The sequence below is a fragment of the Myotis myotis genome, unplaced genomic scaffold (genome assembly GCF_014108235.1).
Source record: "Myotis myotis isolate mMyoMyo1 unplaced genomic scaffold, mMyoMyo1.p scaffold_m19_p_10, whole genome shotgun sequence".
Taxonomy (NCBI): Eukaryota; Metazoa; Chordata; class Mammalia; order Chiroptera; family Vespertilionidae; genus Myotis; species Myotis myotis.
This window is the reverse complement of record NW_023416314.1, coordinates 1,492,066-1,553,013: the sequence shown is the minus strand read 5'-3', so window position 1 is coordinate 1,553,013 and position 60,948 is coordinate 1,492,066. Positions and strand designations below refer to the sequence as shown.

General features: G+C 57.2%; 1 protein-coding gene across 4 annotated transcripts; it reads right to left on the bottom strand.

The window, feature by feature from the left end:
• Positions 1 to 4,874: 4,874 nt before the first annotated feature.
• Positions 4,875 to 30,336, bottom strand: TMPRSS13 (transmembrane serine protease 13). 4 transcript variants are annotated; one of them, XM_036324176.1, is made up of 14 exons: positions 30,159 to 30,336; positions 20,556 to 20,817; positions 20,133 to 20,237; positions 17,670 to 17,708; positions 17,455 to 17,577; positions 16,458 to 16,587; positions 14,840 to 14,932; positions 13,825 to 13,868; positions 12,361 to 12,523; positions 11,446 to 11,618; positions 8,515 to 8,613; positions 7,277 to 7,414; positions 6,988 to 7,140; positions 4,875 to 6,351 (listed from the first exon to the last, which is right to left on the bottom strand). In XM_036324176.1, the coding sequence occupies exons 1-14, from the start codon at positions 30,177 to 30,179 to the stop codon at positions 5,744 to 5,746; spliced, it is 2,151 nt and encodes a 716-aa protein (XP_036180069.1). In that variant the 5' UTR covers positions 30,180 to 30,336; the 3' UTR covers positions 4,875 to 5,743. The 4 variants fall into 4 exon arrangements, with proteins under 4 accessions (XP_036180069.1, XP_036180070.1, XP_036180072.1 ...); XM_036324179.1 differs by having other exon boundaries at positions 6,180 to 6,351; positions 7,277 to 7,419; positions 30,159 to 30,335; XM_036324177.1 differs by lacking the exon at positions 17,670 to 17,708 and having other exon boundaries at positions 30,159 to 30,335.
• Between the last annotated feature and the right edge of the window lie 30,612 nt (positions 30,337 to 60,948).

Below are 60,948 nucleotides of genomic sequence, written 5' to 3'. Positions count from 1 at the left end.
GGTCCATTGGATGAGGAGAGAGCAGGGTGACTTCACTCAGTGAAGCTAGAGGAACCACCACTAGGGGGCGTCCATCTACCCATGTCACCTCCAGGAAGATCAGCCCATCCTATCTAATAATAGACAAACATGGTAATTAACCATACCTCCACTACATTTCCCATTGGCTAATCAGCAGGATATGCAAATTAACTGCCAACCAAGATGGCAGCCGGCAGCCATGCAGCTGAAGCGAACATGAGGCTTGCTTGCTCCAGTGATGGAGGAAGCCTAGGTTTCCCGCCTGCCAAGGGCCCAGCTCTGAGCTCCGGAAGCAACAATGTTGCAATTATAGAAGCTAAACAAATCCCAGATACCTGCTTTCAGCCAGCCACAGCCTCAGAGCTTAGAGCGCCAGTGATGGCAACAGAGTTTCAATTATAGAAGCTAAACAAGCCCCAGATACCTGCTTTCAGCCAGCTGCAGCCTCAGAGCTGGAGCCAGGCCTCAGAGCTGGAGCCGGCTCTCAGCTCCAGTGACAGCCATAGAAGGTAAATAAATCCCAGAAAAAAAAAGAGGCTGGGAGCTTCAGTCACCCGCCAGCCTGAAAACGGCCCTCAGCCCCTCACCCAGGCTGGCCAGACACCCAAGTGGGACCCCTACCCTGATCCGGGACACCCTTCAGGGCAAACCAGCCGGCCCCCATGCACCAGGCCTCTATCCTATATAATAAAGAGCTAATATGCAAATGGCCATCACGCCCTCACGCCATCATGCCATAATGGCTCAGACACTCAACACTGGGGAGAGAGGAATGGGGGCCAGCCAGGCACAAATGAGCTAACGAGAGAGGAATGGGGACCACCCATGCACAAATGAGCTCACGAGAGAGGAATGGGGACCAGCCAGGCTGTGGCCTGGGAGAGGGACAAGCAGCCCACCCCACGGTCCCAGGCACCTGCAGCTGTGGCCCAGGCGAAGCTGCATGCCCACAGTCCCCTGCGGCTGCAGCTGTCCTGGGCTAAGCCAGCCCGGGCTCTGGGTGCCTGCGACCAGCCGGAGGAGGGAATCCTGGGTCCCAGGTGCAGGGCAAGGCAGAAGCAGTTAGGGGCAATCAGGCCAGCAGGGGAACAATTAAGGGTAATCAGGCCAGTAGGTGAGCAGTTAGGGGTGATCAGGCAGGCAGGCAGAGGTGGTTAGGAGCAATCAGGCAGGCAGGCAGGCAGGCCGGCAAGTGATTAGGAGCCAACAGTCCTGGATTGCAAGAGGCAGTCGGACATCCCCCAAGGGGTCCCAGATTGGAGAGGGTGCAGGCTGGGCTGGGGACCCCTCCCCCACCCCTGTGCATGAATTTCATGCACTGGGCCTCTAGTTCCTATAATAAGACCAAGAGGGCAGTTCATGCAGAGAAATAGTAAATGTCCCGAGACCTGAAGGTTTATCCAATTTTCCCTCTCCTATCTTATTTGTCCGGTAAAGGGACCTGGAGGGGAAGGGCCTGGCCCTCTTGCTGCAAGTTCAACATTTATTGAGAGGTCACGCTACACCAATAACTGCCCTGAGTGTTTACCTGTATCTCCCACTTAATCCTGCAACACGTGAGACAGACACACCCATTTCACAGACGGAGAAATAGAGGTCGGCCTGTCCCAGATCACAAGGCTATGTAAGTGGCAGAGCTGGGATTTGTACCTCCAGATACTTCCATTCTGATTCCAGTGCTCTCTCCACTACAACGTGTATAATTAGAAGGGCTTATTCAAAGGAGATTCCCAGCCCAGCCAGCATGGCTCAGTGGTTGAGCGTCGACCTATGAACCAGGAGGTCATGGTTCGATTCCGGGTCAGAGCACATGCCTGAGGTGCAGGCTCAGTCCCCAGTGTGTGGCAAGCAGGAGGCAGCTGGTCAACGATTCTCTTTCATTGATGCTTCTATCTCTCCCTCCCCTTCCTCTCTGAAATCAATAAAAATACATTTAAAAAACAAAACAGACAAATGAAGAAGATTCCCAGGGCTCTCCTTGCGTGAGAAGTGGAGGACCCTGGGACTCAGGGCTGGGCCAGAAGACACCTCCTGTTCTCTCCTTCTGCCCTGCTGGCAGGAGCTGAGCTGTGGAGACCAACGACCAGGCCGTGCCCTCCCCTCTTGGAGGACTCATCTGATAAAGCCTCCTGCCCGGGAAGTCCAGAGGCCTCTCTGCAGAGCACGGTCCCCATGGTCTCGGGGAGGCCCTTGGTAAGACCAGGATGGAGCCTGCTGCCTGGGCGGGGGTAGATTACCAGGAACAGGAAGCCTGGGCCGTGCGGAGGAGGTAGGGAACGAGTGGTATGTGCTTCTCAGAGCCACCCACCCACGTCAAAGTGACATGGAGGTGTCTGGCCTGACAGCTTGTCATGGCCTGGGCGGGCCTTCCAGAAATCACCCACTTGGGGTGAGGGTGGGAGGTGCAGGGGGCCTCCTCCCATGTGTGATGACTGGTCCCAGGTTCTGGAAACTGCCTGGTCCAAGCCTTGGCCATGTGACACTCTGAGGGTGTGCCAGCCCTCCCTGGGGAGTTGCCCCCCAGCCCCTCCCACCGCAGAGGCCAGCGGAGGATAGAGCGATCCACACAGCCAGGAGGCAGACCCATGAGGCCACAGAGAGCTGGATTCCACCTGGTTTTGAAAAGCAGCTTTTCCAATGGGACAGCCTGGATTCAAAGTTCAACGCCTCTACTTAGTCATCTGGGGACATTTATTCCAGTTCCCCTGGTGTCTTCCTGCATAGAATGCAATAATAGCCATGCCTGCTCCGTGCTACGGGAGGTAACACACACCGGGTGTTCAGCTCAGTGTCTGGCACACAGCGGCCGCTCAGCGCGTGCTGGCTGTGACCACTGCCCCCTTCGCTGTCACCCCCGCAGCTCCCCACCTGCATCTGTGTCCTCCCACCTGCACCAGGGCATCGTCTGCACAATGAGGGAAACAGCAGCCTCAGGATCTAACCGGACCCAGAGGCCGCTGATGGGCAGCTGGGCTGTGACTGGCTGTCCTTCTGAAGAGCCATCGTCTGCCCCCCAACCCACTCACGCGCCCCCCACCCCCACCCCGGGAAACGCAGCAGTCAACAGAGTTGACAGAGCCAGAGGCTTTGACTGGTACTGGAGGTGCCTGGGACCAGGGACCACAGGGCACCATCACCAGCAACACCTCTCCCACCATCACACACACACACACACACACACACACACACACACACACACACACCACACACGTCCCTGGAGACTCGGAACCAATCTGGGAAGTCCCATCACCCTTCCCTGATTTTTGTCTCTATCGATGGGGGCTAAGGAATGTGTTTCTTTCTCTACCCAGACATTCCTCAACACTCCCCACCCTGCAGATCCGTCTAAGGAGTTTTTTCTTTAGGCCTCCTTCTGGGAGGACCAGAGACAGCAGGCTGCCCCCCCACCCCCCCCCCCCCCAGTGAGCGCTCGCTCTGGCGTGGAACTGGCCCACTTCACTTAGGCTGCGCCCTAGGGAGGTCGATCCCCATAAAATGCAGATGAGAAAGCTGTGCCTCCCGCCTGAGCTGAGCGTTAGGAGGTGGTGAGCTTCCTTTCCTCTCTCCCCCGGCAGAAGCAGCCGATAGTCACGAGGTGGGAAGAGTCTGGGTCCCTGGAAAACCACGTGGAGGAGAGCCTGGCCTGAGCAGACACCCTCCCTGGCTGGGTAGGCGGCTGAGAAGAAAACTGTGGTTGGGTTAAGCCACTGAGTTTGTGGGAAACAGTAGATCCGTTACAGCAGCTGTGTTACACCTCCTGGCGACAAGGCAGGCCTGGCATCTGCCCTCTCCTCAGACCTTCTTGTTTGGATGAAGCAAAAAAGAACTGGACCCTGGCCAGTTTGGCTCAGTGGATAGAGCATTGGCCTGTGGACTGAAGGGTCCTGGGTTTGATTCCAGCCAAGGGCACATGCTCGGGTTGTGGCTTGATCCCCAGTTGGGGGGCGTGCAGGAGGCAGCCAATCAGTGATTCTCTCTCATCATTGATGTTTCTATCTCTCCCTCTTCCTTTCCCTCTGAAATCAATAAAAATATTATTATGAATCTTATGAATTATTTATTTTTAAAAAAAAGAATTGGAGGGAGGACTGCCCCTGGCATCAAAACGAGAGACCAAAGCAAGCAAACAAGGCCAGGCCGGGCGGGGGCCAGCCTGGAGAATTCCCTGCTGGTGGCCGGGTGCTGTGTGTGTATCGTGAAGTCTCCTGGGGGTGCTGGCACCCACCAGGGGGATCGCAATGGTTGAGGTCAGCATAGTAAACGCAGGGAACAGTAAGCGCAGAGCAAGAAGAAATACATCTCTCAGAGGAGGCCCGGGGCCACCCATCCCTTTCTCGTGGGACTAGCTGAGTGAGCTCTGGGGCTTCCTTGTGCACATGCCTCTCCCTGAGCCCGCACAGTCGGAGGCGGAGAAAGAGGCCGGCCCGGGAGAGGAAGGACAGAACAGTGTCCTTGCCCATCTCTGTCCGCTCAGTCTGCTCGCCTGCCCTTGAAGACTCATTTCAAACCTCGCCTCCTCTGTGAGGCCTTCCTCGGCCTCTGTGGGTACAGCTGTGGCTGCTCCATCCGTGTTCGACATGCGGTGCCCAGACTCAGCCACAGCCGCCCCCATGTCGGTCACAGTTGTGCGCACCTGAGGCCGCCGTCGTGTCTTCATGTCCCCGGGCCCGGTAGGGGCACCTGGTCCAGACCAGGCTGACACGGCTGGTGCATGAGTCCATAAAGGAGCGATGGTGAAGGGAGCCGAACCCAGAGCAGAGGAACCAGCACTCAGAACCCACACTGCGGATGTCTGCGCGGCCACGTGGGCCTTCTCCAGTTCCTACCCCGGGTACCAGGACCAATCCAGTGACAACGTGTTCACACAACTTTTATTGCTGACGGCCACTGCTGGGGGCTGGGGGAGGTCACGCTGCCCGCCCTCCACCCCAGCCTTCATAGCACGTGGCCAGCCCGCCAACGCTGCCCAGCCACTCGCCACTCCACTGCTCTGCCAGGGCAACCTCCCCGAGCGGCTGCCTGCCATGGCTGGGTGGGTCGATCTGCTTGGGCCCTGCCTCTGGGAGCCATGCACCACCAGGCAGGCCCAGGCCAGGTGAGGAGAACCGGACGGGAGGAGTGGGAGCGAGGCTGGGAGGTCCAGGCCTGGGGCTGCCATGGGGGCAGGAGCCCTGAGGGCTCGCAGGGCGGGCAGGGGAGCATTCAGAAGGGCTGTGTGTGTGTGTGGGGGGGGGGGGCCTGGGGCAGTGTCCGCGTCCTCTCCATGGCAACGTTCATGTCAGTGTTATGTTTCGGAAACAGCTGAGAGTTGGAAATGGAGAAAGCGGAGAAAAGACTCCGAAGTCCCCAGACGGCTTCCCCGCCTCCGGGGCCCAAAGAGGAGCAGCGCCCATTCCTCCTGCCCTGGGCGGAGCCCTGAGTGAGTGCCAGCGTGGCTCTCTCTGCCCTTGGTCTGCCCCCTTCCCCGAGGTTCACCTCCCTGAGGAGGCACAGGAGCCCCGCAGCCCTGCAGCCCAGGAGGCCGGGAACCCGCCCAGCCCCGGAGAGGCTCGCCCCTCGGGCCCTCGGAGCTCTGAGCGTGAAGGTGCTCGCTCTCCTATCTGCAGGCATTCGGGAGAATCTTTAAAAATACATCCAACTCTGTTTCTTAAATATAAAAATAAAGTCAAGTCCACACGCAACTGCCATGACCAAACATGATCGGTGACCCCTGTCTACCGGGTCAGCCCGGCCGGCGCGGTGGCCACGGTCCACACACAGCGCTGCCAGTCGGCGGGAGCAGATGCTGGCGATGCCAACGGAGCATCCTCCTGCCAGGGACGGTGGGCGCTCCGACGAGACCGTCACCACCCGGATGTGCTGGTGTCACTGGGCTGCCGGAGGCTGCGTGTTCTGGGACAGTCTCTGAGTCCAGGTCAGAGGGGCGACAATTCCCGATGTGACCTTCCAGGCCCTTCCCGGCATCTCTTCCTCGGGACACGCCTGTGGGTGTCTCCAGGTGCCACACTGTGGTTCCCAGGTGTCCAGCCTGGGGTTTGGGAAGAGCTGACCGCCCTCCTGGTTTCTGAAGATCTTGGGAGAGCAAGCACACGCACGCGCAACCCACACGTGCACACATGCATGCACACAACCCCAAGCACACACACATGCATGCACACACACACGCACGCACGCACACGCACACGCACATTGCATGTCCGCTGAGCAGCAGGCAGGGAGCGGCGGAGAAGGGCCCGGTGGCTGAGCCAGGTGCCGCGTGGCCGGCCTCGCAGCCTCCAGCAGCGGGTGAGGTAGGCAGGCCGCTCAGGGCTTCCGGAGGCGCACCTCGCTCTGTGGGGGAGGGACGGGTGGAGGCTGAGCCGGGGCCCATGAGCCAGACACGGCGGCTCAGAGCCTCCACTCAGCCCGCCCGTTGGCTGGTGGCCCTCAAGAGGAGGGAAGGCACAGCCATGGCGGCGGGTTCTGCGCCCTGGCGACTCCCCTGTCCCCTCTGAGCGCCACTGTCCTGCCCTCAGCAGGCAGAGCACCGGCCTTCCAGCTCAGACACTGGCCCGGGAAGGGAGGGCTGGCTCAGCTGGAGGGGTGAACCTCAACTTCCTGACACCCCCCATTCTGCCAGGGACCCACTTCCAGTAGGAGAGCCCTCCCTCCTCCCTGGACCCCTCCCCCGTCCCCCAACTGTCCGTGGCCCATGGCCTGTGTGATGCACAGTGCGCCCCCTCCATCCCGGGGAGAGGAACAGCACTGGCCACACCCCCGCAGGCCCACCCCCTGAACTCTCGGACCCCGCTCCGCTCAAGGACGAGGAGCGCAGGGCACCTATCGCGGGGCTGGCCCAGGGTGTGACCCCTGTCCTGTCCCGTCTTCTGCGCTTTGTGACGTGAGGGGCCCGCTGAGAGCGGGGAAGGGGCCCTCTCCCGGTGCCCCTGTGGGCGCTGCCCCGCCGGCAGTGCCCCACCGCCTCACCTCCATCTTGCTGTATATCCAGGGCAGGAGCTCCGTCACTTTGGTGTACACGCCAGGCTTGTTCCTCTGGCCGCAGCCTGTCCCCCAGCTGGTGACCCCTGCCAGGTACCAGCGGCTGTTCTGCTCGCAGACCAGGGGCCCCCCACTGTCCCCCTGCAGGGAGCACACGCATCAGCAGAGCGGGGAGGGGCCTTGTGCAGGAAGCTGGTCACCCGATTCCCCTCTGATCAGCACCTCCGCCTCCCCCATGGCCTGGGCCCCCGAGCCTGAGCCCCCCGGAGCAGCTCACCTGGCAGGAGTCTCGGCCGCCCCGCAGGTCCCCCGCGCACAGCATCCTGGGGGTGAGGTAGCTGTCGTAGACCAGGTAGTCGTTGCACTTCCTGAAGTCGATGAGGCCGACCTGCACCTCCCTCAGGAAGGGGGAAGTCTTCTCTTCAGGGAGTGCGGGGGGGGGGGGGGAGTCAGATGTCAGCTTCCGGCCTTCCAACTGCCCAGGACCCCAACTCAGCCCCTCGGTGTGGAAGGCACCATCCCCGGGGTTGGCCGCCCAGACATGTGCACACACACACACCCTCACGCCAGACACAGCTCACGACACATGACAGAGACAGACGGACACAGACACGCAGCCTCTCAGTCTGCCTTGCATGCTGCACGGTGCTTTTCCGTGCTCAAAGCGCCATCGCCCAGGGCCCTCCCTTGGTTTCCAGTAACTACGAGCTGGAAGAGGTGTAGCTGGCCCATCTGCAGAAGGGACCGGCCAGTCACCCAGCTGGTCAGCCCGGGAGCCGAGGTCAGAATGAGCAGCTCCCCGGCCAGGCACACTGAGCAGGGGAGCCCGGCCGGCATCTCATGGGGGGCGGACAGGCCAGGGCAGTCCCCTGCGCCTAGAAACAAACCTACAGAGCCAGCATCAGACCAGGCCGCTCCGGGGCCGCGATGGGCGCTTCCTAACCTGGGCAGGCACAGGCGCAAGCAGGCAGGTCGCCATGCAAACGCCGCACCAGCACCCTCCCACCAGGAGGGACGGCCGCCGCTTCCTCGCCAATGGCAGCTGCAGACCCCGTGTGGCCACAGCCCCAGACGAGATGACTCAGGGACCTGATCACAGACCTGCTCCCCGACAGCATCCGCTCTAGAGACAGCTCCCCTGAAACCCAAGCCCCAGGCCCTGTGCCGAGTCCTTCCCGATGCCCCTGCTGGGAGGCGCCCTGGCTCTGTGGCAAGTGTCCCACTCGGGCAGGAGCAGAGCCCCCCCTGTGCGGTTCTAGAAGTTTCACGGTGGTCTTAGCCAGAGGGCACGGTCACATGACTGCTTTGACGTACACACAGGTCACACAGTCCCACCCAGGCCCGTGAGGTCAGAGACCCAAACCCTCATTAGCTGGGCTCTTACCTACCTACCCGGCCCGTCACCCCACACACTGCACACACACACACACACACACACACACACACACACACACACACGGCACCCGCACAGGCACGCATGTGCACACGCACACAGCCTAGCACCCCGCCTCTCACCATCTGTCTCCCTGGTCTTTCCAAAGCCCGTGATCCAGCAGGTCTCATTGAGGCTGAAGGTCTGTCCGTGCATGGGGAGGCAGGCCGGGTGGATGTGAGCTGCAAGGGGACCGCACATCACTGGAGGCACTGAGCTCTCGGAGGGGGTTGGGGGGTGTGTGGGGGGGTGTGGAGGGACGAGGGACTAATGTCCCAGGAGCCTTTCCCGGTCCCCAGAGCAGTTCTGAGTCTTCCAGGGCTGGCACTGACCCATCACTTTATTTTTTCTTCCTTTCTTTTTTAATCCTCACCCGAGGATATTTTCCCGTTGATTTTAGAGAGAGTGGAAGAGAGAGGGAAAGACAGAGAGAAATATCGATGTGAGAGAAGCACACTGATTGGTTGCCTTCTGCACGCATCCTGACCAGGGCCTGGGTCGGAGACAAGCCTGCGAGCGAGGTACATGCCCTTGACCGGAATCGAACCCGGGACCCTTTGCTCCACAGGCCGACGCTCTATCTGCTGAGCCAAACCGCCTAGAGCCAATCACTTTACTTGACCCCCGAGTCCTCAGGGTGCTACCAGAGTTCCCCAAGCATCCTGGTGCCAGGGGGCGCCATGTGGGCAGCGGTCTATGCCTTGGACCAAAAAGATCCTGGGTGACGGGGTCTCTACCCCCGAGGGTGGCTCTCCTGCCCGTCTCTCCCTGCCTGTCCCCCAGAGCACGGAGCAGTCGCAGGCTACGTCCAGTGTGATGGCCACGCTGCCTCGGGGAGTGCTCAGCCCGGTCTGGGGGCCCTGCCGGTGGCTGGTGTCCGGTGTCCGGTGGCCGGGGCCCGCGGCTCTCCCTCCGGGTCAGTCAGCCTCTCCCGGCAGGAAGGGTGCGCCCTCCGAGGCTCACTCGCTCCCGCCTCAGAGGCAATGAGCAGGCGCGGCGCTGCTGTGGGTCACTCCGTGCCTCCCCTGAGGACGCCCTTCCTCGGGCCGCGGGCACTGACCACCCCTCCCGCTCCCGAGAAGCCAATGTGCACGGATGCATGTCTGCGTGCTCTCAGCTGCTCTCGTTCACTGCAGCTTCCGGCACCGGGAATATAAATGCTCAGCAAACTTGGAAAGGAGAGAGAAGGAGGGAGGGAGAATGAAGTCTCCTATAGCCCGGCAGGCGTGGCTCAGTGGTAGAGCATCAACCTATGAACCAGGAGGTCACAGTTCGATTCCCAGTCAGACACATGCCCGGATTACAGGCTCTATCCCCAGTGTGGGGTGTGCAGGAGGCAGCCAGTCAATGATTCTCATCATTGATGTTTCTCTCTCTCTCTCTCTCTCTCTCTCTCTCTCTCTCTCTCTCTCTCTCTCTCTCCCCTCCTCTCCCTTCCTCTCTGAAATCAATAAAAACATATTTTAAAGAAATTCTCTTATAAATTGGGCTTTGCACATTGGCATCTAACATACCTGTCTGCCTCAGAGTAAACAAACAAGAAATAAGGGATAGTATCAATTATTTACAAAATATGCAAAACACCATCTCTTAAAATATACTATCCCTATTTTTGCAAGACGGAGTCTGGAACATCGGGAACGGATACACATTCCGCTAATCTTATGGGGGAACTAAGTTTCCCAGTGAGTTTCCGTGAGTTTTCTCCGACCGCTCTGTGAGCGCAAGGTGCGTGGCCTGCGTGTGGCCGACGGGACCGCTCTGATTTCTAAGCCAAGGGTCAGGTCCAGGGTCTGACCCCAGGACGGCCCCACCGGGGCTGTGAGTCCTCTGGGCCTCGCAGAAGGTGGAGATGGCTTTATGGCGTCGGAAAGGCCTGCTCCGGCCCTGCAGACTCGCTGCCCCTTTCCCGTGTGTACGGGGCAGGGCAGGGCAGGGGCACCGCAGATAAGGCTGGAGGGGCGGGAGGAGGACAGAGGTCTCGCCCACAGGAGGCTGTGGCTCAGGCGGGGGTAGCTCTGGGTCAGGCCCGGCCAGCTAGGCTCCACAAGGTTCCCTCCTCCTCACCCCGCCCTGCTGAGCTCGCTCACTGCTCTGACTCACCGCCCGCCTCCGGAGGTGACGTGCAGGAGAGGCAGCTGACGGGCCCAGAGCACAGGCACGGCCGGATGGACCAGAGCCGCCCAGGCTCCCGGCAACCCGGCCCGCTGAGCCAGCCTTCCTCGGAGAGCCTCCCTGTCCCGCCTGCCCCCACTGGGCCCATGGCTCCCCCCCCCGAAACCCCCTGGCACCCCACCTTCAGCCCCCTGGCTGTCTGCTCCATTTGCACTGGCAGCCCCGAGCCCACCCGAAGCCAGCACTCCGTAGCCGCAAGCGAACGACTGAGCGAGTGCATTCGTGCGTGGCACCCTCCTCGGTCCCCGAGAACTTCAGTGGCGCTTCCTCGGGGGCCCCATTGGTCCTTAGCCCCACCGCATGGCAACTGGCTGTCGGCATCTGACTCCTAGGTGTCCCCACGGGCCAGCCCCGCCGCCCGCAGCTGAGTGGGAAGGGTGTTGCCGGGGAGGGGGGGGGCGGTCGGACCGCCGGGCGGTCCTGGAGCTGCCGCCACAGCCCCCTCTCCTCCATGGAAACTACGCTGACGACAGACCTGCCCGCAGGACCGGCTGTGCAGAGCCAGCTTGATCACGGCTGCCACACGCCTCCCAGTGCCTGGCCCTCGAGAGGCTCCGTGACTAACGGGGAAAACATGCGACCTGTTTGTTGGGGATCCTATGATAGCGCACCCAAGCCCTGGCCTGGCACCAGCCTGCATGTAAGCTGTGCCATCGGGCAAACTCCTTTCCCACCTCTGGGCCTCAGTTTCCTTAACTGTAACACAACGATGTCCCCTTAAGTGCCCTCTGCGCCCGACTCCACACACTGAAGCTCTGCCCACCCCATGGGTCAGCAGATGCGGCCAGGGCGAGGGCTGCGATGAGCCCGACTGGTGTGCCCGGCGTTGACTCACGCACCGGACAGGGCCAGGGGCTTGGAGAGGCGCATGAGGGCGATGTCGTAGTCGTCCTGCTCGTCAGAGTAGTTGCCGTTGATGATGATCTGGGAGATGGAGGCCGCCTCGGGCAGCTGCTGCAGGTTGTTGGTGCCGGCGTACACCTTCCAGCCCTCCAGGACCTTCTCCCGGGTCCTGCAGGGGCCACAGGGGAGCATGACCAGTCACCTGCCCGCCAGCCCCCCGCAGGGCGGCGTGTGCTACAGGAGCTGCGCTGCGGGCCCCAGCTTGGCGGCCGGAGGACGGGTGACGTGGCCTCCGGAGGCGCCCTGTCTCAGCTCAGGGCTGCAAAGCAATGCCCCTCGCCCCCAAGCCATCCCGAGCCTGCACCTGCACCCTCCAATGGAAAGGGAGGGGCCGAGCAGGATCTCTGGGAGCAGTCACCCCCTGTCTCCTCTGCACGCCCCCAAAGATCAAGTCAGGGGGCAGTACACATCTCAGTATTACTGTCCTCAGTAGAAGCAGAGGTCTAGGCAGGACAGAGTGGCCGCTGAGGACTCACTGCTGGGCAGGGTGCCCGAGGCGGCTCTCCAGCCGTTCCCTGCCCGCTGCTCATGGACACGCCTGGCTGCCACACCGACCCCTCCCCCAGCCCTCAGTTCCCCAGACAGTGTCCGGATTCCCCAGGCTCCTCTCCTGTAAGTTCTGGTTCCAGGAACCAGCCGCCAGGAGCCCAGCACCTGGCCTTCAGGGCAGGCTCCTCCTGTCTCCTCGCTCTCCCTGGGGCCACCAAGCAAAAGCATCGCCTGAGGCTGGGCCAGATGCAGAACAGACGCCCAGGACCAAGGGCCCCTGGAGAGGGGAGGACGGCCTCACACCAGCCCTTCCGGTGACCCCGAACCCCACAGCCTCGCATCACCTGCCCCTCGGCACTTACACAAAGAAGCAGTGGGCAGCCGTGAGCACCCACTGGGCGTCGATCAGCGTGCCCCCACAAATGTGGGTGGTGCCGTAGTGCAGGCTGACTTGCCACGGCCACTTGCTCTCGGGGGCCAGTGCCCCTCCCACGATTCGCCCCGTCATGGCCCTCAGTCCGCAGTCTGGGGGAAGCAGAGAAGACGACCCGTGAGCGCTGCTTCTCTCCGAGCCCTGCCATGCTCCCTGGGCTCAGGGCAGGCTCGGGCAGCCTGGTCCCGAGGGCACCCACCCACCTGTGGGCACCACTCTGCCCACTTAGTCTGATATGGCTCAGTGTTTCCTGCCAAGGCAGAAGCCCCGTGGTGGCTAGCTTCCTGGGACCACCCAGCAGGAAGTTTGATCCCAGGCAGGTCCCTCTTTCCTCTGCCCCCTTCACTCTTCCTCAATTTCAACAAATGTCCAATAAGTGCCTGATATGCTGGGCCTGTGCCGGGCATGGTGGCGGGCATCGGGGTTGCCACAGGACATCTCGGGGCTGCTGTCAGGAGCTCAAGAAGCAGATCAATCTCCCATGACCCTCAGTTAATAGGTGCTGTGCTGGGATCGCCATTCCCTCCCTGAAACTAGCGGAGACATAAACTTCCCACGATGCACAGGTGGCGTGGTGCCCACGTGGTTCCTCCGTGGGTCAGTTCATGCTGTTGGGGGCCCTTCATCCCGGGGAACATTTCCCGGCATCTCCTGGAGTGAGTCATCCCCCCAAAACCGTGGACAAGGAGGGCAGCCTGGGGGTCTGTGCAGATGGGCTCTTTCCTCTTTCGGGGGACAGCGTGGGAACCAGTGTCTGGGTGGCACTCCGTCCCTAGCACCGCGTGCCCGGCCTCCTCAGAGGAGCACCCCACCTGGCCATTGCTGAGAGCACAGTCCTCTCGGGGACCAATGACCAGCTTGGGCTTCGGGGTCAGACCCTAGGTCAGACCCTAGGTCAGAGGTCAGCTCCTCCCCCACCAGAGGTCTGACCTTAAGCAAGTAAACACTTCCGCTTCTTTTCGGTGAGGGGGCAGTAATAGTGCCTGCCTCCTGGGAATCAAACCTGCTCACGCTTGTAAAGAGACAGCAAGCGCCTTGCACATAACACCGCAAGGGGTGCTGGCTCCAGATCCAGGTTTCTGCCTGTGGCTAGAGGGGCTGTCAGTGGGCCGGCCCTGCTCTCCAGCCGCTGCCCCCACCCAGAACCCAGAACCCAGAGTCCAGAAGTGCTTCTCTGGATGACCGAAGCTTCTGGGCTGAAGTCAGGGAAAGAGAAGGCCGGGCTGGAACTGTCCAGGTGCCTTCCAGGAACCCTGGCCTTGAAGTAGGCCTGCTGGCTAAGCCCCTCTTCCTGGCAGACCCCAGGCCAGCCATGGTCCCCAGAGAGGCCCCACCTCTCTGCCCGGATTCCCACCCCCACAGGCCACAGTCAGGAGGAGGAGCATCTTCTTACGGGAACACTGGAGAGAGACGTACCGCTGGGAAGGGCATTCAGATCTGAAGGAGGAAAGACAGAGGTGGGAAAAGGGCACATTAGCCACCTCTTCCAAGAAGCCTTCCCTGGTTGACTCGTGCTCAGCTCCTATCCCATTTCTTTTGCACAAAAACATGGAGATTCTGACCTTCTCCTTCGTGGTGGGAGGCCCCTCCAGTGAGCTCACCAGGATGGAAACAGCTCAGTCAAACCCTCCCCACTCTCTCCACCCCTCCCCCCCCCCCCGCCCCTTTCCAGTGGTGGTTGCACACATTGACCAGATTCCCATCCTCTGAACTGGTGACTCTGTTGTCCCAGCTTCTTCCACATCGGAGCAGGCAGCCTAACCCTCCTCTGGCAGGTTCCATGATGCTCACCAGCAAAGGTGCCTGCAGATCACCTGGCACAGAGCAGGCACTGCCTGACACAAGGCAGGCACCGGGAGCAGCCGGCTCCTTTCCCTCCCTCCCACCCCTTCTCTGGGAGCCTTGCTTCTTCTCTCATCTCCCCTCTCCGGAGGTAGACACCGCCAGCTGGTGGAGTGCCCCAGGCGCCCTCTCGGTGGGGTGGGACCGGGTGGGGCCGCAGTGCAAAGCTGACACCTGATGAGGAGGTTCAGGGGGAGGCCATGCCCCCCGGGTGGGCCCCTGCTCCTGACTGCAGGCCCCTGGCACTTCCCCGCTGCTGCTCCCCCGCCCCCAAACCCTGCAGCAGGGTTTACTCCAAACAGCTGGCTGACTGCTGGCCCCCAAACTTACTCAGTGTCTCTGGCAACCAGGTAAACTCTGGGGACACCCCTGACCCCATGGTGCTCTCTGCACAAGGAGTCAGGGGGCAGGTGGTGAATGAGTTCCAGTGCTGAGATGCTCCTGACACTCACATGGGCTCCCGGAGGCCGGATCTCAGAGAGGCCCCGGGAGAGGGGCTCCCTGACGTCACAGCCCCTGACCCCCTCACCCCCGCTCACAGCCAGGCAGCTGGCCTGCCGCCTCACCTGTAGAGGCTTTCCTGGAGGGTGGAGTTGTATTTGGAGATGGAGAAGCTGCTGGTGACGCCCCTGTAGGCCACCTCGCCTGTCCGGTAAGCACTGCAAGGGGAAAGGGGAGAGGGGAGAGGGGAGAGGGGAGAGGGGAGAGGGGAGAGGGGAGAGGGGAGAGGGGAGAGGGGAGAGGGGAGAGGGGAGAGGGGAGAGGGGAGAGGGGAGAGGGGAGAGGGGAGAGGGGAGAGTGAGCCCTCGGGATACAGGGTCCTCTTCCACCCCCTGATGGTCCTGGCCTGCCCTGTTGATGGGGAGGGTTGGGGGGCAGGGGCTGTCAGGCTCCAGACGGTCTGACCCCACCCACCTAACCCCAGCTGCCCCCCTAGCCCTATAGTTGGCCCAGTTGGGATCACGCCCAGTGTGTTTTCCGCCAAGCCCTGCAGCCTCGCCCCGCCTGGGAACTTGTTGGAAGTGCAGTCTCAGGCCCTGCCCCAGCCCTCCTGGACCAGGGATCTGGTCCTGGGTTGGAACAGGCTCTGTGGGGGACCCTGGCGCTTCACCTGAGACACGTTGACCTGGCCCTTTCCACCCGCACTGTGACCCGTGGACCCGCGGTAGCGGCGCCTCCCTGGACCTGCAGACCCAGACCCGGCACCTAAAGACTCTCATCAGCCCTGGCTGGTTTGGCTCAGTGGATAGAGGGTCCTATGGACTAAAGGGTCTGGCTTCAATTCTGGTCAAGGGCACATGCCCGGTTGCGGGCTTGATCCCCAGTCAGGGGGCGTGCAAGAGGCAGCTGATCCATGATTCTCTCTCATCGTTGATGTTTCTCTCTCTCTCCCTCTCCATTCCTCTCTGAAATCCATAAAAACTTACATTTTTTAAAAATGTCCATGGTCTCCTGACAAGATCATCCAGACTCCCCTTCCCAGGTGGGAATGCTGAGCCGGAGGCAGGGACAGAGCTGGGTCTAAGTCCTTGTCCCCCAGCCTGGCTTTCTAGCAGCTTCTTCCACAGAGAGCCCTCAGTGAGGTCCTAAGCTCTTCTCCCCACAACCTCACACACATGGACAGACCCCAACATTACTTGACTTTAAGACACAGACCAAGAGGGAGCATGGAGGTGACCATGTGGCCTGCAAACTGGGACCCCAGAAGGTCACAGCTCCCCCTCCCCCTCCTCCCCCTCCTGGAGTCAGCCAGAGATTCCCATGCCTTTCCCTGGCCGCACCTGCCCACTTCACTCCCATTTGGTGAGTTCAAGCCCGGCCACCCCTGCCACAGCGCAGAGTCCACTGAAGGGCTGCACAGCCTGAGCTTCCGGGTCCCAGAGGCGAGAAGCCTAGACCTGCCAGATGCCTGTGCCCTCAGGGGCTGCAGTGGCCACTCACTGTGAGGAAGGGCATGAGGGGCAGAGAACCGCACGAGTGGGTCCTACTGCAGTGCTACGGGCTGGCCTCATGGAAACAGCTGGCCCAGACGTGTGCGGCCCAGGGCCCCCGAGCTAGTGCCCTCAGCCCTGGTCCCCAAGAGCGATTTGAACATGCGATCTCTGCAAGGCGCCTGAGCTGTCCTTGCAAAGAGCTGAGCCATCCCTGAAGCTGGAAGGACCCCGGGTGTGGGGGAAGGGTTACCTCTCAAAGCCCAGCTGCTGGCAGGCCTTCACCGAATAGGAGCTGTTCCAGCTGTCGCTGCAGACGGGGACCCACTGGTGGGAGGAGCCCGAGTAGACTCTGAGCAGAGACTTGTCCCAGTCAAACCTCACTGCAGGGCGAGAAGGGCAGAGGGGCCCTCAGCACCCAGGAGGCGCCACGTTTGGGGGCATGAGCTGAGTAAGGCTCTGAGAGGCACCTGTCCTGAGACCCCTTGCTGAGGCCTGAGGAATGCCCGGGAGCTTGGCCCCGGAGGTGAGGGGCACCAGCCAGTGCTTAGAAGCCCCTGATGCGCGGTGAGGGCAGAGGCAGGGCAGGGGCTGGGGCGGGGCAGAGGGCTCTCCATCCAGCAGGACCTGGGCTATCACTGGGACAAGGGCAGGCGCTGCCAGGAGCTGTCACCCCGAGAGGCAGTGACGTGCCCAAAAGAGAGAGTGACAAGGGGGGTGTGATCTATGATCCGACCGTGTCCTCACTAGACAGGCTCAGTCACAGATGGACATGGACATGGGCAGGACACATGTAAACGTGCAGGCAGAGTGGAGGGGCCCTGCCCTCACAGTCGTCCATGTCGGGGCCACACACAGTCAGCCTGCAAAAGCCACTGAGAACCGGAGCTCAGCACCACCTCTGCGCTCATCTAGGCCGGCCACTAGCAACGTGCCTCCATGAAACCACAGGGGGTGTCAGAGGTCACGTGCTGGGCAAAGAGGAGGGGCACATAGGCTAACGCCCAGAGAAGGTAAGCGATTTGCCTGCATCACACAGCACTCAAGGCCAGGTTTCAAACACAAGCCTCCGGGACTAGAACCCAAATCCTCCAATTCACTGTCCATCACCTCCCATTCGAGTTTGCAGTCACCGGAGTGTGCACACACACACACACACACACACGCACATGCATGCACACTCACGCACACACACATGTGCACTCACACATGCACACTCATGTGCACACATGCACGCCCAGCCTGCTCACCGCAGCCCAGCTCATCACTCTTCAGCTTGCAGTCGGCCACGCCGTCGCAGCGCACAGCGTGCCGGGGGCAGCTCTCCGCCGCCTCCTTGTACTTGATCCTCGTGTGGCCCCTCCAGAAGTAGACTGGAAAAGATGAAGCACAGAGCGCGGTCACCGCCAGCCCCACGGCGAGGAGACACGGAGCAGCCCAAGGCCTGGGGTTCTGAGACACCGACCTGCAATCTCTCTCGAACTCTGGGGCTCTCGTCCCCCATCTGTATGGAGAAAAAGGCTACTCAGGAATGTTCCAGAATGCGCCAGAAAGCTCCTGCAAGCAGGGCAGCACCAGGCCGGCTTGAGCAGACACCCAGAAAGAGGGGAGAGAGAGGGAGGGAGGTGTGGACGTGGGGACGGCCCCGCCAGCTCCCTTGCCTGCATGCCGGCCAGAGCGGTGGCCAGGGCACCACTCCTCCGGCCCCAGAGCCCCTCCGAGCCCCTCGGCCTCCGTGCCTCTGCTCTGCAGGGTGAGGCAGAGACATGTCTAAGCACCTGCCTGCGCTCCGCGGAGGGCCTGCGGCCTCAGGAGCTCCTGGATGTCCTGTCTCCTACACTCGGTTCCTGCCCCACGACTCGTCGCTGTGCTTTTAAATATCTTCCCACTCAAAGAGCAACTGGAGAGGCTGGTGCCCAAACGCACACGCTTCACAAACCGTCTCCGCCTCACGCTGACTCCCCGTCTCTAACCTGACTCCACACCAGAGCTGTCAGCCCTCCGCCTGGACACACTGGCCCTGGGAGGCCAGGGAAACCGGCCCTGACTTCTCACCCACCTGTCCTGGCCCTGACCCTACTTCCCCACCCCCACCATTCTCTCCATCCCCCAGGGTGAAGGTCACCTGTTACCACAGGCTGAAGGTCACTTGTGACCCCAGGGTGAAGGTCACTTGTGTGACCCCCAGGATGAAGGTCACTTGTGTGTCCCCTAGGATGAAGGTCACTTGTGTGACCCCAGGATGAAGGTCACTTGTATGTCCCCCAGGATGAAGGTCACTTGTGACCCCAGGGTGAAGGTCACGTGTGTCCCCCAGGATGAAGGTCACTTGTGTGTCCCCCAGGATGAAGGTCACTTGTGTGACCCCAGGATGAAGGTCACTTGTGTGTCCCCCAGGATGAAGGTCACTTGTGACCCCAGGGTGAAGGTCACTTGTGTGTCCCCCAGGATGAAGGTCACTTGTGTGTCCCCCAGGATGAAGGTCACCTGTGTGACCCCCAGGGTAAAGGTCACCTGTGTGACCCCCATGTGAAGGTTATCTGTGTGACCCCAGGTGAAGGTTATATGTGATCCCGGGGGTGAAGGTCACCTGTGTGACTGCTCCTTCCAGGTTCAGATGCCAATCCCTCCTGATCTGCAGGATGTGCCTCTCCTCCAATGCCCCACTGCCCTCCCACAGCCTGTGCCCTGGATGGGCCATGGTCCCCTTGATATGTGGGGAAAGCTCTGGGTGGGAGTCAGGCCTGGGCTCTCGTCGTGACCCCCTCCCTGGTGCTGGCAGGACTACGGGCCAGAGGACTCGGGCATGCGGGAGCACGCGGGAGCTATGCCAGGAGGCTCTTCCTAGGGCTCTCCGTGGATGGGGGGGTCCCCTGGAGGTGCCTGTTGCAGGAACAGGAGGGAGAGTGGGCAGCAAGCCCCGAGCCCTGGACGAGGTTCATGTGGACCCACGTGGTGGGCTTACAGGCACCGTGACAGCCATGCCTCCACCTCGTTGGGCCGGTGGAGAGTGAGACTCAGGAAATTACTACCCTGCTGGGTCACCAGCTGGGCAGGCGCAGAGCCCGTGCTTCGGCAGGTCTGCATGGCACCGAAGCCGTGTTCCAACCAGCACACGGCCCCCCATCATGGCCCTCGCTCCAATGGCCCTGCCCCCATCCTCCCACCGCTGGCCCTGAACAGCACCCCCAGCCCTCCCTGCATTCCAGCTCTCTCACCCTGGCCAGGTGCCCCCACGCGACACATGGGGGCTCTCTAGGCACATGAGGCAGGTGGCAGGGTGCATGGAGAGAGGGAAGGGCTGCTCACAGAGAGAAGGGTGCCCCCCCAGGCCCACTGTGCTAGGTTCGTAGCGGACCCCCTGACAGAGGGCCCGGGACATGTCCTGAGTGTCATTTCCAAAGAGGGGAACTCCTGAACCCAGAACAACTTATCTCAGTGACAGGAAACGCCCGGAGACTTCTCCTAATCGGGGCACTCGTGTTTGTTTTGTAATAACCAGCTTTTCCCCGTGGGATGTTGTGCCAGGCCTTGTGCCATATCTCACTGATTCCTCATCGCCCGTGAAGTCTTTACGAGACTTTCCTGGCCACGTAGTAAGTTGAATGAATGGATGAATGAATGAGTGAACGAATGAATTCCATCTCATTTGAAGATGCAGAAGCTGAGCTCTGAGTGGCGCACCAACCTGCCCAGGGAGCGGCTCAGGGGGAAGGACAGGCCGGACGCCCAGGCTTCGCTGACTCCCCACACTCATAACCGGGCTTCAGGGGGGCCTGGGGCACCGTGTCGGAGGCCGTTTGCAGCGGTGGCCTAGGTGTTCCTGCTGTGCCCAGCACCCCCACCATGGCACATGCCCCCCGTGGTGCACCCCCCACAGCACCGCCCCCCCCCCCCACGGCGCATGCTCCCCGGCCTGTCCACTCACAGAGCAGGATGAGGGAAGCCACCAGCGCGATGAGCAGGAGGACGCACCCGATGAGCGGCAGCCGCTTCTGGCCTTCCTGCCAGAAGAACTTGGGGGAGCGGGCACCTAGGGGCAGGTGGCAGTGGAGGTGAGGGTGGGAGGGGCCTGCCCTGTGGGGCCTGGCTGGACCCCGTGCCCTCGAGATGGGCACCCGACCCCCCTGTGCAGCCTCCACAGTGACTCCCCCTGTGGATCTGCTTTCCAGCCCCTCCCCACTTGCCCCAATGCTCGCTGTCGGGTTTGCATGAATGACTCCCTCTGACCCCTCCCTGCCCAGTCCCCTGCTGCCCCTGACTGTTCCCTTCCTCCCACACACGGCCATCCAGGGCGCAGAGGAGGAGAGGCGAGCCAAGGCCCCTTCTCCTCCTGCAGCTGGCCCCTCACCTGGGGTCTCCCCGGCGGCCCTGGTGGCTGGTGCTGATGTGGCAGGAGAGGCCCGGATGGGTGTGGCCCCCACGGGTGTTGCTCTGACCAGGTGCACTCTCCTCGGAGGGGATGCTGTGGAGGCCGGCCTGGCAGACGGCGACCTGCCGGACGGCGACCTGCTGGATGGCGACCTGCCGGATGGCGACCTGCCAGACGGCGACCTGCCGGAGGAGGGCTTGGAAGGTGATGCCCGGGCTGGAGTCCTTGCCGGGGAAGCATTCTGAAATGGAGCAAAGGCGCCCTCAGGTTGCATCCTTGCCAGCCACCCAGTTGCAAGCCCTCTGAGCTCCAGGGAACCGCTCTGAAGCAAGAGGCTGGAGGAACAGGGCTGGGGCAGGGGAGCAGGGCCACCCCCATGGGGCAGGGGGGGGCAGGGCCAGGGCAGGGGGGGCAGGGCCAGGGCAGGGGGAATATGTGGGAAGACAGGAGGGTCCAGGGATGGAATGAGCCCAGAGTCCCAGGTCCCTTCAGTCTCTCCCTGTCCCAGGCCCTGCAGAGGTGGGCAGAGGGCAGTGCCATCTGCCTGGGGCGTGGGGGCACCTGCTTTGGCTCCACATGTCTAAGGCCCCTCACAGGAGAGGCAGCTGGGCTGGCTCCTCCCCCGAAGGCGGCCAAGAGCTGTGGTCCACATGGAGGTGGTAACCAGCTCTCCTGTCCCCTCCCCTCCTCTCCCCGCACCGGCCCCTTCCTTCTGTGTGTGTGTTAGCCTGTGACACTGGTCTTACCATGAGCTGTCATCAGAACGTGTGAACGGCACAGCTTAAGAAAAGCCCTGACTTGCCTTACACCCCCCACTCTCAGTAACCCCAGAATTAACACAGCACGCACACACACATGCCCTCCCCCCCCCCCCCCCCACACACACACGCAGGGGTAGCAGGCAGGCAACGGCACAGAGGGACACAGAAAGGCAGGTGCAGGGGGAGGAGAAGTTGCGGACAGGGCTGAGCCTACCCCCACCCCGTAACCTCACTCAGCTGCGGGCGCACTCATTTACCCATAGTCACCGAGGGCGGGGGGGGGCGGGGGGGGCTCTAAGTGCTTCTGTGTATTTCCTCGTCTTGTCACCAGAACAGCCCTGAGGTAGGGATTCTCATCCCCATTTTGCAGAGCAGAGCGACTAAGCAACATGACTAGGCTGGCGGAGCCCCGCGTGAGCCCAGGAAGGCAGGTTCTGGGGCCCTGCCCTGCCCACTGGGCGGCTGCCTCTGAGAGGGCCGCGTGAGATGGTGCAGCTGGGCGCTGCCCCTGGAGACCCGCTGCGCCTGTGCCTGCGCCCTCCCATGGCTACATCTGGAGGAGGGAGCCTGGCGGCCAGGCTGTGGGGAAGGCGTGTGCAGCCCCTCTGGCCTCAAGCTCTGGTCTGCACGACACCAGGCCCTTCACTGGTTTAGGCCCCTTCTCACCTCCCTCTGCCCTATGGAGACCTCTCCACCCCCCTCACCATCCCTGCCTCTCAGGTCCCCTCTAGAAGTCCCCAGAGCACAGGGGAAGCTGGGAGCTGACCGGCCCAGGGGCCACACCTGCTCTCACTGTCATTTCTTCGGTAGCCGCAGGAATGCGGGGCTCAGCCTGCAGGTGAGCGGAGGGCACAGGGTCCGGCCCCGCACCTGTCCCCTCCCTCCCTGCCCTCGGAGCTGGACAGCCCTGCACGCTCACTCAGCCCACCAGCTAGTCGAAGCCCTTGGCATGCAAACACCCAACCCCAGGCAGCAGCGGCATCCCTCCCAGGCAGGCGGGTTGCATTCCATTTTATTTATTCTCTCTTCTAAGAGTCAGAGGTCGCTGATGTGGTCACTGCCTCATGTTTGTGGAGCCTGTGGGGCAAATTCAAGGAGGAGCTGCCGTCCTGACCCCACACGCCGGTGAACGCACGCGGGCCTGATGCCCAGCAGTGGCAGGGACACACTCACGTGTGCTCAGGAACCTGAAGGGCGGCTGCTTGCCACGCTGAGCCCAGGGGACCAGAGCTCGGCCCCCTCCCTGGGCTGTGTAGGTTCCAGAGGATGAAAACACATCAGCCCCTGGAGGCCCACAGGGAACGGGACTGGGGGGACAAGGAGAGCAGGCGAGGCTGTGTGGAAGGTGGCGGGCAGCTGCTGACCACACGGGAGCCAGGCGGCAGGCCGATCCTGGGCCACCAGCATGACCTGTGTGACCGTGGGACAGCCACTTAACGTTCCCTGTTCTTGTTCTCGATCTGGGGAGTAGGACGGGTGCTTCCGAGGGTCCACTGAGGTCAGCGGGAGAGCCCTGCCCGCCTGGCACACGGAAGCTGGGCCGGAGGGCCATTCCTCTCCCCCTTTGCACCGGCACCCCCAGCGCCAGCGAGCTGAGCGGTGACAGCCACGGGGCATGACCAGAGGGCTGCTGGGTAGTGCCAGCTCAGCTTACGGAGATGTGAGGGTGGCAGACTAGGCCAGACTAAAACCCTTTGCACTCGTGCTGGCCGAACCTTGGCGTCTGCCTGGGACCTGGCATGTGGCCGTCTGCCTGCCAGGCCTTGGTCCCCGTTCTCACCCTGAGCCTTCCCCGGCCTCAGGGAGGGAGCTCCCTTCCCTCAAACAAGACAATGCTAGGAGCCTGGTGGTGTGAGACCTCAACTCGCTTCCATGTCTCGGCCTCCGGGGCCCTCCTCCAGCCCTGAGGATGGAAGTACCTTTTTGCAGACGAGCAAACCCGACGCAGCGCGGATGCTCAGAGTTACAGTCAGGAGTTGAGCCCATGCCCATGTGCAGCCGAGGCCCCTGCCTTCTCCCGTCAGCAGCCGGAGCCCGTGCCGGGCTCACCTGCGTTGGTGCCATGGCTGGAGGATGGGCTGGGCCTCTGAGGGGTTGGGAGCACCTCGAGGAGCCTAGAGGGGGGCTGGGGTTCCCATTGAGATGCTGGTCTTGTGAACTTGCTGGTGGAACCAGAGTTGGGCCTGGTGACCTGCCAGGCTGGGCCAGGCGGTGCACGGAGTGGCAATATCGGCCCCAAGCCCCCGGGAGGCGGCTGGGACTCTGGCGGTGGCTTAGCCCCCACGCCGTGGCCTCCTTGTATGTGGCGAGCCAGTCCCTGCGCAGAGCATCGCGGTGGCCGGCGGTGGTGACGTCAGGACTTGGCGGCTACCTGCTGGGTGGCAGGGGTCTGTCTATCTGTTTGTTAAAGATGCTAGAAATGCATTTAAATATGACTTCTCCGCCCTAGCTGGTTACCTTGGCAGGTAAGTTCCACTTGAGAGAGGCTCATGCCTGTGTGGAGCAAGTCCCGGCCCCGCCACAGGGGCCGCGGGTCGGCGTGAGCAGCCGGGCTGAGCACGTGTGGCCGATGGAGACAGCAGCCCATCGGGTGCTTCTCTCGGTCCCATTTCCACTTCCTGGTGGCTCTTTGTGGGGGAGAAGCCCATTGTACAGGTTTTGAAACTGAGGCCCAAAGCAGTTAGGAATGTTAGGAATGCCACACCCGTCTCAGGGGCGTGCCAGAGCTCGGGTTCTAACCAGGAGAAGCCGAGTCTGGACAACGGTGCCCAAGGGGCCCAAGTGTCCCTTCATTTCTGTGGGGCCTACAATTTGCTGTGAGCGTCCCCCATTGTTTCACCCGATTCTCACAAGGCCCCTGTGGAGCATGCCTGACGCCCTGAACTCAGCGGTGACCTTGTCGGGCTCTCAGAGTCTCTGACTGCACCTGAGCAGGACCCCACGGCCTGGTCCTGTCGCCCCATCGCGATGGCAGGAACAGAGAGCCAGCCCCAGGAGAGGGGGCTGGGGCAGGCAGGGCCTAGAGGAAGCTCCGAAGACTGGGGAGGCGGAGCAGTGGGAGGGGAAGCGGGTGGTGGGTGGGCACTGGGCACGGCAGGGGCACCAGGAAGGCAGAGGCCCTGGTGCTGGGTCTGCCCACTCTACCTGCAGGCAGCCCACGACCCACCCACGGCCTCGACCAGCAAGAAACAGGGAGGAGAGGCCTGGAAGGCGCCCTGGGAGACAGTGGGACATGGAAAATGGGACTGATCTTGAGCTCAGCCCCTGGGGGTCCAGAGGGGTGGTGAGTAGCCCCCAGCCAGGCTCTTTAAAACCATTGGCTCAGAGCCTCGGAGCTCAGTGGCCCGTTATAGTCTCCCAGGGTCTGGACGTGTCGGGTGTGGAACTGGGGGGAAGCTGGGGGTGGGATATGAAGGGCAAGATCCAGAAAGAGCCAAAGCCCTGTAGGCCCCTGCCCAGAAGCACTGGCACCATGGTGTTAGAGCTGGTGAGAGGCAGGAGGGGTGTGGGCCCCAAGCCCCACAGGAGAACTGCCCGGGGGGACTGAGGGACAGCAGCCACAGCGGCCACAGCGGCCACAGCAGCCACAGCAGCATGGAAGGGCTGTCCAGGCCACAGGGAAGCACCTGCCGGGATGGCCGGGGCTCCAGCCCCAACTCTGAAGCTCAGCTCAAACCCCAGCAGGAGCGAGGAGGAGTTCCCGTGTTCTGGGACCCCGGATAGCAGACTCCGCAGCCATCCTTTCCCCCTCCGCAGGCTGCTGCCCCCCGTGAAGTTCAGCCCGCGTCAAACCCACAGCCCAGGAACTCATTCCCTCTCCTCAACTCCTGGAGCCATGCCTCCCTCCCAGAGGCCAGCTGCACCTCTGAGCAGATACCTTAAGCCTGAGGGGAAGAGGGGAGGAGACATCTCGTTCAAGGTGTTAAGATTCCAGGGCAGAGCCCAGCCCAGGCCAGCCCACCTCCGAGCCCTGGCCAGTGCACAGACAACCAGGAATGAGGCTCAGATAACAACTCCTGGGCCGGAGCCCAGGCTCCCCCAACCTGCCTGCAGCTCCAGGGTCCTCACCTGCCGGCTGGGCAGCATGTGACAGGGCGCAGTCAGACAGAGGTGACTCCAGCACTCCCTGGCCCCGCATTGCCAAGCTTTCCTTCCTGGCCCTGCCTGTCCTGCCCATGCCCCCAGCCGGCCTCTGTGGTGACTGCCTGGGGGACACATCATGAGCAGGACTCCCCAGGCTGCTCCCAAGCGTCCCACTCAAAACTCACCCAGCCCCTCAAGGGAGCAGGCGGGGCAGGGCCCCCAGGAGGCAGGGGGTGGGAGGGCTGGAGAGAGCGGTGACTCTTTCCAAGAACTTTCCTGGACAGGAGCCAATGAGGATTATTCTTCCCATTTCACAGACAAGGAAGTAGAGGCCCAAACCATTGATGTGCTTTATCCAAAGTCACTCAGGAGTATCTTGGCGCCCAGGAGGGATGAAACCCCAGGCGCCTTGTGCCTAGCTCCCTGCCCTCTGTCCCGGTTCCCGCCTCCAAGGTGAACGGAATCTGTGGTTCCCTGTGGCAGACTCTGCCCAGAGGCCCTACCTGGTGGGGGATGGGAGTGAGTCGACAAGCCCCTCAGCCTGTGTGGAGGGGCTGTGCTGAGTGACGTCACGGCCCCCAGGCCACAGCCATGGCCTGAGCCCTGGGCTCTGCGTGTCCCGGGCCCCTAAACAACGTCCACCTGCAGGAGCGGCTCCCACGCATCTTTACAGCCCGAGGGCAGGTCCATGGGGCCTTGCAAGTCCAGCCCATGCCCTGGGGTCCCCCTCAGCTTCAGCCCAGGGCAGGCTGGCACAGGCTGGCAGAGCCCCAAGGGCCTTGCAAACTCTCTAGTCCAAATCTCTATCCTACTGCTGAGCCAGCTAAGGCCCAGAAACGCAGTGGCATCTTCCGGCTCCTGCCCCTGGGCTGCTGCCTGGCGAAGTGCTCGCCCACTGCCTGCTGCCCACTCAGCGTGCCAGGCAGGCCCTCCCCAGACCCAGGCCCTATGGCAGCTTCACTCTCCCAGTGACCCAGAGCGTCGTGGGTGTTCAAAGGAGTGGGCACAGGCAGGGCCCCAGGCCGACCCCCCAGCGCTCTGGGCCAGGCGGGAAGAAGTGCCCCCCGCCCCCCAGAGACACTGGGGGTGCCAGGAAAGCTCAGGGGCCCCTTTGATGGGACCTAACAGCCCCCTCGCCCGCAGAGCCCACTGCAGTGTGGACTGGCCGGGACTGAACAGACCTCGTGGCGCTGACCACACTGGATGGGGCAGATCATGTTTCCCATTCTCACTGCTCAGCCCAGGACCCACCACTTTGCTTGCTCTCCCCTCCCTGGGCCGAGAGAAACCCCACCACCGTGGGCTCCCTCCGATTCCCAGCCCCTCCCCCGCACCAGCCACCGTGTTAACTCCAGGGTCTCGGTCAGCCTGGAATCGAACGGGGCCCCAGACTAGGAAGTCAGGGCCAAGAGGCTTCTTTTCTCCAGGTGTGGGGGCACGGGGCCTCTTGCTTCAGCTACTGCGCTCCTGTGCGACCTGCGGGGAAGTCACGCCCCTCTCAGCTCCGTGATCTGTGAAACCGGGGGCTGGACAGCCAGCCGCCTCCCGGCAGGGTCCACGGGGCATCCGGGGTGCACGGCGGGGCCTGGGAGCCAGGTTCCCAGGTCAGGGCTTGGGGTCCCTCGCCCACTTCCAGCAGAGAAGAGCCGTTTCCAGTTGTGGGCAAGGGCTCCGCCTCAGCTTCCACTGCCAAGGCGGTGCCTCTGCCACCCAGAGCACGAGGGTCACCGCAGTGTGGCGCCTCCTACACACACGGGAAGGCCAGACTCAGGGCACCTCCTGTCCCTGCGTTCGTTCCCTCACTTTTCTTTCTTTCTTTCTTTTTTTAAATATATTTTTATTGGTTTAAGAGCGGAAGGGAGAGGGAGAGAGAGAAAATCAATGAGAGCAAATCATTGATCAGCTGCCTTCTGCACACCCCATAGTGGGGACCGAGCCCGCAATCCGGGCATGTGCCCTTGACCAGAATCAAACCCAGGAACCTTCTGTCCACAGGGCGATGCTCTATCCACCGAGCCAAACCAATCAGAGCCATTCACTCATTTTCATTCATTTACTATTTGTTCATTCATCAAATCGTTTAAAGACATCGAGTGGCCACTGCTGCCACGCAAAGAGCATTGGGTGATCTAGGAACTTGCTGCCTCAGTTTCCCCCAGGGGCCTCCCTGTCGATGCTGGTATATGATGAGGCTCCCTGTCAGACAAGCCAGCCCCCAGCTGGTGCCGCCCAGGCCTCCCCTTAGCTGGCAAAGCCCAGGGCTCGGGGTTCCTGGCTCCCCTTGTGCCCCCACCCAGCACCCTGGACACCCAGCTGGGCACAGTCCACCTCCACGGCCGTGCACAAGAGGAAGCTGTGTTGCCAAAACAAGGCACTTAGGTTAAGTGGCTATTGTTACATCAGCTGCCTTCCTGCCCAGCGCCCGCGCCCCCACACACTCCCACACATCCCAGTGCCCCGGGCCAGCACAGGACGAGGCGGGGGCGGAGGGCGGAGGGCGCAGGGGGCAGGGGGCAGAGGGCAGGATGGCACCATGACGACAGGGACAGAGGTCGGAGGTGAGGACGCGTGCCTGCAGGATGTGCGGCGGTGCTGGGTCCTGAAGGTGCCTGCACTAGTTTGGGGGACGCCGGGATCTGAGCCTGCTGGTCTGCCGTCTCGGTAACCTGCCGGCCCCGCTGGGGAGGCGCCTCAGCTGAGCCCTTCCCGGGCCCTCCAGCCCTTGTCCAGGCCACGGCGCCACGGCCTCGGGCTGGCTGGAGCCCGGCCACTTTAAGAAAATACCAGAAAGTACAGGAACGTCCACTCTGCAAAGGAGCCTTCCGTCATGGTCCACGTCGGCCTCTCTTTAATAAACGTTCACTCTGCGAGCTCGGGGAATGTGCTTATTTCGAAAAAACACCAAGTGCACACTTTTAAAAAACCAGTGCACACCGATAGGGTGCACCTGTCACCCCGTTCCCTGTGGTCAGGGGGCCTCCGGGGGCCTCCAGGGCCAGGTGTCCAAGCCTCTGATTTGACGGCGGAAAAACACAGTCATGGAGAGAAGGCCGCCCACATTATTACAGGAGCCGGGACCAGAGCGTAAGGGTGGTGACAACAAGACCTGCTCTATGAATCCATCGCTGCCTGCCCCTGCCCCTGCCCCTGCCCCTGCCTCTGTCTGTCTGTCTGTCCCCAGCGATGGCAGACACTATTCTAAAGGAGCCTCCAGGTGAACTGTTCTAAGACCCTCAAGTAAACACTGTGTTACTCCATGTTACAGAGGCCAAGTCACAGCTGAGCTGGGACGTGGCCCGTGCTCCGCCACCACATCCCGCAGCTCCTCCTTTGAAAACAGAGGCTCCGAGAGCCTCTCACCCCTTTGCCAAGACCCCCCGAGACCCTCCCGACCTCACAGGCGCTGCCAGGCTCCGGCCGCAGCCGCCACCTTCCTCACAGCCCTGGGCAGAGAGAAGCCGTGGTGGGCGCTGCTCTGCGAGGAAGCCTGGCCAGGAGGCAGGGCCTCGGGGGGCAGGTCCCCGGCCGCCCCTCTTCAGTGCCATCAGTGTTCACCCCCGGCAGCTCCCCCTGCGCCCCCCCCCCCCCAGCTCCTGTCTGGGCAGCTCTGCCTTAAACAGGGGTACATTTGAGAAACTTAAGTAAGGAAGTCGGGGTGCACATCTTCCATTCTGGCATAAGTTAGCGCAGCCCCCCGAATGCACATGGCGCCCCCCTCTACACACCATCGACGCTCGCTCCACCATAATGAAAAGCCTGCTCTCTGCCCTGCGCCCCTCCAGTGCCCTTCCGTGTGGTCCCTGGCCCTGGACAGGTGCTGCCCAGTCCGATTGCCCCGTCACCCTGCCCGGGACGGGCCCTGCCCCCTTCGGAGAGCTCACCTTCCCCTGCTCTGCGTTTAGGGACCAAAACGTTAGACCCAGCAAGTCACCAAGGACCAGGCTGGGACTGCGGGCGCAGCCCCCTCACGCCCCAGATGAAGCTCCGTTTGAGCTGAACATCACCCTCTGCTTCCCAGAGACTCCCTGCTCCCACCCCCTCAGTAAGAGCAAGAGGAGGACGGAAGGAGAAGTGAGACCGAGGAGGGTTAGAGCTCCTGAGGAGCGTCCCTCCGGGCAGAAGGGGGCCCAGGTGAGCCAAGTCTGGGAGCCTGGTGCGCACAACCGACCAGCTTTCCCACGGAGCACTCGCTGCTCCCCTCCCCCGCCTCCCCTCCCCCCTCCCTCCCCCAGCGAGGAGAGGAGCCTGCCTGCAGCAGGAGGGCTGTGGACAGACCCCAGGAGGCCCCCAGGCATGCAGCCGACTCCACCCCACAGTAAGTGCCCCAGGCAGGCGGGAATCCCCTGGGTCTGAAAAGTACACCGTGAACCGTGGAAGGGCTAGGAGTCTGGGAGGATGGCCAAGACAACCCAGCAGCCCGCTAAAGTCCGAGGCTCCGTGAGTCTCAGACCAGCAGAGGTGACACCGAACAGCATACGGGTCCTGGCTGGGTGCTCCCAGGCCACAGGGGCCAGCCCGCACCCAGCCACACAGCCCGGGTGCTTCCGATAGACCCAGGGCCGTCTCCTCTCCTCCCTGGGAGGGTCTAAGGGGTCTTGACCTCAAGCAGCTTCTCAGTAGAAAAGGCACCTTCAGTTCCCCCACCCGTGAGGCCCCCAGGGGGCAGGGCCCCGCCCGCCTCCAGCCCAGCCCTGCCTCCTCAGCGCCAGGAGGTCTGGCCCGCGGCCCAGCGACTCACCGGGCGGCTGTCCCTCTCCATGGCCTCCCCGGGGATGAGGCTTCCAGGCTCAGCTGATATCAATAAGAAGGTCCATGCTGGCCGCTGGCTCCTCGGGCATGTGGGGAGAGGGGGCTGGAGGCCGAGGGCCGGCCCGCCAGGTGGGGTGGGGAAGCCGGTGAGTGTGAGGTAATCCCAGGCACAAACAACAGGGCAGAACTAGCCAGACCTGTCCCTCACCCTCCTCCCAGGCATCCCGGTTACTCAGCGAATGCCAAGGAGTGCAGGCTGTCTCTCCTCCTGAACCTGCCCCCACAGAGGCAGCTGTGGGGGGACCCGGGTTCCAGAAGCCTCCGTAGAAGGAGATTCTGAAAGAAGGGCCAGGCTCTGGGAAGTCATTCTAAGCCCAGTTAACCTGAGCCCCTAAAACAGGTGCTCTCAAGCACCCAAAGGTACCACCTGTCCCCAGAAGGGGATGCCCACACCCAGGGACCAGGATCGGGCAGTGCGAACCTTCACCTTGTGGGGGAAAATAAAGGCCACGTGCTGACCCGACCAGCTCAGGGGAGGCCTGCATGGCGGGCTTGCAAACAAAGACCTAAATTCACCACAAGGACGGTGTGAAATTACACTTTAACTAAAAGCAGTGATGGTGGGTAGTCACCTCCTAGGCGGGTATCTTTCCTGACCAGGTCAACCTTTCCCTTCACTGAGCCTATTGCCTTTTTGCATCTTCTAAGATAACATACCTATGAGATGTCAGGGTAACTTGTAACCCCTCCCCCCACCCCCACCCCCACCCCTGGGGCACAACCAAATGCGCCTGGGAACCAGGCCAGAGACCATAAATTCCTCCATTGTCATTGCTGATGTAACTACCCTGCACCCACCTAAGTAAAAGAAGTATGTGTCTATCCTCTTACTTTTATCCAATCCCAAAGGTCCCCCCCTTTGCTTTCTCCCGCCTCCCTAATCTATCACCAGTGGATTTCATGTCACCCACTCACCCCCGCCCCCCCCCCCCTTTGCTCTAAGGTATAAAACAAGGTAAAGCCGTGCCTTCTCCGGAGCATGGCCCGTCCTTTGAGGTTCTGTTTCCCGGCAATTGTGGACAGTTTGGCTCAAATAAACTCACAAAAATTCTTTACAGGTTTCAACGTTTTCACGTTCACAACCTCTGAGGACCACGTGTCCAAATCCCAAAGCAGGGCAGGTGGGCTGGCGATTTTCCCCTTGAACTCTAGTTCTACAAAAATGCCTGACCAGGAACTTAACCCAGATGGCTGCTAACAGCGCCCGTGATGCATTGTGTCCATTGACAACAATGAAATGCTCTGAGACAACAGGCCAAAGCCAATGAAGGAGACCTGCAAACACCTGCATGGAGACTGCTCCGAGCAGCACCGGCTGACTCAGGCCCACACCTGTGCCCCTGACTCTCCGTCATGAAGGAGACTGCCGAGGGGGTGCTCAGCCCTCCAAACCCTGCGCAGCTGCCGCTGGGAGCAGCGGGCGCAGAGGGAGCACCCCACCTGGCCGGGCATTTTCAGGAGGAAAGATGGGGAACTGCGGATCTTGGAGACAGAAGGAGGCCCAGAGAGCACCAGTGACCTGGTCTCCTGGTTGACGGAGGAGAAGCCGTCTGCACGGCCATGTTCAGCAAATAGCAGCCGCCGCCGAGACGGCCAGGTGTGGTGGCCTCCTGGATGCCCCCTGCAGCCCTCCGTGCACCCTCACTCGCTCGCGCAACACACACCTATGCAGGGCTCTGACGTGCCTGGCGCTGCCTGGGCGCCGGGGACACAGTGAGCGGGGAGGGCAAGGACCCTGCCCTCTGTCCTTAGCAGCGGGCACACAAACATAAAGAGCTAAGTAGGTGGACAGACAGACGGACAGTCCAAAGCAAGGAAGGGAGTGGGAGGGCTGGCAGGGGCAGGGTTGCAGGTTGAAACTCCCTGAGGTGACATTTAAGCAAAGACTTAAAGGAAATGACTACCACCCCCATTTGCATGTGAGCATGTTAACTCAGCTTGGAAGTTGCCGGGTGACCTAATCCAGAGTAGGGGACCCGGGCCTCCAGTCCCAGGGTATTTGGGGCATCAGTTTTAGAACTCAGCCCCAAGCCACACCCCTCCTTGCTCCCTCCCCAGCAGAAGGACCCTCCTCTCCTCTGGCCCTAGAACAGTGGTTCTCAACCTTCTGGCCCTTTAAATACAGTGCCTCATGTTATGATCCAACCATAAAATTATTTTCGTTGCTACTTCATAACTGTAATGTTGCTACTGTTATGAATCGTCATGTAAATATCTGATATGCAGGATGGTCTTAGGTGACCCCTGTGAAAGGGTCGTTCGACCGCCAAAGGGGTCTCGACCCACAGGTTGAGAACCGCTGCCCTAGAAGGTGCTGGAATTCATCTGTGCTGCTCCTCCTCCTCCCTCTTACGGGGCCTGAGCAGGGCACTCCCCGGAGCTGCGTCTGTCCCTGAGCCCTGGTTTCCACTGCTCAGGCCTAAGGAGCCTCCCTCGGTCCCTGGGCAGGCGCCTGGCCTCAGGGTCACCTTGAGCCTCACTCCCATGACAGCCCACTGACCTCTAAGAAGAGCCAGGCCTGGAGCTGGGCCGGAGGGGAGCCCTGTGTCCGAGGTGTGAGGTGCGGCCAGCTCGTGACCTTGGGGCATCAGAGTCCCGGTTGGGAATGGTGATGACAGCCAACCACGGATGTCTGGCTCTGCAGGCGGATTGACTTTATTTCTTGCTCTGCTCCTTGGCCCCACCCAGAGTCCTTGCGGACCATGCCGTGGATTAGACCCATCGGAATTCCCATCGGCCCTGCTTCAGTTCCATAAGCAGTGTGACTGCAGCAGCAGGCCTCACGCGGCTGCAGTGGGCACAGAGAAGCCAGGCCTCACAGTGGGCAGAGGATGGCACAGAGCAGCCAGGCCTCACAGTGGCTGCAGTGGGCACAGGATGGCACAGAGCAGCCAGGCCTCACAGTGGCTGCAGTGGGCACAGGATGGCACAGAGCAGCCAGGCCTCACAGTGGCTGCAGTGGGCACAGGATGGCACAGAGCAGCCAGGCCTCATGCAGCTGCAGTGGGCACAGGATGGCACAGGGCATCCAGAGCCTTTCCTTGGAGAACTCCACGTTCAGCTGGCCCTAGACAATGCAGGGCGGGGCACCAGGGCCCCCACAGTTGAAAATACGAACATAACATGACTCCCCAAAATATGGTTAACACAGGTTGTGTCTGTGACCTGTATTGTATGTGTTCTTACAGCAAAGTGAGCTAGAGAAAAGGACAGGTCACTCAGCATGAGGCAGGGGGGCACCTGTGCAGGCCGTGTGCTTTGCTGTGCCGCCTGGGAGAGGCTGCTCGTCACTGGGGTCCTCCGTCCAGAGTCCTCCTCATGAGCCTCATCCTGCTCAGCTCCACCATGGAGCCCCTAAGTGCCTGCCTCCTCTGCCCCCCACTCTGGGGTCCTCACTGCTCAGAGCACAGGGAGGGCTCCCTCCAGCCTGAGGGGGACACAGAGGAGCTGCTCCCCCCTGAGTGACCCCAGCTCCGCCTCCTGCCCAAGCCCAGAGTCCCCTCTGCCCCGTCCAGCAGGGTTGCTGCGCAGGCCCCCGGCCCTGAGCCAGGGGCCCCTGGGTGTCGTAAGAGGAGGCCAGGCCAGGGAGGGACTATTTTTTAAGCCAAGAGAAAACCGCCTGTGAACCTAAGTGGGGTCCCAGGTTTCCAGCTGCCTCTCAGGCACCCTAAAGCCCTGACCCTGCTGGTGGCAGCGTGGGCCCCTCTCTCCCGCAGACACTGGGCCCCTTGGCTGGGCATCGGTGATGAGGGAGGGAGGCTCAGGAGGAAACCAGAGGATCCACGTGGGGGAGCGTGGGGTTGGCCAGAGGGCCGGCTGCTGCCCCGCAGTCTGTGCCCGAGAGTTCGGAGCCCTAAACCCAGCAGCCAGCGTTTCCCCTTCTGTGTCCTGTTCAAACCCCCTCTTCTCCCGTGGTTGTCATGGTTCTTCCGCGTCATCAAAGTCCATGATCAGATGGGACAGGTCAGGCACGAAGCCTCCGTCAGAGCCCCTGGCACCACCCCAGGGAAGGTGGGCGTCAGAGCCCCTGGCACCGCCCCAGGGAAGGTGGGCACCAGAGCCCCTGGCACCGCCCCAGGGAAGGTGGGCACCAGAGCCCCTGGCACCGCCCCAGGGAAGGTGGGCATCAGAGCCCCTGGCACCGCCCCAGGGAAGGTGGGCATCAGAGCCCCTGGCACCGCCCCAGGGAAGGTGGGCACCAGAGCCCCTGGCACTGCCCCAGGGAAGGTGGGCAGTGACCCACGAGGACCCCAGACCAGAGCAGCCGAGCCTCTCCCAGATGCCCGACCTGGAAGCGGCCCAGTGGTGCCCAGGGGCTACAGAGAGTGGAAAATGCCACCGTCCGCCCATCCTGCTTACCTGCCACCTGTCTCCGAAGGAGTATTGACAGCCGTTCCTCCTGGGGTCACCCACACCCGTTCCCCCGGAGTCTCCTTCCCTCCATGGGACGCACTGAGAGTGAACCCCCACTGCCTGGCGACAGCCCTTCCCACGCTCCAGGCAGCAGCGTGCTCACCTCCAGAGCCTGCTTTCCCACCCAGCCCCGGCCCTTCACTGCTCCTGGCGGCAGGCAGTGAGGCCATGTTAACACCTCCATGGGTTTCTCCAGAACAGACAGGTGGTCACCCCGGCCCTGCTGGTGGGTGGCCCAGGCCCCCAGTCGCGTGCACATGGCTGCTGCTTCTGTAAAGTCTCCAGGTGCTCTGAGCCCACCCGCTGGGCTGCTGGTTCTCATGGAGCTGATGCAGCCACAGGTAGATGGGGAGCCACCTGACAGGCAGGGGGGTAGCCCTGCACGCAGCTGCCACCTGCTCAGGGAGGGCGATGAGGCGCTCGATGCTGTGACCAGAGACCCGCATCCAGGCAGGAGCCTCCGCCTCTCTCCCACCCACCGGAGGAGCCGCTCCGAGGCCCTGGGACAGGCAGGGAGGAGGCGTGCCACTCGGCGGCTGTCGGGGGAGCCCCAGGCCTGGGACCAACCCCCAGAGCAGGGGCACGGAGCGGTCTGTGGACCAGACCTCACCTCAGACAGCGACGGAGCCACAGCTCTCCCAGGGACGGCCTCTGTCCTTGGGGAGTTAGTTACCATCTCCGGCCTCAGTTTCCTTATCCATGAAACGGGAATGATGGCTCCTCTCCAGGGGGGTGTTTCTATCCACGCAGGGAAATCATTTGTACAAAACCCTTGGCACGGGACCTGGTACGTGGTGCCCATCGATAAATAGTGGCCGCTGTGATAGGATTATCGTTCCTAAGGTTGCTTGGAAACAGATAGAGCCTGAGCAGGTGTGGAGAGTGTTACGATCTGGGCTTTGAGCCCTGGGCTGAGGCGTGGATGGGCCTTGGTTGGGCTCTGCCGCTCTGAGCCTCGCCCTCCCCGCCCCCCTCCACACCCCCGTGGGCCTGGGGCTGCCGTTTCTCGCTTCCCAGCCTCAGAGAAGTGAGGTCCTCTCACCCCCGCAGCTGAGTCTCTAGCACAGAGGCCTGCAGGGGGCTGAGCGCCTTGCCAGGTGCGGACGGAGGCTGAAGGGACGCAGCTGTTCCCTGAGGAAGGAAATGCCCAGATGTGGTCAGAGAGACAGGGGCAGTGACGGTCAAGGCGGGCGTCGTGTGCCACCAATAAACACGATGAGGAGAAAATAAATGTGTGTGTGTGTGTGTGTTTTCGTCGCTAAAATAAAAACACCAGGAACTAATATCTCACATTTAAGAGCAGCTGCACGTGTCTGGCTTCGCTCTGTCCGCAGAGCACACCTGCATGCAGCCATCCTCTCCCACTTGGCACCATGGGAGCAAACACTCAAAGAAACAAGCCCCCAGGCCAACAGCGTGGACAGGAGGGAGCTGCCGCTCATCGCGTTCCCTGCCTCCCCGCTCCGTTCTCATCCCGATGGTGTCGCTGCAACGGGGAACCTCAGCGGGTGATTCTAGTTTAAACGTTCCTGGACGTCAGTATGCTGTTTTCATAACAAAGCTCGAGGTGCTGAGCGTGCGCATTCCTGTAGAACCGTGTCCTTCTCCGAGACTCGGGTGTCTGTAAAGCGCGAGCTGATGCTGGGCAAGGCTTCCCTAGTTCTGTCTTCCCGGCTGTTTCCCGTGTGTGCATCTGAGCAGGTGGTCAGTGCACAGCTGGGAAAGCGACCCCCTGTGGCCCCCACAAACCCCCTGTGGCCCCCCCAAACCTCCTGTGGCCCCACAAACCCCCTGTGGCCCCCACAAACCCCCTGTGGCCCCCCCAAACCTCCTGTGGCCCCACAAACCCCCTGTGGCCCCCCCAAACCTCCTGTGGCCCCACAAACCCCCTGTAACCCCCATGAACCCTCTGTGGCCCCCACAAACCTCCTGTTGCCCCCACGAACCCTCTGTGGCCTCACAAACTCCCTGTAACCCCCACGAACCCTCTGTGGCCCCCACAAACCTCCTGTGGCCCCACAAACCCCCTGTAACCCCCACGAACCCTCTGTGGCCTCACAAACTCCCTGTAACCCCCACGAACCCCCTGTGGCCCCCACAAACCCCCTGTTGCCCCCACAAACCTTCTACAGGCCCCCATGAACCCCCTGTTGCCCCCACAAACCCCCTGCAGGCCCCCCATGCGCCCCCTGAGGCCCCACATGCTGTGTTTAGCAACTGTCACCAAAAGATAAATGTTTATGTTGTTTGCTCAGTTAAGTTGTACATTTTGAAATTTTTGCTTTTTGAATGCGAATCATAAAAAAGAAGATACACAGTTACCCAGACTTCACATCCTTAACTGGAGAAGCTTCAGGAATTTGAAGAGGCGGCTGCGTCATTCCGTTCTCTGTGGGTCATTCAGAGTTTGGAGAGGACGGTGAGCTGCGTTTTCAGCTCTCAAAAGGCTTCTTAGGACACTTTAATAAAGTACAAGAAAACTGAAAGAAAAAAAAAAGGCTTCTCAGCTAAGGCCCGGCCGGCGTGGCTCAGTGGTGGAGCATCGACCTACGAACCAGGAGGTCATGGTTCGATTCCCACTCAGGGCACATGCCCGGATTGTGGGTTTGATCCCCAGTAGGGTGCGTGCAGAAGGCAGCTGATCAATGATTCTCTCTCATCATTAATTCTCTCCCTCTCCCTTCAACAAGTGAATGTAAAAGAATATGTTCTACGCGCATGGACAACAAAGACTTTCAATAATCACATTTGCAAAGCACTTTCCTTTGTTGATCCCATCAGCCCTTAAGACAACCCTCTGAGGTACACAGGCCGGTCCTGAGCCTGGGAAAGCCGGCCCAAGGTCCCAGGCTGAGGCAGCTGAGCCGGCGGCGTCGGAGTGTCTCTGAGTGGCACGTCCCAAGCAGCCTCAGCGCCCTCAGGAGCGAGGTCCACGCAGCATTCGTAGATATGAACACTGCCCTCGAACCGTCTCCAGCTCCGCCCGACAGCCCTTGGGAACAGTGCGTCCTGACCAGGCCCAGCCCTGGCGTGGCTGCTTCCCCGAGGCAAAGCCTCGCTTGGCCGATGACTTCACTTCAGTTCTCCCGACTGTGACCCCGCAGCGACAGGGCTCCTCCGCCGGCCCCGGGTCAGAGAGGAATCTGCCGCTGGGCACCTCTGCAGCCCTGCAGGGACAGTGGCTGTGTGGCCGTAAGCTTCGCACCTGCAGCAGGTCCTCCTACAGTCAGTCCTCGTCCCATTTGCTTGCGCTCTGAGACACGTCCTTGCTAACACGTCCGAGCTCAGTTCAGCTTTCCAGGTGTCACAGGTCACACGCTTTCCTGCTCAGCCTAGTGCCACACTAAGGATGTTCCTAGTGGTTCTTTTTTTAAATATTTTTATTGATTTCAGAGAGGAGGGGAGAGGGAGAGAGAGAGAGAAACATCAATGATTATAGAGAATCAGAGATTGATTGCCTCCTGCAGGCCCCTCAGTGGGGATCGAGCCCACAACCCGGGCATGTGCCCTGACCGGGAACCGAACCATGACCTCCTGGTTCATAGGTCGATGCTCAGCCGCGGAGCCCCGCCAGCTGGGCTCTAGTGGTTCTTGGTGGAGCCCCTTCCGCAGAACACTGAGTGAGGGACAGCGCTCAAGGGCAAGACACATTTCCAGTTGATTTCCAAATCCTCCCGGGAGCATCCAGATTCCCTTGGCCTTCAGTGCTGGGCCCCCTTGGGACCACCCACTAGCAGGCTGCATCCCAAACTGCAGTCACTCCCAGACCCTTTCTTTAGTCAAACAGAAGGCTCAGGGCCACAACCCAAAGCCAGTGCACGGACCATCATGCTGTGCTCCTTCCCCGCCCCAACCAGGGCCCAGTCACACAGCCCCTGACAGCCTGCCCCCTGTCCACACGTCTGTGAATAGTTACTTCCTAGGTGGCTGTTGTGCGCCTGGGGACGCTCCTGGGCAGCCCAGCAGTGTGCCTGCCCCAGGGGTCTCGCCCTCCTATGAGGAGCTCTGGCCCTGGCCCTCGCCCTCCTCACTTAGGACTTTCCTATCAGAAAAGAATAGTATGTGCGTATTGAACTCCTTTAGGACAGTACCTCCGTCCATCACCACACCAGGCATATGAACAGATTATTTGCCCAAGACCACCAACCAGTACGCACTGAAAATGGGGTTTGCGTGAAAATCGGTCTCACTTCTGAGACTGCTTTGTTGTTGTTAATCCTCACCCGAGGACATTTCCCACTGATTTTAGAGAGAGTGGAAGGGAAAGGGAGAGACAGAGAGAAACATCGGTGTGAGAGAAACACACTGATTGGTTGCCTCCTGCACACACCCCAACCAGGGCCAGGGAACCTGCAGCTGAGGTGCGTGCCCTTGACCAGACTCGAACCCGGGTCCCTTCAGTCCGTGGGCCAACGCTCCATCCATGAAGCCAAACCAGCCAGGGCTGAATCTGCTTTTAATGCTGCTCCACGGAGAGTCTCCCAGCCAATGTCACCTTCCACGGAGACGCGTGGTCTGTCATCCCACGAATTCAGGAAGCTGTGGACGAGGCCTGTGGTCTCAGAAGCCTGGAGAGTGTTATCTGACAGTCTTTGTGGGGAAAAGTTTCCCATCTTCCCTGTGTTGGCTTTCTGGCCGAAGGCCCTGGCTCCTTATCTGTGAGGCCACAGAACATCATGGCTAAGCATGTAGACTAGACTCTGGTGAACAACCAAAGCCGCATCCAAGGTCGGGATGCTGGTCACATGATTCGTACGCTTACTCCCTGAATCTCAGTGTCTTCATCTGTAAAAGAGAGAGACAGATAGCAGGCACGCCCTGGCTCATGCGCTCCCATTCCTGTCTGTGGGTTAAAGGGCTAAATGAGAAAACACCTGATACAGAGGCCACGTGGGCAGCCATACATGCGACACAACCAATCTTTTATCACAGCCGAGGTCTCCTTCCACAGCCGTGGGCTCGGAGCTTCTCCACAGGTTTAGAGTCTAAACCGGAGGCTGCACCCCGGCTGCTCCAGCTGCAAAGACGCCGGCGGGGAGCCCCGTGTCCCTCTGGGTCTCTGCTTCCCTCTCACCCTACGTCCCACTCGCACTCCTGACCCGAGTGTGGGGTCCCCCCAAGCGATTCTCCCTTACACAGCTGGGTGTCCTACATTTTAACTCAAAATTTTTTTTAATAAAGTGGGGCTGATTTAAGGAATTGGTCTCAATTCGAGGCTTTACAGGGTGGGCTACTGCATTTAAAACGATATCTTTATTGATTGTTAGAGAGAGCGGAAGGAAGAGGGATAGAAACATCAACAGGAGAGAAACATCATCAACCTGCTGCCTCCTGCACGCACGCCCCCTCCTGGGGATGGAGCCTGAAACCTGGACAGGTTCACGGAATCGAACCTGTGACCTCCTGGTTCATAGGTCTGTGCTCAACCATTGGGCCACCCCCACCGGGCTTTACCTCAGTCCTGACACCACCACCTGGAATTAGCGTCGGGCCCGCAGGGGGAGAGCTCAGTGCCAGGAGACGGCCCCCCTTCAGATGCTAACCACACGCGCAGTTGTCCCCAGGTGCTCACACGTCTGCTCAGTTTGGCTACGAATCCCCACGACCCCGGCTCCTTGGACCCGACGCCCCTCACCGCCTGCTGCGTGGGTGATATTTGCTGGAACAGCTCGGAGACCCAGGGAAGCACAGTTACCAGCTCATCAAAGGAGGAACGTGGACAGCCTGGTGGAGAGACCCCAGGCGGGTCCGGGGTCCGAGCACAGGAGCTCGGTCTCGGGGAGCTGGGGGCTCCTCCCGGCATGTGGCTGTGCTCCCTGAGTAGGAGCTGCCACTGACCTGCGCATCAGAGACAGCCCAGTGGTGGGACGGGTGCGCCTCGGGGACGGGGGATGGGTGTGCCTCGAGGACGGGTGCGCCTGGGGGACGGGTGGGCCTCGGGGACAGGGGACGGGTGCGCCTGGGGGACGGGGGACGGGTGTGCCTGGGGGACGGGTACGCCTGGGGGACAGGGGACGGGTGTGCCTGGGAGACGGGTGCACCTCGGGGACGGGAGACGGGTGCGCCTGGGGGACGGGTGCACCTCGGGGACGGGAGACGGGTGCGCCTGGGGGACGGGTGCACCTCGGGGACGGAGGACGGGTGTGCCTGGGGGACGGGTGTGCCTGGGGGACAGGGGCACCTCAGGGATGGGGGACGGGTGTGCCTCGGGGATGGCTGTGCCTGGGGGACAGGTGTACCTCGATGGTTTGTGAGAACCTGCAGGGCTGAGCGTCCCAGATCCAGTGTGCAGGGGGTGCTGCCGGCCTCACCGGAGCGCCAGGACTGGGTCCTGAGGTCATCTTTTCTGAATCCCTCTCAATATCTGGTCGGGGAACCCTCTGGCGTCCTGGGCAGAGACTGAGAGCTGCTTCCTGCCGATGGCCTTGCCCCCAGGATAGTGCATCCCCTGGAGTCTGGATGCTGCCCACGGCGTCTTCTGTTCAACGCCAAACCACAGGCCTGGCTCACCGCGTGAGAGCATCCAGGCTCACCACACGGCTCACCAGCCGGCAGTCCTCTGCCCCGCGGGAGCCAGCCTGGCCCCACCTGCTCTGGGTTCCAGTTTTTATTCTTTATTTTTAAAGTATATTTTTATTGATTTCAGAGAGGAAGGAAGAGGGAGAGAGAGAGAGAAACATCAATGATGAGAGAGAGTCGATCATCTGCCTCCTGCATGCCCCACACTGGGATCGAGCCCGCAACCCAGGCATGTGCCCTGACAGGAAATCGAACTGTGACTCCTGGTTCACAGGTTAAGACTCAACCACGGAGCCACGCCGCCCGGGCTGGGGTCCAGCCTTGGTGAGGAGTGAGGAAGACCAGAGTCTGCCTGTGCCAACACCTCCCACCTGCTCTCCGTGCCAGGCCCATCCCCACGTCCTGAAGAGCCGGTTCCCCCGGTCTGCACGGCACAGGTGTGAGGCAATGCGGGGTCAGCCCTGCCTGCGGTTAATCAGCCACGAGTGCGGTGACACACGCGGGGGCCGGCCCGGCAATTACCTGGGCGGCGACAGCCCAGCTGGCGAGAGGGGAGTGGAGAGGAACATACTGGGACCCCGCCAGGGCCAGACCCTGTCCTGCCTTCCAGGCCCCTTTCCCAGGAAGTGCCACAGCACCCCGGAGGGCTGTCGGGGTGGAACCCCCCGGGGGGGCGGCGTGCAGATGGTGCGAGGTGCCTGCTCACCTGTGCATCCAGGAGAGTGTCCAGTCCAGGCACAGGCGGGTGCCCAGGTGGCCAGCTCACCTCCCGGGAGCCGGGATGCTGTCAGAAGGAGCACATTCATCCATTCTTCCCAAGAAACAAAGTCGTAACATCTTTTTTTTTTTTTTTTAAGAATAGTGTTTTGATTTATTTGTTAATCCTCACCCTGAGGATATTTTTCCATTGATTTTTAGAGAGCGTGGAAGGGGGGGTGGGGGGAGAGACACAGAGAGAGAAACATTGATGTGAGAGAGACACGTCTCTTAGTTGACTCTTGCATGTGCCCTGCCCAGGGCTGGGGGTTGAGCCTGCAATCGAGATACATGCCCTTGACCGGAATCGAACCCAGGACCCTCCAGTCCGCAGGCCAACGCTCTATCCACTGAGCCACACCAGTTAGGGCTAAACTGTAACATCTTCACTGAGATAGAATTCACATCCCGTACAATTCGCCCACCGGAAGTGTACAATCCAGTGGCTTTTAGGACCCTCAGTTAGTTACCCAACCCGCACCACACCGATTGCAGAACCCTTTTGTCACCCCAAAAAGGACAACCTGTCAGCAGCCCCCTGCTCTCTCCCCCTCCCGCCCCAGATGTCAGCCACCTCCTACCCACCTTCTTCCTGAACACGCGTGCGGCCTTTTGTGATGGGCTTTGCTCACGCATGATATTTGCTCAGTTGATTTCCGCTGTGGCTTGTATCAACACCTCCTCCTTTTTGTTGTGGAATATTCCATTGCACGGTGATAATGTATTTCGTCACCCTCGTCAGGTGGTGGGCATCTGGCTGTCTCCACTCCTCGGCTCTCAGGAATGCTGCTGCTCTGAGGGAAATTGTCTGCTTGAGGTTGGCATGGGCTCATGTTTTCAGTTCTCTGTGTCGTGTCCGCAAGTGGAATGACTGGGTCCTATGCTAAACGCTGTGTTTAACCTTTTAAGGAACTTAATTTCCAGTGTGCCAGGCTGAGCCTAGGCGCTGGGATTCTAAACAATCTGGTGGAAATCTGAACCAATTCTAGTGAACAAAACAGTCGAGGCCCTGTCCTCAGGGAGCTGCTACTATGGAAGACAGGCAGTGAGCAGATGAGAGGAAATACACAGTCATTTCGCAGAGCAGCGAGGGGCAAAGTGAGGGGCGGCCTCGGGTGGGCAGCCAGACGGCCTGGAGAATAAGAGCCAGGAGGCCAAGAACTGGAGGCCGCGCCCCAGGGGGAGGAAGCTCGGTGGGTGTGAGGGACAGAAAAGACAGCAGCGCCGGGAGGGGGGGGCCCGGAGGAGCGGCCGGCTCCGCAGACCACAGGCAGAGTCTGAATTTTATTCCAAGTGCACGGAGAAGCCTTAGCCCTTTTAAGTAAACGCTGGGGGTAGTGGCCTGAGCTGATTCTTACACGCACCCCTATGTTCATAGCAGCGCAGTTTACAACAGCTAGGATTTGGAAACAGCCTAAGTGCCTGTCAGCAGATGAGTGGATTAGAAAACCACAGTACGTCTACACAGTGGAATACTACGCTGCTGTAAAAAAGAAGGAACTCTTACCATTTGCAACAGCATGGATGGACCTGGAGAGCATTATGCTGAGAGAAATAAGCCAGTTGGAGAAAGACAAGTATCACATAATCTCACTCATATGTGGAATTGAATGACTAACATAAACTGATGAACAAAAATAGACCCAGAGACAGAGAGCACTAAACAGACCCTCAAACCTCAGAGGGAAGGCAGGGGAGGATAGAGGGGGGAAGAGATCAAATGAACTCATATGCGTATATGCATGACCCTCGGACACAGACAGTGGGTGGTGAAGGCTTGGGGGCAGGGGGAGAGGGCAATGGGGGAAAATGTGTAATACTTTCAACAATAAAGATTTATTAAAAATAATAATAAATTAAATTAAATTTAAAAGTATATTTAGTGCTCAGTGGTTGAGCGTCGACCTATGATCCAGGAGGTCATGGTTCGATTCCCGGTCAGGGCACATGCCTGGTTGTGGGCTTGATCCCCAGTGTGGGGTGTGCAGGACTCAGCCAATCAATGATTCCCCCTCATCATCGATGTTTCTCTCTCTCTCCCTCTCCCTTCAGCTTCGAAATCAATAAAAATATATATTTTTAAAAAATTAGATTTAGTGAAGTATGATTTATACGCCATAAATTTTATCTTTTTTACATGTGATGTTTGATAAACTTCAATAGATACTACAGTTGCATAGCCACTGCTACAATGAAAATACACGATATTTTCATCTCCCCCAAAATTTCTCTTTTACCTTTTCTCAGTCAGCCCTCTGCCCACATCCCCAGGCCCCGACAGCCTCAGGGTCATTATTTTGTGCCTTTTTAGAATGTCACATACATGTAATCATACATGTACATGTAATCACACATGAGTCAGCATAGCTACTCTGACGGAGGAGAAACAGGACACCAGAAAGGCCTGAGATGGCCCAGAGCAATGGCTGCCAATGCAGGCCTCACCCCAGCACCCTGATCCCGGGGTCACCCCGACCGAACCGCCGGGAGTGAAGCTGACGTGGCGCTTTCCCGGCGTCCGTGGCAGTTCCCACGGCAGCCAGGCCCCAGGACTGCTTTTAGGACAACTTCTTCCTCACGGGGGTGGCTGAGGGGCCGAGTGGGACCGGGGATGAGCGACTGTCCTGGTTGCCCAGGACCCTGAGGGCTTCCAGGGTCACAGGACTTCCAGTTAAAGCAGCAGGACAGCCACAGAGCACGGGACTTCCAGCACCAAACTGGGAAAGTCCTGGTCATCCCACCGCCCTCCCGCAGCAGCTCTCTCCACCTGGCGCGATGGGAGTGCTCACGCGTCCGAACAGCCCGTGGGCATCCTGCTATTGGATCAGACCCGTAGTGTGGCTCCCCTTCTGTGTCCTGCTGGCCGCACGGCAGGCCCCCCCTCCCCGATTCCAACTCAGAGCTGCCAGTGGTTCTAGCTGGTTTGGCTCAGTGGATAGGGCACCGGCCTGTGGGCTGAAAGGTCCTGGGTTCGATTCTGGTCAAGGGCGCATGCAGGCTTGGTCCCCAGTGGGGGAGGTGCAGGAGGCAGCTGACCAATGATTCTCTCTCATCATTGATGTTTCTCTCTCTCTCCCCCTCTCCCTTCCTCTCTGAAATATATAAAAATATATTTAAAAACAAACAAATAGAAATAACAAAGCGGCCAGTCCACTAGCCTCTGTGGGGACAGAGGTCACGTGGGAGTGGGGGTCTCACCGAGGCCACCCCTAGCTCTGCCCGGTGTCCATGCGGGCTTCCGGCCTCTGGGGGTGGACGGGCTTCTTCCCTGGCTAAGTTCCCCAGGGACCAGCTCTCCTGTCGCCAGCCACCGCTCCTCTGAAGCACTGGCCCCGCAGTAATTCTGCATTTGTGAGATAACTTGATTGATGTTTCCAGAATGCAAACTCAGTGAGGACAGGGCCATGCCGCTCCAGTTTATTGTTGCATCCCAGTACTGAGCTTATAAATGGCACACAGTAGGTGCTCAGCAACTGAATGAAGGAGCGACGGACGTCATTTCCCATCGTCGCGCCCAGGGAGTGGCCTTGGCTTGTACCCTCTTATCCCTGGGAGGCTTCAAAGCCGTGGGGCCCACACTGTTCGGAGAAACGTAGTCCATATTCACCCGAGATATCCAGTTGAACCTTGAACAAGGTGGGGCTTAGGTACCGACCCACTTTGCAGTGAAAAATTCCCACGTAATTTTTGACTCAACCAAAACCTGGCTGCCCCTGGGTGTCTGTGGCGGGCTGGCTCCAGCACCTTCCGAATTCTGTGGCCGCTCGAGCCCCGCGCAGGCCGGTGCACACTGTCGGCCCTCTGCATCCGTGGGCTCCCGATCAAAACAAGCAGGCACTTGTTGGGGAAGAATCTGCTTCTCTGTGGACCTGAGCAGTTCAAACCCCAGCTGTTCAAAGGGTCGACTATGGAGGCACAGGAGTGACAACGAGGGGGACGCAGGCCTCGCGGGGAGGCCTCTCTCTGCCCCCTGCCCCCCGAGACCTGGTGCCTCTGAGAGTGCGGCTGGTGCGCAGCCCATGCACCCTGAGTCGGGGCCGCCGGCATTTTATGAACAGCTGTGACACTCAGGGCTGGCCAGGCAGGGCTCGGCCGCCCCCAGGGCCGCACTCAGAGGCCACAGCCCCATCCGCACCAGATCCCCTGGGAGCAGCCCCGGTCCCAGCCGCTGTGCTGGGAGCGGTGGCGGCCGGGGGCAGACCAGCCAGTAGTGATGCCTAGGGCATGACTCCCGACCTCATGTGTTTTACCATTCCGCCGGCCGGGGAGAGAAGGCACATACTTCGGAAAAGCTTATCAGGCTAGAAGGCAGTTTGTCGTCAATGCCAGAGATGGTGCCCTGTCAATAAAGGGTGCCCGTTTCAGAGGAGGGAGAGCACATGAGAGAATTGTGGGTGGGGTGGGCGGCTCTTCCCCACTGTGTCATCCACACCCACCACGTTCCATGATCGGATACTGGTCTTTAGCCCTCACCCCCAACCTCTGTCTCACTCTCCAAACTCAAAAGGAGCCCTGGCCGGTTTGGCTCAGTGGATAGAGTGTCGGCCTGCGGACGGAAGGGTCCCAGGTTCGATTCTGGCCAAGGGCACATGCCCGGGTTGTGGGCTCGATCCCGTGTGGGCTGTGCAGGAGGCAGCCGACCCATGATTCTCTCTCATCATTGATGCATTTCTCTCACCCTCTCCCTTCCTCTAGGAAATCAATACAAAAATATATGTTCTTAAAAAGGGAACAAGACGGTGTCTCTGAGACGTGTGTGCGGTCTCTCTGGGCCAGGCCCGCACTGAACGTGACACACGCAGAATGAATGAGCGAGTCATAAGACCACCCCGGCCGCACCTGCCACCTCAGGTGGATGGGGTGACAGTGCTCCTGGGTCTCGCCCACTGACTCTGCGGAGGACACCCACTGTGACGTCATCCTGGGAGTCATTTCCCGGGAAGTGGCCTGGAGAACAGCCTCCGGCTTGGCTCACTTGGCCTCAGTGGTCAGCCTAGGGCGCCCCCTGGTGGTGCCTCTAGGAGACGCTCTCCAGCTCACTCCCGCTCCTGCCAGGCTTCAGGGTCCCAACCAAGGTGGTGGGGAGGCCCAAAAAGAGGGAGGAGAGGCGTGGACAGGCAGGAGAGCAGTGAAGGTGCTAGAAACGGCCCTTCACCGTCAGGGCGAAGCCTCAGAAAGAAGAGCCAGGTGAGCATGTGCCTTTAAAGGATGGGACATCGAAGGGCAAGTTCGGCTGCGTGTCCTCCAACCCCCCTCCGCCTCCTCGTTCTCAGCACACTGACCACACTCACGGGTGGATTTTTGCAAGGATTTTTTTATTTTTACTTTTGTTTCTGTTTTGGTTTTGGTGGAAATCAGGGAAGAACTGAAATTGCCATCCATGGAGCAGAACTGAAACAGAGGGACGGGCGAGCAGGGGTGCGGGCCCCGGGGATTCCTGTGACCACACGGGCCCGGCCCTGGGCTGAGCTGCCCGAGCCCGGTCCCCAGGCCGGGAGGCCGTGGCTGAGTCTTAGGGGCTGGTTCCCCATGTTCGCCGCCTCTTCACAAGCTGCCGCTCGCTCGCACCGGGACCGCACCGTCCTTGCTTCAGCGTCTCATCCCATCTCCGCCCCGGCACCCGGTTACCTCCCGTCGCCGATGAGGAAACAAGGCTGAGAGGCTGAGGGACTGGCTGAGGGAGACAGGGCTAGTGCGTGGGAGCGGTCGCGTTTGACCCTGAACCTCACCCTGTGACACACAGAAGGAGCTCAAAAGCCAACGCTTCTCCTGCCCACCCGCCCGCCACGCGGACACACACAGACGCGAGCAGCCCCTCCCTCCTGGGAGCCCAGAGCAGGGGCCTGTGGAAACCTGAAAGGACCCTGGCCTGCTGGAGTGCTCTCACCCCAGCCCACGTGGCCGTGTCCAGAGACACTTTTAGTTGTCACCCTGGTGTGGGTGCTGCTGGCATCCCATGGGTGACAGGGGCAGAAACGGAACCGGGGCCAGCTGTGACTGTGAGGAAGGTGAGTCCTGCTCTGTGGCCGGGATTGCTGTTCTGGTTGCAGAGGCGCATGCTCACCTGGCTGGGAGCTGCAGTGGGACCCGGGGGCTCACCTGGGAATGCGGCCCATCCCCCCACCAGGAGCAGCCTCATTGCAGAGACCAGAGCCCCCAGCCCGCCAAGGCCCCAGCCTTTGCTTACCCGCAGCCTTTGCTTACCCGCAGGCCTTTGCAAGTCTCCAGTCCCCATTACCTGTGAACGGCCCATCTGGCACACCCTCTGCCTCCTTCCCCTGTAATCTCTGTCCTTCTACCCAATACAGCAGCTGGGGGGGGGGGGGGGGGGGGAGCTTTCTGTGGGTGACCTGCTGCTCTCCACGCTGCCGGCAGGATTGGAACACACGTTCATAGGATTCACCGTCTCTGCCGACTTGGCTCAGGTAGTGACAGGTGGCCTGGACCCCCTGGCTGTCCGGGTACATGGGTAGAGCCAGGATGCTGCCGACATCCCACAATGCATGGACCAGCCCCGAAACAGAACTGTCCAGGCCACACTGTCACTGGTGCCGTGTGAGAAACTTCGATGGGACGTCATCAAGGAAAGTGGCAGCTGGCCAGCCTGAGCCCCCGGTGAGGCCTTTGCCCCCGTCCCGTCTCAGCCGCAGAACCCAGACCTTGGTGTGCAAATTCTCCGAGACGATAAGGCCCTGAAGACATGACTGGCACCAAAGAAGCAACAAAAGCAGGACAACTTCAGTTTTTCAATTTCTTAAGCAGATGGACCCCAGCACAAGATAAGCAAGAACTGTCCACGTAGTCATAGAAGCGAGGACGCCGCACGCTGGGAAGCAAACGGAAGAAGTGAAGAGAACCCCGAGTCCAGTCTAGGCCCTCAGGTGCCTGCCTCCTTCCCCGGCAGGGGGCCTGCGGCTCAGCACCACCTGGGAGCAGACACCAGACGCAGCCCTTCTAGAAAGATCCAGACCGGGAGACAGTGCCGGACCCACAGGGACAAAGCCAGAGGGAGGAGCCGGGCCAGCCACCACCGGGGACACCAGGGCCCCCTCCAGGCTGCGCTCCTGGATTTGCTGCCAAGAAACCGAAGGTCACACTGTCCAGCATTTTCTCATCTGCATAGACAGGAATTTTCTCCCCAGAAGCAAACCCTCGGGAACTAATTCCTCGTTCAGTGTGAGGGAGTCCACGCAGAGTAAACGTGACAGCCTCTGCAGCCCATGAAAGTGCCTCCTCACCCAGGACTCCCCGAGCCGGACCCTTCCAGAGAGACCCAGTGCTTAAGCCCCCACAGGGCAAGCCCTGCCTCTCCGCCAGGCCCTGGGTCCACACTGCAGCTCCCTCCTCGCCGCACCTTCCCGTGGGCACAGGCTGTGGGGAGCGCCCAGCAGCCTGAAGCCAGCACCTCTGGGTCCGACTGGATGCGCTGACTCCAGGCAGCTCTCGAGGCTCCTTCCCCTGCTCACCAGCGGAGTTCAGGGCACCGGCCCCTCCCCCGGTCCTGCTGGATCGCCTGTCCCTTCCCCCTCCTCCCTTGTCTTTGCCTTTAACGTCTCCAGCCAGAGAAACCAAGAGCCTCCCTGTGAAAAGTAATTCAAGCAAATGGCAACCAAATAAAGGCTTGGTAGCTAAATAAATGAGGCAAACTATAATTTAAACTAAAGATGGTAAAAAAGATGCCCAGCCAGTGTGGCTCAGTGGTTGAGCATCAACCTATGAACCAGGAGGTCACGGTTTGATTTCAAATCAGGGTACATGCCCAGGTTGTGGGCTTGATCCCAGTAAGGGGCATGCAGGAGGCAGCCGATCAATGATTCTCTCTCTTGGATGTTTCTATCTCTCCCTCTCCCTTCCTCTCTGAAATAATAAAAAAAATATATTTTCTTAAATGGTAAAAAAGAGACAAAGAATGTCATTTTATAATGATAGAAAGGTCAATTCATCAAAAAGCTATAACAATGATAAATATTTATGCACCCAACATCGAAGCACCTAAATATATAAAGCAAGCACTAACAGAACTTAGAGAAATAAAGAACAATGAAATCATAATTGAGGACTTTGTTACCTTACTTTCAGCAATGAGTCAATTGTGGGAAGCTGCCTATTGTCTTCACTACCAGAGGGGTGTGGACAAGGAACCCGGGAGGCTGGTGACCCTTGAAGCCCTGGCAAAGGTCAGAGCTGTGCACCCACTGTTAGTCCAGACGATGGGAGCTGAAGCAACTTCCCCATTTATTATTATGTAAATCCTTGCTGATGGGCTAGTCTGCCTGTTACTGGAATTGCCGGCCTAAGGGCTATGGGTGTATCCCAGATCAATAAAAGGTTGGTAAGGCCTGAGCACCAGTGGAAGTCCTTCCCCTTGAGTTGGACCTGCCCGCCTGGCCCTCCAGTATTCCCAAATTATCTGTCTCTTCTTTTTCATTTGTGTGCGGCTCCTCCTCCAGACGCTGAGCCTGAACCACGGGGGACATGGAGGGAACAAACTTTGCACAGTCAATCATTCCGAAGGGGAACCAGTAAGGAAGTGGTGGGTTTGGAAAACACTACGGATCAAACGGCCCCAATGGCCATGCACAGAACACCTTCCTGACAGCAGGGTGTGCGTTCTCCTCGCAGGAAAATCACAAAGGAAGAGAGCTTCTAGCCTAGCCACACGCTAGGCCTCAAAACAAGTCTTCACAAAATCACGAAGATTACAGTCAGACCAAGTGTCTTCTCTGACACAGTGTCCGGAACTAGAAATCAACAGAGGAGGAAACTTCACGCATATACGGAAACCGACACTCCCCTGAGCACCACGGGATCAGGGGAAAGGAAAAAGTATCTTCCAGCAAATGAAAGTGGACACACAGCTGCCAGAGCCTGTGTAAGCAGCAAAAGCAGTTCTAAGAGGGGAGTGGATAGTTACAGCCGCAACATCGGGAAAACGGAAAGGTCCCAAGCAAACACCTAACTTCACAGGTCAAAAAACGAGAAAGAGAAAATAAATTAAGCACAAAGTCAGCAGAAAGAGGAAATAATAAACTTAGAGCAGAAATAAATAAAATAGAGACTAAAAAAACAACAGAAAATATTTACAAAACTAAGTGTCCAGTCTTTGAAAAGATAAGCTAAATGGACAAACTTTTAGCTGGACTAACCAAGGAGAAAAGTGAGAGGACCCAAACCAACAGAATTATAATTAAAAGAAGAGACATTACAACTACTACCATGACAAACTGTAAGAAATGGAAAAGTTCTTACAAACAACCTACCAAGACCAAATCAGGAAGAAACAGAAAATCCGAACAGACGAATTACTAGTAAGGAGCTCAACCCAATCAAGTCTCCCAACAAAGACAGGCCCAGACCCGGACGGCTTCACTGGTGAGTGTTACCAAACACCTAAAAAATGTAATGCCAATCCTCCTCGAATGTTTCCCAAAAATTGAAGATAAGGAGCACTGCCAAGCTGATTGGGTTAAGCCAGCACTGCTGTGGTACAAAACCAGATGAAGACACCACAAGAAAGTGACAGGCCGCCCTGGCTGGTTGCTCGGTGGTTAGACTGCGGGCCTGCAGGCTGAAGGCGGTGGGTTCGATTTCGGTCAAGAGCACGTACCTCAGTTGCAGGCGTGATCGGGACATGTGTGGGAGGCAACCAACCCATGTGTCTCTCTCACATAGACGTTTCTCTCTGTCCCTCCCTCCTCCCTTCCATTCTCTCTAAAAAAATCAATGGAAAAAATATCCTCTGATGAGGATTAACAACAACAAACAAAAAAGAAAACTACGGGCCAATATTCGTGGGAAATATAGATTGTAAAAATTCTCAGTAAAATACTAGCAAACTGAATTCAGCTGCACATTAAAAGAATCATTTGCCACAGTCAAGTGGAATTTATCTCTGGGATGAAAGAATAGTTGCTTATTTATATATTATTATATAGGTTATTCTTAATAATAGGTTATTAAGATAGAAAACCATTTTTATTTTTAAATATAAGATAATTGTGTATTCCAATTGTTTGGGAGACAAAAATGCTTCCAAATGCTAGGGTTTGTTAATACCACCTGTCACTAGAAGTTAAAATACAACTGCACAAATCATTTACCGAAATAGACCATTAAATGACTCTACATAAATTCCAAAGTATCCAAGTCATACAAAATGTTTTCTAAACACCTATACTTTTCAAACCATTCCAAAATATTCAAGAAGAGGGAAGACTCCTAAGCTCATTTTACAAAGCTAGAATTATCCTAATTTCAAAATCAGATAAAAACATTACCAAGAAATAAAGTTATAGGCCAATATCCTTGATGAATAATAGATGCAAAAATCCTCAACAAAATATAAACTGCATCTTGCAATATATTAAAAAGATCATACACCATGATCAAGTAAGATTTATTCCTGGAATGCAAGGTTGGTACAATATCCGCAAATCAATTAATGTGCTACACCACATAAACAACATGAAGGGTAAAAATCGTATGATTATATCAATAAATGTAGAAAAAACATTTGACAAAATCAGCACCCTTTTTATAATGGAAACTCTCAGAAAACTGGGACTAGATAGAGGGAACATATCTCAACATAAAAGAGGCCATATATAAAAACTCACAGCTAACATCATACTCAATGGGGAAAAACTAACAGCATTTCCCTGAAGATCAGAAACAAGACAAAGATGCCCACTTGAATAAGTAGTACTCTTGTTCAACACAGTACTACAGGAAGTCCTAGCCACAGTAATCAGACAAGAAGAAGACATAAAAGGCATCCCAATTTGAAAAGAAGTAAAACTGTCATCATTTGCACATAATACAACACTGAGAACCCTAAAGATTCCATTAAAAAAAACCTACTAGAACTAGAAATAAATTTAGTTAAGTAGTAAAATACACAATAAAGCCCTGGCCAGTGTTGCTAAGTGGTTAGAGCATCAGCCTGTGTACTGATGGGTCACAGGTTTGATTCCCAGTGAAGAGTACGGACCTGGATTGCAGGATTGCTCTCTGTCCTAGGTTGGGGCATGTGCAGGAGGCAATCAATCAGTGAGTCTCTCTCACATCGATGTTTCTCTCTCTCTCTCTTTCCCCCTCCCTTCTTCCCTTCCACTCTCTCTCTCTGAAAAGCAATAAAAAATATATCTTTGGACAAGGATTAACCGAAAAAACAAAGGATACATACACAATAAACATCCAGAAATAGGTTGCATTTTTATACACCAACTACAGGCCCAGTGCATGAAATTCGTGCAAGAGGGGTGTATCCCTCAGCCCGGCCTGCACCATCTCCAATCTGGGACCCCTTGGGGGATGTCCCACTGCTGGTTTAGCAGGATCGGGCCTAAACCGGCAGTCGGACATCCCTCTCACAATCCGGGACGGCTGGCTCCTAACCACTCGCCTGCCAGCCTGATCGCCCCTTAACCGCTCGCCTGCCAGCCTGATTGATGCCTAACTGCTCCTCTGCCTACCTGTTCGCCCCCAACTGCCTTCCCCTGCCTGCCTGATCGCCCACAACTGCCCTCCTCTGCCATGACCTGCCTCCTCTGCCAGGCCCCGCCTCCGCTGTGCTCGTGGCCATCTTGTGAGGCCATCTTGTGACAACGTTAGGTCTTGATGTGTGAGGGTGTGATGACCAGTTAGGCCAGCAGTTCTCAACCTGTGGGTCGCGACCCCTTTGGCGGTCAAACGAGCCTTTCACAGGGGTCGCCTAAGACCATCCTGCATATCAGATATTTACATGACCATTCGTAACAGTAGCAACATTACAGTTATGAAGTAGCAACGAAAATAATTTTATGGTTGGGTCACAACCTGAGGAACTGTAGTTAAAGGGCCAGAAGGTTGAGAACCACTGACCTAGGCTATTATTAGTATAGATAATGAACTATCAGAAAAGGAAACTAAGAAATCAATCCCATTTACAACTGCATAAAAAAAAAAACACACCCAGCCCAGCTGTTGTGGCTTAATGGTTGAGCATCAGCACATGAACCAGGAGGTCACGGTTCAATTCCAGTCAAGGGCACATGCCCAGGTTGCAGGCTCGATCCCTGGTAGGAGGCATGCAGGAGGCAGCCAATCAATGATTCTCTCTCATCATTGATGTTTCTATCTCTCTCTCCCTCTCCTTTCCTCTCTCTAAAATCAATTTTTAAAAAACATATTAAAAATACATAGGAATAAGTTCAACTAAGGAGGTAAAAGATCTCTACCCAGACAATAATGAGCTGCTAAAGAAATTGAAGAAGAGACAAGTGAGTGGAAGCATATACTGTGCTCATGGATTCATGGATAGGAATAAAGAACATGGTTAAAATGTCCATATTGCCCAAAGCAACCTATAAATCCAATATAATCCCTATCAAAACACCCATGGCACATTTCGCAGAACTAGAACAAATAATCCAAAAACTTATATGGAGCCACCGAGGACCCCGAAGAGCCACAGAAATACTGGTGGGGGGGAGGGGGAGTGACAAAGTTGAAGGTATCACACTACCTGACATTAAACTAAACTATAAGGCCATAGTAATCAAAACAGTATGGTTCTGGCATAAAAACAGACACATAGATCAATGGAACAGAATAGAGAGCCCAGAAATAAACCGACGCCTATATGCTCAATTAATATTTGACAAAGGAGGCAAGAACATACAATGGGGTGAAGACAATCTATTCAATGACTAGTGTTAGGAAAATTAGACAGTTACATGCAAAAATATAAAACTGGACCACCTTCTTACACCATATCCAAGAAGAGACTCAAAATGGATTAAAGACAAATATAAAACTTGGACCATAAAACTCTTAGAACAAAACATAGGCAGTAAAATGCCAAACATTTCTCTTAGTAATATTTTTTCTGATGTATCTCCTCAGGCAAGGTAAAATAAAAAGGGACTACATCAAACCAAAAAGTTTTTGCACAGCAAGGAAACCATCAACAAAATGAAAAGACAACTCACTGAATGGAAGAATATATTCACCAATGGTATATCAGATAACGGGTTAATATCTAAAATTTATAAAGGATTCATAGAACTCAACACCAAGAAAATAATCCAATTTAAAAATGGACAAAGGACCTGAATAGATACTTCTTCAAAGAGGATAGACAGATGGCCAAGAGCCATGAAAATATGCTCAATGTCACTAATCAAGTTGGAGATACAAATTAAAATGGCAATGAGGTGTCACCTCATACCTGTCAGAGTGGCTACTGCCAATAAGTCAATAAGCAAGAATTATCAAGGATGCGAAGAAAAGGGCACCCTCGCGCACTGTTGGTGAGAATGCAGATTTGTGCAGCTACTAAACAATATGGAGATTCTTCAAAACTTAAAAAAATGGAACTGCCTTATGACCCAGCGATTCCACTTCTGGGTGTATATCCAAAGAAGCCCAAAACACTAATCAAAAGAATATATGAACCCCTAATTTCACTGCAGCGTTATTTACAATAGCCAAGGTATGGGAGCAACCCAAGTGCCCATTGATAGATAAATGGATAGAAAACTGGTGATACATATATACATTGGAGTATTACTCAACCATAAAAAATGAATGAAATATTACCATTTGTGACAGCATGGATGGACCGAGAGGGTATTATGCTAAGTGAAAAAAGTCAATTCAGAGAAAGACAAGTAGCATATGATTTCACTTATATGTGGAATCTAAAGAACAAAATACACTAATAATATCTATACTAATAAAAGGGTAATATGCTAATTAGACCAGGCATCTTCCAGACATCCATCTGGACGTCCTTCCAGACAAAGCCATGGAGACGGAGGCTGAGGCAGAGGCGGTTGGGGCAATCAGGCCAGCAGGGGAGGGCAGTTAGGGGTGACCAGGCTGGCAGGGGAGGGCAGTTAGGGGCAATCAGGCAGGCAGGCAGGTGAGCGGTTAGGAGCCAGCAGTCCCGGATTTCGAGTGGGATGTCCTGGATTGGAGAGGGTGCAGGCCAGGCTGAGGGACACCCTCTGCGCCCCCCCCTCCCCATGCACGAATTTCGTGCACCGGGCTTCTAGTAGAAACAGATTCATAGATACAAAGCTGATGGTTGCCAGAGGGGAGGGGGCTTAATGGGACTGAGTGAAAAAGGTTGAGTAGTACAGATTAGTAGTTACAAATAGAAACAGGGATGTAAAGTACAGTATAGGGGATATAGTCAGTAATCTATATATAAGGCTAAAATGCAAAGTGTAGGGGATATAGTCAGTAATCTATATAAAAGGCTAATATGCAAAGTGTCCCCTCGGGAGTTTGACTGACCGGGAGTTTGATCACGCACTATGATGTGCACTGACCACCAGGGAGCAGTGCAGAATGAAGGAAGGCCCAGCCAGCAGTCAGCAGCCAGGGAAGGGAGGCCCCAGCTGGGAGCCAACAGCCAGCAGTTGCTAGGGAGTCTATCCATGCACAAATTTCATGCCCAGGGCCTCTAGTATTGTCATAACTAAGCATGGTGCCAGGTGGGTACTAGAAATACCAGGGGGAACACTTTGTAAAGTATAAATTGTATAACCACTATGCTGTTCACCTGAAACTAATACAAAATAGTATTGCACTAAACTGTAATTGAGAAATAAAAAATTTTAATTTAAAAATATATTCTCTAATCACAATGGAATTTTATGCAAAATTATTACCAGAAAGACAGCTGGAAAATCCTCAAATGTCTGGAAACTGAATCCTATATTTCTAAATAACACATGATCAATGAAGAAATTGAAAGGGGAATTAGAAAGCATCCTGAATGGAACAAAAATGAAAACACACATATCAGAATTTGTCGGGAGCTGCTAAGCAAGAGGAAATTCAGGCCACTCACTGCCCACACTGGGGAGAAGTCCCAAGTAAGTAAGGCCAGCTCGCACCTCAAAATTAGGAAAAAGAGGAAATTTGTGCCACTCACTGCCCACACGGGAAAGAAGTCCCACGTAAGTAAGGCCAGCTCGCACTTCAAAATTAGGGAAAAGAGGAAATTCAGGCCACTCACTGCCCACACTGGTTAGAAGTCCCAAGTAAGTAAGGCCAGCTTGCACCTCAAAATTAGGGAAAAGAGGAAATTTAACTCAAAGTAAGCAGAAAAAGTAAAGATGAAAGTGGATATCAATGACATAGAAAACAAAACAAAAAACAGAGAGAATTGATGACGCCAAAAGCTGGTTCTGCAATATCAATAAAACTGATTAACCTCTAGCCAGGCTGACCAGGATAAAAATCAGGAAGACGTAAACTGCCAGTATCAGGAATGAGTGAAGTGACATCATTCAATAGGTTTATAGATATTAAAAGAATAGGACAATATTATGAACAACTTTATGTCAAAAAATCTGAAAATGAGTGAAATGTCTTCAAAAAACACAAATTACCAGGGTTAAGTCACAAATAAATAGATAATCTAAAATAACCCAATGTCTATCTATATAAAACCCTAATATGCAAATAGACCAAACAGCGGAACAACCAAACAACTGAACAACCAAACAACCAGTCGCTATGACGTGCGCTGACCACCAGGGGCCACGCGCTGAACATGGCAGGCGTCAGCTACAGCAGGATGGTGGAGCAGGTGAGCAGGGGCTCCAGAACAAGGGGGGATGCGGTCGCTGTCATCAGGGTGAGCCTCTGGTGGTTACTGAAAATTCTTTGCTCCTGCACGCCATGGTCCCACTGGGCACTCGCACCTACTGCCAGTGCCGGCCCCACTTGCACCCGCTGCCAGCTCCAGAGCCACCAATCACACCAGCTGTTGGCCCTGGCCCCAATCGCTCAGTGGCGTCAGTGGGTGCAAGCAGCAGCTTCCATCCCCGATCACCCCTCACAGTTTCTCCACCTCCCCCTGCTCCTGAGGGGCGATCGGGGCCAGCAGCCACCTCTTGCACCCACTGCCAGTCATGGCCCCACTCACACCCACTGACAGCATGGGGCCCACTTGCACCTGCTGCTGGCGCTGGCCCCAATCGCTCCATGCTGTCAGCGGGCACAAGGAGGGCCGGCGCTGTCAGCACATGGGAGCAGTGGTGGTGGGAGTGGTGCTGCCTGCAGACAGGGGACCGGGGGCTGTGGCAGGAGGGGCCGGGCAGGGGCACAGAGGATGGGCTGAGACCCACCCCTGTTCCCACGGCAGCCTCATGGCCCACAGTTCCTTTCAAGGTGCACGAATTCGTGCACTGGCCCCCAGTCTATTCAATAATTTGAAATTGCAGTTAAAAACCTTTCCAGAGGTCCTACCCAGGTAGATCAGTTGGTTAGAGCATCCCTCTAATACACCAGGGTTGCTGGTTCAATCCCCGGTCAGGACACATACCACAATCAACCAATAAATATCTAAAAAAAATGGAACAGCAAAATGATGTTTCTCTCTCTCTCTCAAATCAATAAATAAACATTTTTAAAATAGTTTCCCACAAAGAAAACTCACGCCCAGATGGCTTCACTGGTGAACTTTTCCAAACATTTAAGTAAGAAATAATATCAATTCTCTATAAACTCTTCCAAGATAATTGAAGAGAAGGGAATACTTCTTGAGCTATTCTATGAGACTGAATTACTCCAATACTAAAACCAGACATAGACATATACCAAAAAAAAAGGAAAACTAATGGTCAAATTTCTCATGAACATGGAGCAAACATTTTAAACAAAATTTTAGCAAATTGAATTCAACAATAGATTTAAGAGATATGACATCATGACAAGTGAGGTCTATCCCAGGGCTTTGGGGTTGAATCAACATTTGAAAATCCCTCAATGAAACTCACCACATTAAGAAACTAAAGAAGGAAAACCATATAAACATCTCAATAGATGCAGAAAAGGCACTCAAATTTGACATTAATTCCAGATAAAAACTAGAAATAGAAGGGAACTTCTTCAACCAAATAAAAAGCACCCATAAAACCTCAGCTATCAGTACATTATCGGCAAAAGACTGAATGTTTTCCCTGAATATTGGGAACGACCAGGGATGTCCCCGCTCACCACTTCAATTCGACATTTTACTGGAGGTTCTCTCCAGGACAATCACGCAAGAAAAAGGAAGAAAAAAGGAACCAGGTTGGATAGAAAGAAGTAAAACTGTCCTCTTAGGTAACACAAGCATTTCTGTAGAAAACCTGATGGAATCTACAGAAAAGCTACTAGAAGTGAGTGAGTTTAGCAAGGTAACGGGTTGCAAATCCATATATAAAAACCAATTGTATTTTTATATACTAGCATCAAATAATTAGAAATTGAAGTTCACAAAACAATACCGTATACAATTTATTTCAGTAATACCAAGCATCACAATTTACCCTATGCTCGGCCATAACTCAAGCCTCGGTGACTTTCAAAAATTGAAATCATTCCTGGGGAGATGCTATTTAAGGGTAAACTCACAACTAGTAGATAAGTCCCGGCGATCTAATACACAGTAGTGATTATAGTCAACAGAACTGTGTTATAAACGTGAAAGTTGCTAAGGGACTGGATCTTAATTGTTCTCACCACAAAAAGAAATAATAAATATATGACATGATGAAGGCGTTAGTTAATGCTAAGATGGCAATTATATGGCAATATATAAAGGTATCAACTCAACACTCCCATTCTGATTCGGTCTTTGAACCACTGGTCAAAATAACTTTATGGTTTTACATTTCCAAATGCCTGGTGATTGTTCTCAGTTCTGTGGTCATTGCATTTGCTCAGACACCATGATCAATATGATATAAATTCTTTGTATTCTTTGTAATACAAATTCTATTTGTATTCTTTGGTAGTCATTAGACACCTTAAACTTACACAATGTTAGTTTCATGCCATTGTGATCCGAAAGATGCTTAATATGATTTCAATTTTCTTGAATTTAAGACTTATTCTGTGTCCTAACATGTGGTCTGTCTTTGACAGTGATCCATGAGCACTTGAGAAGAATGTATGTTCTGCTGCTTTGGGATGAAATGTTTGGTAAATATCAATTAAATCCATCTGACCTAATGTGTCATTTAGGGTCACTGTTTCCTTGTTGACTTTTTGGTCTAGAACAGTGGTCGGCAAACCACGGCTCACGAGCCACATGCTGCTCTTTGGCCCCTTGAGTGTGGCTCTTCCACAAAATACCACGTGAGGGCGTGCACATACACTGCGATTGAAACTTCGTGGCCCATGCGCAGAAGTCAGTTTTCGGCCTGGGCTAGTCTATTTTGAAGAAGTGGTATTAGAACAGCTGTGGGCAAACTACGGCCCGCGGGTCGGATCCGGCCTGTTTGAAATGAATAAAACTAAAAAAATAAAAAGACCGTACCCTTTTATGTAATGATGTTGTGGACGAAAGGGGCCACATGCTGACCTGACAAGCTCAGGAGAGGCCTGCATGGCAGTTTTGCAGACTCGGAGACCTAAAGTAACCACAAAGGATGGTCTGAAATTAAACCTTAACTAAAAGCAGTTATGGTGGGCAGTTACGTCCTAAGCCGGTATCTTCACTGATAAGGTCAACCTTTACTGTAACTGAGCAGCCTATCTGTCTTTTTGCATCTATGATAACATACCCTTGGGATGTCTGGGTAACTTGTGATTTCCCTGTATCTGGAGCCCCTGGGGCAGGGCCAGGTGTGCTGGGCCCAGGACAGATGCAGCAGATTCTTTCATTTATCATGTTAATTGTTCCTGCACCCACCTAAGTACATGTCCATCATTTTACTTTTTATCCTATCACAGAGGTTTCCCCCACTTCGCTTAATCCCACCTCCTTAAATGTGTCACCAATGAATTTCATGTGTAAATACGGATGTAACCCTGCCATTCTCCGGAGCACTATCTCAATTCGTTGAGGTTCTGCTTCCCGGCGTATGTCTACAGTTTGGCTCAAATAAACTCACAAAAATTCTTTACAGGTTTAATGGTTTTTTTACGTTAACAATGTTTACTTTGAATTTATATTAGTTCACACAAACACTCCATCCATGCTTTTGTTCCGGCCCTCCGGTCCACTTTAAGAACCCATTGTGGCCCTCGAGTCAAAACGTTTG

Bases quoted from the DNA above. Each gene is read 5' to 3' on its own strand.
- TMPRSS13 (XM_036324176.1), bottom strand. From the start codon at position 30,179: ATGGAGAGGGACAGCCGCCCG. The intron at 20,238-20,555 runs GTGAGGGGCCAG...ACCTGCCCCTAG, and splicing joins GGCCGCCGGGGAGACCCCAG to GTGCCCGCTCCCCCAAGTTC. The intron at 12,524-13,824 runs GTAAGAAGATGC...TGCTTCCCCCAG, and splicing joins CGTCTCTCTCCAGTGTTCCC to ACTGCGGACTGAGGGCCATG.